Source organism: Trichosurus vulpecula, chromosome 1 (genome assembly GCF_011100635.1).
Source record: "Trichosurus vulpecula isolate mTriVul1 chromosome 1, mTriVul1.pri, whole genome shotgun sequence".
NCBI classification, from domain to species: Eukaryota; Metazoa; Chordata; class Mammalia; order Diprotodontia; family Phalangeridae; genus Trichosurus; species Trichosurus vulpecula.
In genome coordinates, this window is record NC_050573.1 from 361,961,489 (window position 1) to 362,033,577 (window position 72,089).

At 40.3% G+C, this 72,089-nt stretch overlaps 1 protein-coding gene across 1 annotated transcript; it reads right to left on the bottom strand.

Annotated features, from left to right (window-relative positions):
* Positions 1 to 3,990: 3,990 nt before the first annotated feature.
* INO80C (INO80 complex subunit C) lies at positions 3,991 to 54,173 on the bottom strand. The gene is made up of 5 exons (XM_036740265.1): positions 53,918 to 54,173; positions 17,998 to 18,108; positions 10,423 to 10,534; positions 9,069 to 9,136; positions 3,991 to 4,520 (listed from the first exon to the last, which is right to left on the bottom strand). Exons 1-5 carry the CDS (start codon positions 54,071 to 54,073, stop codon positions 4,389 to 4,391), a joined length of 579 nt encoding a protein of 192 aa, XP_036596160.1. The 5' UTR covers positions 54,074 to 54,173; the 3' UTR covers positions 3,991 to 4,388.
* Between the last annotated feature and the right edge of the window lie 17,916 nt (positions 54,174 to 72,089).

A 72,089-nucleotide genomic window follows, 5' to 3' on the forward strand; every position in this document is an offset into this window, starting at 1 on the left:
TTTCTGAAAAGGGACCTGTTGTCTATCTTATATCCTCCAATATTATTTCTCATCCAGAATGACTTTCTTCTCACATATCTTTTGTTTCAATTCCCTGCTGAGATCTATGATGGCTTTCCTTACAAGAAGGGAAGCATCTATTGTTTCCTGAACAGGACAGACTATTGGAACATTTGGCCACTTGGGAGAGTATAGAGGACCACAGAGTTCCCTGCTACTGAGTCATGCACATAACTAAGGGCTTGGAATATATGCTCCTAGCCAGAGTAATCCAATTGCTTGGGAACTGGATTTGAGTGTTCTTAGGAGAAAACAAAAAGAATTTTGCAGAAACAAGGAGGATCAAAGGAGGGCCCCCAGCAAGGGTTGGATGGAATGATAATGGACAATGAAAGACATAATTATTTGACATTTTTTTTAGAGGGATGCCCTTTGGACTGGAAAGGACAAAACAAAACTATAATTTGAATCTTCCTTGTATGGAGGGAAGTAAACCTAAGAAGATGAAGAGGCTGAACCAGTTAATGGTGTAGGTGTATTCAAGAGTCAAGAAAGCTGAGCTGAGTTAATGATCATAGTGACTTCTCAGGCAGGACAAAGGGAAGCTCCCCTGCTTTTGGTGTAGGTGGAGGAAGGTAGGGATGTCCTGCCTGAGGTGTGCTAGGTCACGTGTATGGACTCCATGAATATCAGCCAGCTTTGTTTGAAGGCCGCCTTTACCTCTCCAATACTGAACAGTGGGCAATTTGTCACTCAGTCCCAATCAATTCCCTTATTGGAGGTATGCATCACACAGGCCCTAAGCCTATTTTACAGGGGAAGTCATTCTGTAAGACAGTTAACAGTCAGGAAAGCTAAACAGACAGATTTCTCACTATGCCCTCTGGGAGCAAGTACAGAAAAAGTTCTTGTAGTTTTGTTACTTTAGAGTACTAGGAGAAAAAAAGATAAAAGAAGTGACAGGACTTTTGCTTGGGGTGGATGGGGGAATCACTGACAATAAAGAGAAGAGAGCACCTCAATTCTCAGTTTTCTCTAAGGAGAATTACCTTTACATTGGAAATGATGGGAAAAAAATGAATAATAGGGGTTGATACTCAAGGAGCTAGTAAGGGAACACCTACGTGTCTTTGATGAATTCAAGTCATGCGGCTCACATGAACTATACCACTGGGTTCTGGAAGGAACTGGCAGATACCACAATCAGATATCACCACTGTCAGTTACATCTGAAAGGTCATGGAAAATGGAAGAAGCACCATAAGACTGGAGGAGGGCAAATAATGTCTCAATTTGAAGAGAGGAGTCTACAAGCTGTAGGACAGTGAGCTTGACTTGGATTCCTCATTAAATCCTGGGAGAGATCATTAAAGAGATGATGGGAAAACATCTAGAAAAGAAGTAGAGATTACAAAGTGCTGCCACAGCTTCAAGTACAGGTCATGACAAATTAGCTTCATTTCCATTCTTCAAATAACTAAACAAGTGAGGAGAATTCCAGGAATACAGTTTACCTAGATTTTAGTGAAGCTTTTCATCAAGCATCTTATAATATTCTGGCAGGGGAAATTGGAGAAGTCTGGTCTGAATGGTCATACAATCAGATGGATTCAGAATTGATTGCATGAAACAGAGTAGTTGTTAATCACTGGATGTCAGCATGGCAGGTAGTCAACAGTGGAGCACCCAAGGGATTTGTGCGTGGCTCCCTTTAACATTTTAAATAATGACTTGGATAACTAAAGTATGGATCTGCAGATGACACAAAGCTGGGAGGGATAACTAATACACCGGGTGACAAAGTCAGGATCCAAAAGGATCTCAACAGGCTAAAGCACTGGGATGAATATAAGGCAAAATTCAGTAAGGATGAATGTAAAGTCTTGCACTTGTATATGAAAAAAAATCAACTTCATAAGAAGAAGGAGGCATTAATAGGTAGTTGTTCTCAAAGAGATCTGAGAGTTTTAATAGATCGCAAGCTCAGTGTGACACAGCATCAATGTGACGTGGCAAACAAAAATGAGAATGCAAGTTTGGGCTACAGTAATTGGGGCACTGCTTCCAGAACAGGTAGGTGATGACCCTGGGGCATCCCATCCTCATCAGACTCCATCTGAAGTACTACGTTCAGTTCTAGGTACCATGGTTCAAGACGCTGACAAATTGGAGAGTGTCTAGAAGAAGGCAACCAGGACAGTGAAAGGCCCTGAATCCGTGATATGGTGAAAAACCTGGGCATGTCTAGCCTGAAGAAAAAATGGATCTGGGGCATGATAGCTGTCTTTAAATATTTGGAGGGCTTTCATGTGGAAATGGGATTAGAATTTTTCTTTTAGGCTTTAGAGAGAAGAACCAGGAGTAAAGAGTATAGATTATAAAGAGGTATATTTAGGGCTTGATGTCAGGGAAAACTTCTTAGCAATTCAAGGGGTCCAAAAGTAGAATGAGTTGCTTCAGGAGGTGGTGGGTTTTCTCCTTGGAAACCTTCAAGTAGGGACTGAAGAATGCCTTGCAGGATATATTTTAGTAGAGTTGTCTTTTCACATAGGAGTTGTGGACTAGATGGCTGCTACGTTCCATCCAACTCTCAAATTCTGTGAATTGAATCTAAGAGAATGTTCTAATATTAGAGAAACAGTATAAGCTTGAACGTGCAGCTTAAGAGAGTAAGAACACAAGAAAATGGGGATGTGCCTCAGGCCCCTAATTGCAGACAAATAAGGAGAAGTTAGACCAAAATCTACAATTTTTACTTACCTCTTCCTTAAAAAACCTCAAAAAATAAATCTATTTCTTGCTTCTGAAGGGAAACTGAGGCCCTTTTGGACTGTCATGGTGGGTCACCATAGTGTAGTATCCTGGGCATAAGCCCCAAACCCACCCTAAAGCTTCAGCACTCCACTGGAGGTAGACCCTTCCGTTGGGCCCAACTCAATTTCAAAGAATGAAGCTCATCTGACCAGTTCATCAACTAGGCACCAGCATAGTAGTGCAAGTGGAAGCCATGACAATAGATGAAGCCTCTAAAGGAGAGAGTCTTAGAGAGAAAGAAGACCAAAGGTCTAAAGACCTCTCTATTTTCTAGGTAAAACCTATACCAGGGGATTGTAACCTTTTTGTGTGTCATGGTCCCTTTTGGAAGACTCTTCTGGAAGGTGATGCCTATGGACCTCTTCTCAGAATAATATTTGAAGATGCATAAAGTACACAGGATATTATATTGAAAGACCAATTATATTAAACAAGTTTAAAATGAAGTTCACAGATCTCAGATCCCTGCTAAACTGCTTTGGACATTTCTTTTGTTCCTAGTTTTTAGTTCTTTAATCTCTTGAAGTTTCTACCCTAGACCAGTGGCATCAAATGAAAATGAAAATGGTCCAGATCCACTGCTGGCTGCCTACGGACTTACGTTTTAAAATACAATGTTATCTACATTTTATTGCATTCTCATGTACTTTGTTAAATATTTCTCAATCACATTTTAAATCTGGTTCAGGCTGTACTTGGGGGTGTTTCGTGCAGTGGCTAGCAGGCTGCAGCTGCATGCTTGACATCTCTCTTCTAGACCACCGCAAAGTTTTCTACATTCCTATCAAAGTAGAGGAAATGGAAGAGAGTGTTCTCAAGAGAAAATACCGAGAGAGTATCCAGTCCCAAGAATAAGGAAAACCTTTTGGTTCCTACATGACCCATTTAAATATTATATAAAATGCAATGACTAAAACAATGGAGATGAAAAGATTAAAGGGAAGCCAGCCTGAGCAAGTGTAAACCAGTAACATTTCTGGAGAACAAATGAGGAAATATGTCTTCCTCGTCCTGGTGGAGGCAGGAGCCTTTGAAGACAGAATTTCTGATACATTGTCAGCTGTGTTCATTGTGTGTCCATTGTGTTTGCTTACCAGGTTTTCTTTGTTAAAACTAAGGTTTCAATTGGGGAAGGAGTGATGGGGAGACAATATGCAAAAATGAACGTGATAAAATGAAAGGTATTAATAACACTTTTTTTTAATTATATAGAGAATGTTATGGTGTTACATAAGAAAACTAGCAAGTATTGGGGGGCAAAAATTTAAAGAAATGCTTGGGCTGAACCAACTACTGAAATAAATAAAAAGTGATGCTTTATTACATTTGCCTTGTCAAATACTTGGGGCAAACCCAAAATGTGCTAGTATTTAATTTAGCTGAAAATGTCAAACTTCTAAAAAAGCAAATAAAGAAAAATCTTAAATTATATTAAAAACCAAACATTCTTTCCAAGGCACAACACTGGCATTTTCAGATTGACAACAATATGAATGTTTCCTGGAAACAAAATCTTGAGTCCAAAGTCTGCCTTTGAAAAAGTTCCATGCTTCCTCTCAGAAATTTTACCAGGCTTAGGGAACTATGCTTGTGGCCTTTCGCAAGGCCAGGTAGCCTGTAACTACATCTGAAGGGAGCATCCGAATGTAAGCAAATTCTTCAATCGTGCTGAATCTTAACTTGCTCTGTGGATCTGTATAGTTTGCCTGGAAGAGAAACATTAATGATTAATATAAATCAAAGAAATATCTATATTAAAAAGTTAAAAGTGCAAATTATCTTTAAAATATAAATTATTTTAAAAGTTGAATGTATATACATGAATGTTTTATGTTGCCACTGAGAAAGAACTAAATTGTTCACTTAGGTAGAGATTCATTAATCCACCCAAGTTCAGTTAATCATTCAGGGCCTTGCAAGGAAGAAACTACCAACGGGCTTCCAGCAGTGCTTCTCATTAACAGAATAAGAAGCCATTATGACTAAGATCTTTATTCCCCATCCATATACATCATGTCCCTCCTCTCTTTCTGCTTTTGCTTTGCTATCTGCAAGACCAAGATAATACCCATTTCCCATCTAGCTCATAGGAAGCTTCTCCTGAAGATTTCAAGATAAAGCATGTCATCCAGAACTCACTTCAGAAAAAAAAATTATAAAAGGTTTCAAAATTTAATTTAGCTGACAAAGGACTAATCAAGCTGAAATTAATTAAGAACCCAAGGTCTTCAATCAATGCAAAGTCTATTCTTCTGCCCCTGAGAATTTCCCTCAGATAGCTTAAATTATTTGGCTTCTGTGTGTCACTATATCCTATCTGGAAAATGGGGCAGCAATAAAAAATACCAAACTTATCATATTGTTTTGCCAAAAACAAATTGCTCTATAAATGCTTCATATGAAAAAAATGTTGGTTTAAAGGTTTTGTTGGGTCCAGGTGTCTTCTTTCACCATTCTCTAATATCCTTTAATAAAACTGGTATTAAGCAGAGCTTAACTGGGGAAATATTAACTACTCTCTACTGAAGATAATTAGTTGGTATGTTATAGCTTCACTAGCTAATCAGTAGAATTGATTTTCCCCAAAATGTCAGGACCCAAGATATGGACACAGAATTTTGTATCTGACCATTCTATTTTGAATGCATGTTTTCCTAACTCTTGGCTCCAGACAAGCTGCTGTTTCACTTGTGATATCATATCAGGTTTGGACAGTTATATGATCATTAATAATTAAGACAAAGGCTGCTGGTAAAAGAGCTGAATTAATAATAAACTATTAACTGGAATACTGGACAACTCCACCTGCCCAATTTCTGTCCATGTGCGAGGTACAGTTTAACTGTCATCTCTTCTGTTGTTTTCTATATCCCCTGGCCTTCTTTGAATTAACAGAGAATTTCATCCATCTCATAATGCATTTTCACATCAAATCTTATATTATAATGATTGGCATAAATACTACTGGTTTATATAAACTTCATGAGGACAGGAATTGTGTCTTTCTTCTTCTAACTCCCAAAGCACTTAGTAATAAACATTTTTTGAAATGAAAATAGACGCCTTAGCTTAAATGTTAAACGAGAAAGATTTTAGGATTTAACTTAAAGGAAGAACTTCCTTCTTAATATGTTCTACCCAGGGTCCTAAAACTCTGATGTAAAAGCCCTAACCCAAACTTCACAACTTGTTACTTTTAAATACTTAAGACATTTCTGTAAAGTATTCTGCTTTCTGGGGGCAACTATAAGAGTAACAGCAATAATAAGCAATTAGTTCTAAAGTTCTAACAAACATTTTTATAAGCCAAATCGGTGCCACAGAGACATATTATCACATATGAAGCTTATGTGTGTATTTTGGTCAGTTCCTATGGAAACAGGACTCCTATATTTTGATATGAGACATAAGATTGAAAGCATATGAATAATTTTTATTCACACAACAAATTGGATTACTTCATTTTCTTTGATAATAATAAAGGGTTAAAAAGTCAAATTTCAAAAAGATCTGGAAAGGAACCTTACAAATAATCTAGTCTAATCTCTTCCTTTTACAGAGGAGAACACCACAGCCCAGAAAGATTATGTGACTTGCCTGAGGGCAGAGCTAACTGGTGGCAGATAAGAGGATTAAAACCTGGATATCCTGCCTCCCAGACCAGTGTTCTTCTCACCACATATTATACGCTATCTCTCATTAGGCAACTGAAATATCTAAACCACAAACATTCAAAGGGTAACGGTTTTTAAAAACTTCAATAGTAACATGTATGCATTTCAAAAGTAACTGGCCCAATTTTTCCTCTACATTTAGTCTTCTGCCTAACCAAAATGCTGGTTTTTTCTCCCAATAGAAGCCAGATAATGTCCTGAATGAGCAATGCCAATGCAATAACGCACTTGTTTTCCTACTAAGAAAATTATTTTAAAAGTCACTAAATGTATAGCATTGACCAAAATATATAGTTTTACAAAAGTTAAGTAAAAAAAAAAAGAGAGAACACTGTTACTAAGAATATTGGTAATTAAGGTGGGACTTTTTTACTGTTTTAGAATGCTAAGTGCCTTTGACTGAATCTTACTAGGTGAAAAGCTCCAGGCACACACCCTTTTGCTAACTAGATGCTAAACCCCAGGCCCATGCCCTTTTACTAATTAGATGTGAAGCCCCAGGCTGGTTAGCAAACTAGAGAGGGGCAGGAAGCCTCCAGGGCCCCAAGGGGAGTTGCTAAGACTAGAGCCAATGGTATCTGCCTAAGTTCTGGTCTGATGATGTCTAAGGACTGCATAAAAAGAGAGAACAGAGTTGTTTGCTTGGGGCTCTCACTCACTGGAACAGTGGCGCAGTGAATCTGGGCAAGCTGTTGTAACTGCCCTCCAGCTTCGCTAACCCAGGTGTTGATTTGTATTTAGTCTGTTTATAATGTATATTTGTAATTGGTTTGTATTTGCTCTGATGTTCAGGGTGCAGGCTTTTCCTCCTGAACTAAGTGAATGATATTTGTATGTTGGATTAAAGTAAGATTGTTACCCCCTTAACGTTACTTTCCTTAGTAAAGCAGATCAAAAGAATCTGTGCTGGCAGCTCTTGCTGCTGGCCTTGTTGGGTCTTACACTCCCAGTAGCAGCTGCTAGCCACATTGTTGCTACACTAAATTACTAAAGTTAAAGCATAATTCCTTTCTGTTAACAAACAGTAATCTACCAAAGTGGAAAGTGACACGTACTCCTGTAGATGAGGGAGCTGAGGCCAGAAAGGTTAAGTGATCTTCCTGACAGCCCTGGTGCTCACAGCTACAAGTGTCTTCACCTCTAAAGTCACCTTCCATCTACTCTCTATGTACCTGCTATATATTTATTTATGTACCCATTCCCTTTCCCATTAGAATGTAAGCTCCCTGAGGACACACACTAGCTTTTTTTTTTCTTTGTAATCCAAGCACTTAGCATAGCACCTGGCACATGGCAAGTACTTAATAATCGCTTACTGTTTGAAAAAAAAAGTTTTAATTAATGCTTTCAAACTTAAATTATTTCTAGGCAATATAAATTGCCGGTATTTCCATGGTTGTTGAGATGTATCTCCTGTGACAAAATAAAATATATCAATAAAATGAAAGACAAATGGGAGCTACCTCGCTAAATGCAATGTACGGGTAAGTCTGATGCTCTTTTGGCATGGCTCCCCTCTCTACAAATGTTTACCCCTCTGCGTAACACCCCATAGAATCATGAATCTTAGAACTGAAAAGCACCTTAAAAGATGATCTGGCTCAGGTCTTTGTCTTCATGTGGGTGTTATTCTTTTTCCCATTTTACAGCTGAAGCAATGGAGACCCAAGGACCTTAACTGACTTGTCCAGAGTCACACAGAAAATTAGTGAAAGGGTTGGGATGAGTGCCCAGCTTTCAAAGGATAATAGATATAAAAGATAATAGATAATAGATAAAGGATAGCTAGGTCATTTAGTTCATCTCCTTCATTTTACAGAAGAGGAAATTGAGATTCAGAGGGGTTTAAGTGCCTTTCCCACAGTCTCTCGGCTACTAAGTGTCTAAGGTAGGATTCAAAAGCTGGCCTTCTTACGGCAAGTCCTGGGATCCGCTCACTCCACTGCCCCGCCCTGGCTCATCACAATGACTTGTCTAAGGGAGCAAAACTGGTGGCTAAGTGAAGAGGGGACTCACAACAGGTTTCCAGTCTCTCAGAGCAGCGCTCTTGGCATTCTATTGGGCTGCCTTTCATGGTGAGGGTGATCTTATAAATATGTGGTTTGTCACAAAAAAAAGTCTTAGGTGTGGTTTGTTTTTCCATCCATCTTTAATATTTCGAGGATCTGTGATATCAATTATGTGACTATACCCCTCCAAAGATGCAAAACACAATGCCGCCTATGCCTGAGTAGGCTGTTTCATGAATTGCTGTGGCTGAAAAAAATTCATCACCTAGTTAGTGGTCAGTCTTCTTGGTGACCAGGCTCTCTAAATTTAGCTTGGCTGGTCTCATCACAAAGGCTGGATGCAAAGCCTTTCCAGATCTGCTTCCAGGGGATAGTCTTCAAAAACTAAGCCTTGCCCCGACTCCATGGTAAGGCACTAGAGCAGAACATCACTACCAGAAAACTACTCAAAGGAAATGTCCTCCTGGTAAAGTCAACAATATCATTTTCATACATGAAGGATGGACTGTCCAAGCAGATGCTTATCAGGGAATTTTGCCAATTTTAGTTACAGACATCAATTAATACTTACAACAAGTCCTGAAATATCAGAATACTTCCTGGCTGGTTTAAAGGAAGGAGGGGCATCTATACTGAAGTCTAAAAGGAGGGAAAAAAAGACGTAAGCACTTTTCAAACAATTTACAAGACTCATAAAATTTAGTTAAATTATTACATACTTATAGGACTCTCTGGGGACTAAGAAAAATGTGACGAAAGCATACAAGCTAGGATAGCCATGAAATTTCTTCAGTTATTATGCACTGATTCACCAAGGGCTACATCCAAGACTGGTTCTGCTCTTCCACACTGCAATCCCTTGTTCCTACAAAACTGCTATAATCGGGAGACTAAGATCTGCTACTCTCATTCTCACTAGTTAAGCTCAAAGTAAGATTTGTTTTTTAAATGAAAGAATCTCTCTGTCTTTAAGATGTTTTAAACCATCAGAATGTTTGACAGCACTACAAATCAATATTCAGTGACTGGATGTTTTCATTTTCATTCAGCTACCTGGTGTCTTACAAGCAGCTTCAACTTAGTTTGCTGGAAGAAATGCCCTAGCAGAGAGCCAGAGATAGAGTGAAGCATAATATAAGCTTATTGTTTATACTGTATTCCCAAAAGTGGTAGAAGGGAGCCTCATAATACATCTTATTACTTAGACTTAAACATAATACAGCATAAGTCATGTCTCCAGGACAAATCCACCCAGTCTATGCCTGACATAACATAGTTAGTCAAGGTGGTAGTCAATCTATGCTCCAAAACATTCAAGTAGGGTTCCACTCTATTTTGGAACAAAATAGAAGAGCAAAACATTTTTAAAATAAGCTCAAGCAATATAGAGCCACATTATGTCAGCACATACTAGCCTAGGCTGTCATGAAATGTTAAGTCTGACAAAAAAAGAAACCAGAACCACAAAGTCAGAAGAAACCTCTTGCAAGTTATCTATTTTAACCCTTACTCAGAGCATGAATCCCCAACTAGTTATTCTTCTTCCACTTAAAGACTTCTAGTGACAGAACTCACTAGCTACTATATAAAGAGCAGGTAGTGAGTAATCTCTGTAATCAGTTATTTGGGGACCAGAAACAACTACATATAAATGTGGTATACGTTTAGCTGGCAAAAATATAGTGCTTTAAGTTTTACCAAACACTTTATATACATTATAGTTCCACGTGAAAATACATATTCTCTTTATAGGCCCCTTCTATAAAATACTGAAGAGATATAAGTCTGTCAGTTGCACTGTCTTAAAAATGGAATGTGCTTAACAATGATGGTGTAGACACACACAAAAAATTTAGGTTTGTTTTAAAACAGTTACTTATGGGCATATTATTTATAAACACACGCAAAGTATCTAAACCACATACAGCTAGGATCGTTGAGTTGCCATGGCAATGCCCTTTCAGAAGCAAGAATTTGTTTTAGGTTCTTCCAGGTCCTGTTCTTCTTGCCTGCCACCGCTCCCCCAATGCCCGAGTGCTGGAATGACAAGCATGGTGTTAGAAGCGTCACATTGTCAAAGTGCCATCTTCATCAATTTTTCTTCAAATTGAATAGACATTGAGAGGCATTCCTCATCCTGTCAACCATCAGTTGTTACCCAGGTTAATTTAAGAAATAGTGCACTGTACACTTTAATCCGGGTTGCAAGAAAAAACTAAACTTTTGGACTGTCAAAACCAGTTTGCTAGAGATCCTGAGGAAATAAAAGTGCACTTTTCACATGAAAACAGAAAGACAAGAAGACAATGCTTAGTCCAATACTGCTAAATGCCATACCACAGGAATTTCCCATCACATTAAAATTATTTACCACAGAATTGGAGCTAAAAGAGGAAGTAATTCTTTGGGTGCAAGCATCTCACTTGCAAATTATTAGACATCCTGACACACATGAGCCTGCAAAATATCATCGATAGCGCTTTTCTTTTGTGAATTAGACAAAAAGTCAGAAGAATAGTTGAACACAATACTGGCCAAAAAAAAGGGCATTTTGCATTTTCAAAGCTTTCCAGTGATGGCAACCTGGTACCAACAATAAATCCAATGTGAATGATCAAATATGATTGCTATGGATTCATTTATTATATCCTTCAAGAATCACAGAAAGAAAAACATTTCTATTTAATGAGCCGTAATCTCAATGGCTTGGCAATTCTTATTAGTGGACCTTTAGTAGAATAAAGACTAAAAGAAAAAGGAGCCCAGAGGTTCCACGAAACCTCATTCATTGGTTAGCAATTATTTCATGCCACTTGTAAAAACCCATACAAAAATTATCTGTAACAACAAAAAGCTGGAAATAAAATAGTGCCCAACGATTAGTTGAGGCAATTATTTTACCCCTCTAATTGATTCTCTATCTTGATTACCATAACAGCTGTTTCCAAACTTCTCTTCTTTCCTTCAGCCTCCCATAGCTTCTCATCATATGAGGACCCCACCTCATATATTTTGAAGAAAACAGAGGGTTCTCCAAGAACTTACTTTTCCCTCTTCCTCACCTCACCACCCTTCACCTTCATCCCCTACTATTTCCTCATTTACTCCAGGTCCTTTTCAACAAGGTCAGTTCCTCTTCACATCAGCTAGATCTCAGCCCTTCAGTCTTCTCCAACAGAGCTCCCCTACTCTCCTTACTTCTCCCTCTTTAATCTCCAGACTCTTTCTGCTGGATCCTTCTATGTTTCCTGAAAATATTCTGGACTTCAGCCCATCCTCCCTTCAGCTCCCAAAGTGGTTTCTTCAAGTGCAGACATGCATTCATCATTCCCCTACTCAATAAACTCTAACGGCTCCCTCTTACTCTAGGACCAAGTGTAAACTCTATTTGGTGTTTGAAATTCTCCACAATCTGGTCCCTTCTTCCATTTCCAGTCTCTTACATGTTGCCCCCTCCACACACTCTGCAGTTCAGCCATCCTGATTTACTTCCACACAAAGCTCTCCATCCGCCATCTCTGTGCCTCTGCACTGGCTGTCCCCCATATCTGGAATGCTTTCTTTCCTCTCCTCCTCTTCTCAGAATTTCTGGCTTCCATTAAGACTTGACTCAAGAGCCACCTATTGTGGGGAGCCTTTCCTGATCCCCCAGCTGCTAGTATCTTCATCTCCAAGACTGCCTTGTATTTGACTTGTAAACACTTATATGGGTGTATGTGGTCTCCTTCTTGAAGGCAGCAAGGCCTGTTTCACTTTTGTTGTTGTATCTCCAGTGCCCAACACATAGCGGGCACCTAATAAATGCCTATTGGTTGACAGACTAATTGACTGAAAAATGGCTGAACAAACTAAGGCACAGGAATATAATGTAATACTAGTAAGAGGACCTGGGATCAGATCCCACCTCTGATGCTTACTACTTCTGTGATCTTGGGCAAGACACCTGATCTCTGGGTCCCTACTATCCTCACCTGTAAAATGAAGCAGATGACCGCTGGGACTCCTTCCACCTCTAGAGCTATGATTTCACAAGATCTTACAAACATGAAAAATTCAGAAACATATAGGAAGACTTGTATGAACTGATGCAGAATGAAGAGCGTAGAGTCAAAAGAACAATATAAAAAAAGATTACAACAATGTAATTCAAATCTGCACTTAAAAGACAATTTAACTCAGGTCAAATATAATGGACAACGTTGGTACTACAGTATTATAATACTGACATTTCTACAGTGTTTTAAGGTTTATAAAGCAGATTCTACACAGTATCTCATTTGATCTTACAGCAACCCTGTTTAAAACAACAACAATACTGCAAGGCAGCCCTTTTTAAAAAAAAAAACAAAAAACCACTCGTTTTAGAGATGAGGGAACTGAGACTGAAAGTTTATGATCTGACTACGGCCACACAGCTAATAAGTGTCACAGGCAGAATCTGAACACAGGTCTTCCTGACTCCAAGTCCATCCTTCTATCCGCTATTCCACATTGCCTCCACTATCAAAGTTAAAGTACAGACTTTTTTCTTTTCTTTGAACAATCCATGAACTACAAAAGTAGAAAGTGACAAGAACTATTAAACATGCACAACCACATTATTGGGCAGTTTTCCAGTGGATTTGTTTTGGGGTTCAGTGGGAAACATCTATTGGGTCATAACAAAATATAAGCAACAAATATTTTTTTTTAAAACTCATGCAAAAAAAAAAAGAATTATTTTTCTAACTCACTCTTTCAAGGAGGCCAAGGCAGTGATAATGAATGAGGATCTCCATCCAAAATTCTCCACTAACTGATGGGGTAGAACCTCGTTATCCCACATATTGGGAAAAAAAGTTATGGTCATTTAAAATTCTGATTAACTGAGACTCGTAGTTGATTTGTTCCAGGGGCCATGATTTAACATGCATTTATTCAAATCTATATGATAATTTCTGTTATTATGAGGTTCTCTTCTAGCTCACTGGAAAGGTCAGTGTAGAGGTAGGGCTTGTGGCTCACTGACTCACTGACTTTGCCCTAGTTCACTTGTTCCCTAGCACTGCTCTGAAGCTTAGCATTTCCACAGTTTCTTTTCTTTCTCTGCTCTTCCTCCATATTTCCTATCTTGCTCCTCTGTTGGGGTGGCTGGCTGTTCCTGGGCCACCGGCTGCCTTCCACTGCAATCTTCCTCTCCCTGTTCTGGGAAGGAGCAGCATCTCTTGGTTGCCTGAGTGATGATTCCTCCTGGAGAAGGTATCCGAGATGACACTCTCTTCAGCTTTTCCCTTTGTCAGTTAGTTGGCTGGATAACAGGCTTTTACTGTACTATATCACAGACAAAGATATGCCCAAGCAGTGTGGATCATTTTTTTTTAACACAGCCTGTCCAAACTACAAAATAAATGAAACACTCACCAGCATGGGTAATATTCTTCCTAATTTAGGAATGCCTAAGAGGCACAGCTTTTTGACACATATTTTTTAACTGCACATATTTCCTTTCTTCAACCCAGCCCTCACAAGGATTTGTAAAAGATCATCCATTTTCTCTAGCTGCCACTATCCTAAATCTTCTACTTTTCCAGGCAGAGAAAAAAGAAGTTGCTGTTTGACTTCAGAAATTCACTAGCTTAGCCACATAGAGCAAAACTCTTTTCTCAGGAAGGGATAAATAATAAACCTGAAGTGGATATTCCTATAACCTTGAAGTCCTACAAGCTAAAACCAGTTATGTGCTCACAACAAAGCAACAACAATGAGCAACTTCTAATAAAAAAAGCTATGATGACAAGATAAATTCTCTGTCATGGTTTCTGTCAGCCCTAGACCAAGAGCATGAGAGACAGAGCAGGCCAAAGGGTGCCAAAACAAGATAGGCTAAAACCAATGGCGCACAGCAGTGTAGATGCCAAAGCATCCAGGTAAAAGGGGCCAAGTCAAGGTAAAAGCTGGTTTAGTGGGGACACATGGGTACCAACAATCCCAAAGATCAAGCTGAGGTCAAATAGGCTAGATACAGAGATTACATAAATGGAGCAGGCCAGCATTCAGAGTTTCTGACTAGACAGTATGTCACAGGAAGAAGAAGAATTTGATTATACAGGCAGGGGTCAGAGTGCAGGGTTCAAGCAAGGCACAAGGAAATAGGAGGAAAGCAAGTGCCTAGGCTGAGAAATTGGGAACAGCCTTTTGGGGTCTAATAGGGGTAGGTAGGTCACCAACAATAGCTGAACCAAATTGTAATTAATGATCCCAAAACAAAGGCTGTCTATCCATTCCCTGGTTATAAAAGTTATTGTCACTATATACAGGTTTGTGCTGCTCCCAGAACAAGGTACATGTTGTTTGGAGCTGAAGCACTGACAAAGGTCAGGTCCAATGGGGAGCCTTCCAGTGCCCACCACGATGCTCTGCACACAGCACATGCACCAGTTTGTTGTTGTTACTGTCTTGATATTTTGATCAGTTTTACTAAAACTCTCACCCAATGGGAAAGCCTCTGTTCTATATAACCTCTGTATCTAGCCTATTTGACCTCGGCTCGATCTTTGGGGTTGCTGGTACCCATGTGCCCCCTCTAAACCAGCTTTTACCTTAACTTGGCCCATTTCACCTGGATGCAGCACCTGACCTGATCAATACAATGTGTGGATATTTAAAGTTACTTTTCCACTAGTGAGAATGAACTTGTACGAATCCTAATTAACAGTCTCTTGCCTGGTCCCTGTTTTGACCAAAAGCATAGATTCCTGACTGCAGCTGTAGTCTCAAGCAATGGAACAGAGCCAAGCCAGCTGCCACATATGGGAAATGAACATCAGTGTCACCAGCCCCATGAACTAACCAACTGAGCTAATGCAGAACTTCCATCTTCAAGGCTGACAAAGTGACTGCTATGTACATGATTTCCAGCTACAGGTAAAACCCTGTTTCAAGGAATATCACTGTAACCTTCAGTGCTATAAAAATGAACCTGCTTCCAAGCCCCAGCCCACGCTGCTTTAGTGATGAGGATATACAGAATTCTATTAAATGAAAAACCTTATATAATACATTCTCACATTTCCATCAATATATTTAACAAAAGTGTTCAACTTTTCCCTCATATTACCCAGTTTATGACAAGTGGGTGGACAGACAGCACATTCAGCTGGTCCAAGAGCACACATATATCATGGCCAAACATGGCAGGTGGACCATAAGCTAAGCCTAGATTTGAAGAGGAGTTGAAAAGTGAGCTGGATTGAATCTGTGAACCTACACAACCCTTTCAATGATCCCTAATGGCTCCCTGCTGCAAAAGCCTATATTTTAAAACACTGACAATCTGCTCACGATGCCATAGGACTGCAAAGCATAGAATCAGTCTAATAACAGACATTCATGAAGCCCCTGTAGGCACTGTGCCTGGCACCAAGATATAAAAACAAAAATGACATGTTTTCTACCCTCACAGAGTTTACAGTCTATTAGGAAACACAGTCTCAGAAGAAGTGAAGTTGCTGGTGACTTCTCCAGAGTCACACAGACATACAAAAGAGAGCCTAGATTCAAGCCCTGGTCTTCTGACTTCACATGCACTGCTCTTTCAACTACACCTTGCCACCTTTTTGATCCAAATGATATTTTGGAGAAGCTTTTAGATGACCATAAATATGAAACAGAGAAGCAGTGTATACAGAGGCAGAAGTGGAGATAAGGCTTCCAGATGGAAGTTACAGAAGATTTGTCATGGAGATGAACAGGAACTAGCCAAAATTGAGAGCAAGGTCCATCAGATAGGCTGTAAAATGACAAGATAACATTCTGAAACAGAGGCAAAGACTGTATAGCAACTGTGAGGCAAAATAAAAAAAAATGCAGGATTTATACAGGATATGTTTCCTTAACAAAGTGTCAGTCTAGACTCCAGACTTTTAGGTTCTTGGGTGTGGCCTTTTGACTGAGTCCAAGTTTTACAGAACAAATCCTTTTATTAAGGGGATTTGTTCTGTGAAGTTTGGATTCAGTCAAAGGGCCTCACTTGACAGCCTTCCTGAAAGCTGCAGGCTCCCTACCCCTGAGTGGTCAAGAAGAGGAGAGTTTCTAAAATGACAATGTTCCAGCTACTTGAGATTCAGTACCACCACAGGCACTTCTCTATCTCCCCCATGTTTCCATCAGGATAGCTCTCCAAACCTGACACCTCTGGTTTTTCAACCCTGAACTATCAAAGATCCCCCACCTACAATAAGCAGAGACTGCCTTGCCAAAGTCCATTTCCTGCCTCCACCAGCCACTTCACCGTGATTATTGCCTAGGACCTCGCTCTGCCTGCCTTATCCTGCTACACCCTCAAAACAAGAATTCCGATGCCCCAAGAGCTCAACATATTTTCCAAAACCTTTCAAATGTTAATAAGAATATATTATATCACACACAAGGACAGTGACAAGAGAAGGGACAAAAACAAGCAGAAACACCAAGCGCTGCTGCTCAGGCACGGGCAAAAACTCTTGTCCTGCCCAATCATCGTTGGCAAATCTGTTGTGCACTAAACATTTTCTTAACGTAAAAGAATAAAATACGATTTATTATTTTTAACAAGTCTTCCCATATAAGTTAGCAGAATATTTCCTTTGTTATGAAGCTTGAATATATATCATCAAGCTCATTCTAGCTGTATTTTAAGGCCTCTTATACATTTCAAATTCCATAAAATTTGAGCTATATTTTTCCTTTGATATCTCTGGAAAATTCTCTATTTTAATAGAAAAAATAAAGACACTCCCAGAGGCCAGTGCCTTCCCCTAGATTACCTTCTGTATTTTTGCCATCTATTTATAGGTATACATACTATCTCCTCCTTAAAGGCAGGGGACTTTTCTTTCTCCTACATCTACTGCCTGGCAATAAACGCTTAAAAAATGCTTATTGATTAATCATTCAACACATGATTGATAGGCCAAAGATTCTCCTAAGATTAAAAACCAAACCAGCAACCTTGTGGACACCATTTAGTAATAGACCTTCCCACCCCACTCCTTTGGAGAGGTGTACAAGTGTACTACATTGCATATATTTTCAAACTTTTTCTATATTGATCAGTTTTGCTGATTTTTTTCCCTCCATCTTTTTTTTTCCTTAAAATTTTATTGGCTATATAGAATGGCTCTCTGGGTGGGGATCAGAGGTATACTGGGAGAATCCTAGTGATGTAAAAACAAAACAAAACAAAATTTTAAGTGATTTAAAGAGCTATGATTTCAGAGTCAAAACAAAATCCCTTAAAATTATCCACCACTGAATATTAATTTTTGGCATGGGAAGTGGGTCTATGGCAATTTTCCATAAAATATTCACAATCTTCTTGCCAAATTAACATTTAATTTCCATTGAAGTAACTTTGGATCATGTGTAACACAGAAAATACTTTATCTTTATCACTAAAACATATAATGCAAGGAAATCAGCATTCTATTTAGCTACTTCAATGAATCTCTAAGGTATCTAAAAATTAAACAACAAATACTCACCACAAAATTGGGATCCTTAAATGGCAAAGGCTTGGGGGTGGTTTCTGCAGGTCCTGTGCCAAAGTCAGGGGTCACTACCTTACTCTCACTCATGGTCTCCATGCTGACACCCTTGAAACAGAACAAGAACAATTGCACTTTGTAGTTAAGTGTCTTTTAGGTGAGGCCCCCAAACAACCCACTAAATACAGAAAAGAGAAAGAAAACCCTGGTGATATTGGGTAGAGCAGTCCTAAGGCAGATGGAATCACAGGTCTGAGGCTAGAAGGTACCTCAGAAACCATCTAGACCAACCCCCTCATTTTATAGGTGAGTAAAAGGAGGTTAAGTGACTTCCTCAAGGCCACATGAGTGGGAAGACTTGAACCCAGCTCTTCTGACTCCAGAGACAACAACCTTCCAATCATATCATGCTGCCTCTACAGTGAAAGGTGTCTGCCAGAAAGCACTGGGGAAAAACCAATGCTTGATGATTCCAAATGCTTATTAAGTTTAAAAAGAAAAAAAGATGAGCCTCTTTCAAAGTTGACAGCATGTGAAGTCGGGCTAGGGGCAGGGAGGTGAAGAGGAGGTTGGGAAATGCAAATTAGACCTTGCCGAGGCAGGAGAGAAAGAGGCAGCTGAGGAAATCGCCTAGAGCAGCAGCTGGTTGCTGTGGCAACTGAGTGGTGGCACCCGGGCATATTAAGACCAGCTAGTAAACAAGATGCCCTTGGTGTTTAGGCATCTTTTATTCTCTGCCTATGCTTGGGATGCAGGCAAAAATACTCCTGAGGTAACATTCACAAACCTAGGAACACTGAGGAAGACTTTGTTGTGCTGACATTTTTGGTAGTGAAGGCAAGATGACTGATAATTATGCTTTCTGATTTAATGCCCTCTTCTCTACAGATGGCCCCGAACTGTTGGTCATTACCAGATAGTCAATGGATAGCCAAAGGTTTTTCACATTTCTTTTAACTATGGCATGGAAAATGCATACTTGGACATATCTCATCCGAATATGGATTTAACCAAAATATTTTGTCTTCTCCCTGAGGGACGTGATGGTGGAGGGGTAGGAATGGAGATGACCCAGGAACTCACCTCTTGCCCTTCCACAATGACTGTCAAGACCAGGACTAAAGACTCTCCCAAACTCACCACCCTGGAATAAATTATATACTCAATAGTGAAGGGCAGGGCTAATTAGGCTGGTAATTGGATGGTGAATAACTCAATTACTCCTCATCATTCTATAACCAGCCAGGCACCAAGACTACATTGACCCTTGTCTTGACCATCAGGCAAGACCAGGAAATAGCTACCTGAGCTTGGCAGAGTTCTTGACATATAGTAAGTCTTTAACAAATACTTGCTGATTGCATAATTACACACTCTACCCCCTTCTACTGCTTGCTCAGAGATTAAAAATCAAATCCACATCACAAATGCTAAGGCAGACGTGTCCCTTCCCGGATACCACTTCCTCATATCCACCCATGCCAAGCCCATTCTTTCCATGTCTCTATCCCACCTTACATCTCCATCATGCCCTCTGAAACTTATATTCTTTTGTTTACAAAGCTTCCCATAATATTAAACGTGTGCCTTCCACCACCACCCCACCCCTAGAAATTACTTTGTATCCACACAGTATTTATTTTTGTATGTACATGTTGTCTCACCACCACTACCTCCAACAGAATATAAGTCCTTTGAAAGTGGGCCTTTCATTTTTGTCTTTGGTACATAACAGATACTTAATAAATGAGCTGAAGGCCATGCCACCAGAGTCCATGCTTGGATTCCTTCTACACTGGAAAGGTTTCCAATATGGAATGTACCTTATGTTAGGACCTGTCTAACAAAGTTCTGAGAGGTTCACCATCAGGTGGGCCTCAAAATGACATTTTTTTTAGTCCACAAAAGTTATATGAGACCTTCTACTAAGTGGTAGAAGAATGACTATGGGTTGAATAAATGGATTAACAAAAAAGCACTTATTAAGCATTACATGCCAAGTACTATGCTAAGCTGGATATACGAATAGAAAAAAAAAAAACTAGACCTTGATCTCCAGGAGCTCAAAATCTAATTGGGGGTGGATGGATGGAAAGGCCCAGGAGCCTTAAGGGTACAGTGGCAGGGTAGAGGGCAAGGCCTACGGGTCCCTCAGCATTCCAGAAAGTCAGATTGGTGCCAAGGGTCTGGAGGCCACAGCAGGAGAACAGACAGGCCTAGAGGACTTCAGGATGCTGTAGCAGGACAGATGGTAAGAGCTAGTGGTCCTCTATCTCACTACAAAGACTGTAGTTGAGGACTCCCAGTTCATCCAACCATTATGAAGACCCACAGTCCCTCTTCCTACCCCATCAAACAAAGTCGGGACTACCTGCAGGTCCTCAGGGAAGGCTGACAGTACTTCCTACCCAGCTAGCCTGGATGGGGCCGGCGCAGTGGACAGAGTACCCACACCAATGGAATTATATATCCTTGATATAGTGAAGTAAACGTTTTGTCACTTAGACATTTTCTTCTCTTAGAATGAAAGATATGATATAAGATCTAACAAACTATGGTGTTCTCCTTAAAACAAATTTGTTGTTTCAATGTATTATCTTAATCTGAAAGTGGGACACCTAACCAAAAGCTGTTTTTGTAAATATGATCAGAAGCCCAAATAATAGAACTGCAGCTATGTACTGCTAACACCCACCTCAATCCCCAGCACAGATTCATGGAACTTTGAAAAGTGATAACCAAAACTGTAAGTATGCAGATGTTTGATGGAAGTCAAATCCATACCCACTTCAGAAGAATATAAACTGCGTGAGGGCTGGGACTGTTTCACTTTTGTATGTCTATCCCTGGTACTGCGCTTGATACATAGTCAAGATTATACAAACTGCCTGGCAAACCTTAAATCACTGTACAAATGTTAGCGTAAGGACTGGTCTATTTCTAGGCCCTAGCTGACAGAAAAGGCTCCATGTCTGTCCCTGACTGACTTGCCTACATACCAGGAAGTTCCCATGTACTCCATAACTGGTTTCATCAGGTTCATTTAGACAAAGAATTCAACGTTCTCCTGATCATAATCAGTTTAGAAAACTTCATCTAATCTATGTATGCAATGTTATCAAATTATCCTAATCACAATGTTCTTGTGAAATGGGGCGCCAGCGGCGGGTTGCAGTCTGGGCCACCTGCTGACTGACTACATGTAAGGTCCCCCTCCCACTTGGTTCTTATGAAGCTGCCCAGATATGAGGGCAGAGACCCAGAGCTCTGTGCTCTCAAATGGAATGTGCATCACCATTCTATGGCCACGCCACGACCAGTGACTATCCGCAGGAGCGGAGGGGTGGGGAGCCACATCCTTTCATGCTTGTGCATAATATACTATCTGACTTGTGATCCTTTGAGTATTTGTGTTCCTTCTTGGTACAACACCCACAATCTCCACACAGCTGTTGTTGCAGCTGCTATTAGTATGTTAGGATTATTATTGTTGTGCCTGTTGACTGACTGAATCCACACGAGAAGTAGAGAAAAGAGCTGTTAAATACACCAGGATGAAAAATGAAAACACACCAGCAAGGGACAAAGAGAGAAGCAGCAATAGTTACGTAGGTGACACTGGAATTCCAGAGTTCATACTTCCCCTCCCTTTAACGGCACTAGCCTCTAAGAATCAGCAGGGCAGTAGTTGTTGAATAAAAATATTACTTTTCTCCATAGCTGGGATAAACCAAGAATAGCCTGACCCACAACTCTGGGACATTATGCCTCACTGTCCAGTTGTGTGGGTTGGCATACATCCCACAGAACCTGCCCATTAAAGTCCTTGTGTTCCTAGATGAAAGAGGTCCATTGGTCTGTGGGCAGTAAGTGTACTCCATAACTGTTGTCAGTCAGATTATGAGGGGTAGCTATTGGAGATACAACTAAATGCTAGACTAGGCCAGGTTGGTTTCTGACTGAGAAGTTCCATGCCTCTATATGTAACAGGCAGCATGGCATAGTGGATGGAGGGCTAGACTTGTAATCAGAAAGACCTAGGTTCAAATACCACTTCAAGACAATTCCCACTTGTGTGAATCTGGGCAAGTCACTTAACGGCTCTCAGCCTCAGTTTCCTTATCTGTAAAATGGGGATAATAATAGCACCAATCAGGGTTGTTGTGAGGATCAAATGAAAATATATTTAAAGTGCTTTTTAAATTTTATGATACTCAATAAATGTGAGATATTATTATGATGTACAATACTGTTGGGGGAAAGGGGGTGTACCTTCATAGCATGTCTTCCACATGCAGTCTCTCATCACTGGCTCCTTAGATCTTCCATGTCCATCATGTTTTAATATAAGCTTCTGTGTCACCACCTCCCTATGCCTCCCTTGTCAAATTCAAGATGTAAGGATGGTACAAAAAGTACTTTCTTCTTAGAAACTTTCACAGGAATTGGAATGATCTCTGAATTGCCACCATCTAACAGACTCTTCCAGAAGGGAGGTTAGTCTGCACATTCTCAGAGTGCCACAGACCAACAAGTAATAAAGAGCTCATGAGAAAGCCCTCAAACCCCGATTAAAGGGAAGGTAAAGTTGGGGTTCACTGCATAAAAGCAGAAAGAGGGAAAAGAAATGCCATAAGATTGCACACACCAGGGCACAAAGGCTACTCTGCTTGGCTTAAAATAGTTGGCTTTTGGCATCTTATGGCATCATGGGGCACAGTGGAAAGAATACTGAACTAGGAGATATAAGACCACAGATGTAGTGCTCATTCTGAAACTTACTCTCTGTAATCTCTCAGAAGTCACTTAACCTCTCGAAACTCACTTTCCTCACCAGTGAAGCAAGGATAGTACCTGGCGTTATTACAGCATGGGATGAAGACCAAATGATATAATGTATGTACGCTTAGAAGCCATAAAGCCAAATTCAAATGTAAGGTATTATTACTACTTTCATAATTTTTGTTACTATTACTATTACTAACACAATAATGGTAGGCTTTGGAAATTATGAGAAAAGGGGAGTCTCCTCCTTACAATTCATGAATGCAGTTACTGAGATCGCCATGCAGGCTAACAACATTTTGCTGCTAGGTGGTGTTGGTACCACTCCTCTGCTGTAAGCCAGGGAGGTGACCTTGCATTCTCTCCAAGCCACTCCCTCCAAGAAATCATGCCAGAGAGTGGGGTGGTTGGATGGGCGGTCACTGTCTGGTATCCTGGGAGGAAAATATCTCTGCCTGTGAGTCAGGGGCCTCGCCAATGATTCCAGGAAACTTTTGGCAAATTCAGGAGACTCAGCAGCCCTACTGTCATAGACAAGGAGGAATTCACTTGGAACCTGGAGATATTACTAAAGAAAGATAAGCAAAATATTGTGATACACTTAAAGGAAAATACCCTGACTAGGTTAATATTCAACCTATTTTTTTGAGCACCATCCATATACCCAACATGGTGCTAGACCCAGCAACGGATTTTGTCTTGAAGGAAGTTATAATCTTGTTAGCTAGATAAGACTAATAGAAAAGAGATAAACAGCAATAAGCCAATAATCATAATCAAGTCATAAAATGGAACCAAAATTGTTAATAGGAGTTGAAAGGGAGAATTGACCAACTCTCAGCCTGTAGAATAAAAACGTCTCTCATTCAATAAACATTTATTAAGCCCCTACTATGTGCCAGGCACTGTGCTAAGCACTGGGGATATAAGGAAGCAAAAGATAGTCTCTTGCCCTCAAGGAACTTACAATCAACCTAATGTTCATGAGAAAAGAGGAAGTTTTGCTTTTGTCTTTGTAACCCGAGCATCTAACACAGTACCTGGCATATACTAAGTTCTTAAACAAATGCTTGTTAGATGAAATCTCACAGATGTGGGAAAGGAAATATAGGGAGTTAAATGACTTGCCTAAGATAACTTGAGTATTAGGTGACAAAGCTGGGATTTGAATCCAGGTCCTCTACCTTCAAATCCAGTGTTATTTCCACTACAACAAAAGTATCACTTTGAGACACCTGCCCAAAACCTCAGAGTGAACTAGGTCTGATGAGGAGAAAGCTTAGAAGCAAGCCTCTGAACTGAACTGCACCATCAGGCAGTCTAGATTCTCAGACAGTGGAGAGAGGCTGTCGCACACAAGAAGGGCCACTTGAGCTCAGGGCAAGGCCAAACTGGTGGGGGCTTCTACACAAGGAGGTAAATCCTCAATGCAACTGTCCCTCAAGGACAGGACTTGATGCTTGGAAACCATTTCATGCTATTTTTGATATTATTTTACACAAAAGACTTCGAAACATTGCAAAATTCCCTTCTGCTCATGACTCTAATCTGTGAATTGCCCTGGATTATTCAAATTACATACCTCAGCCCTAGTCTCACTACCTGGTTTCATCAAGACTGAATGACACAGATGGCCTGACTCTGTGATGGCTTCAGCCCTCAGGATTCAAACTGCAGAACCTAAGCCTATTATTTCCAGATGATCATTTTACAAAGAAAAAAAAAGAAGTTGAGCACTGAGGAAAGGCTGAATAGATAGCATGAGGCTAGATTGTGGAGAGTTTGGGATGTCAAACTGAGGAATCTGGACTTGGTACTGTAGGAAAAAGGGAGCTAGAGACTCCTGAGCAGAGGAAAGCCATAAGTTGGTTTTCTAAAATTAGTCTGACAATTACATTTCGGCTCTACTGAAGGGAAAGAATGGTGTCAGGGAGATCAGTTAGCAGGCTGTTGCAAAACACTAGAGGTGAAGTAATGAGGGCCTGGACTAGGATGATGGCAGTCAGAATGAAAAATAAAAGAGATAAATATGAGAACCACTTTAGAAGGAAGAATTGTTAGCCTTTATTGGCTAAATGGATCTAAAGCAGGGGTTCTTAAGCTGAGGCCTACAGACAGATTTTAGGGGGATCCATGGGAAAAATACATCTGTATTTTCATTAACCTCTAACTGAAATTTAGCATTTCCTTCAATTATTTAAAAACTTAACTAGGATTGACACAGGGGTCCATGACACACAAAAGAAGGAAAAGAAGCCTTGATGTAGAGGATTAAGAGGAAGAAAGAGTCAAAGATGGTTACAGTTCTGAACCTACCCTCTGTAAGAATGGTGGTACACTGGTAAAAACAGTGAATGTGGGAGAGGTCACCTCTGGGAGCGGCCAGAATGTGCTAAAATGTTGAATTTAAAGTGATGGAAGAGGTCATATAAGCAAGTGGAGATATGAGACTGGGAATTGAGTGAAATATCAGGGCTGAAAATAGTTACCTGTATTTGAGAATCATTAGCATAGAGGTGATAGTTATGTGGTAAAACCAGCTTAGCTCACGATAGGAGGGAATACAGAGAAAATCACAGGTTCTGAATTTTTGGGAAAACCCACAGCAAGGAGACAGAGGAAAGAGGAAGTCAACAAAAGTGAGGAAAAAAAGTGGTTTCAGAGGGAAGAGAAGCAGAAAATGTCAGTGTCACAAAAAGCAAGGGAGGTGAATTTGAAAAAGGAAAAGGTACCCTATGGAATCAAAAGCTGCTAAGAATTCAAGGAAAAGGAGAACTTAGAAAAGGCTACTACATTTGGCAAAAAGGGCTCCACCAGTACAGGGATTCTTAACTTGGGATCTGTGAACTTGTTTTAAAAATATGTTGATAATGTTGAAAATTACCTTTACATGTAATTGGAAAAAGTAAAATACTATTTGGTGGGGAAAAAAAGAAAGAAAAACCAAAAAATGTTGATGACTGTATTTCTTTTCTCTTTTTTTGCAGGTTTTGCCTCTTTCAGACTTTGAGTATTTGTATTTTTTAATATCTTATTTTTCCCCCATTACATGTAAAAAAAAAGTTTTTAACATTCTTTTAAAAAAGTTTTTAGTTCCAAATTCTATACCTACATCCCTCCTCTCCCCCTTCCTTGAGACAGTAAGCAATCTGTATAGGTTATACATGTGCAATCATGTAAAACATATTTTTATATTAGCCATTTTGTGGAAGAAAACTCAAACTAAAAAAAAAATGAAAAATAGTATGCTTTGGACTGTATTCAGACACCATCAGTTCTTTCTCTGGAGGTGGATAGCATTTTTATCATAAATCCTTTGGGACTGTCTTGGATCACTGTGTTGCTGAGAATAGCTAAGTCATTCACCATTGTTCATCATACAATATTGCTGCTACTGTGTACAACATTCTTCTGGTTCTGCTCACTTGATTCTGCATCTGATTATGTAAATCTTTCCAGATTTTTCAGAAATCATCCTGCTTGTCACTTCTCATAGCACAATAATATTCCATTACAATCTTTTACCACAACTTGTTTAGCCACTCCCCAATTGACAGGCATTCCTTCAAGTTTCAATTCTTTGCCATCACAAAAAGAGCTGCTATAAATATTTTGTACCAATAGGTCCTTTTCCTTTTTAAAAAAATCTCTTTGGGATATAGCTCAAATAGTAGTATTGCTGGGTTATGCATACTTTTATGGCCCTTTGGGTATTGTTCCAAATTGCCCTCCAGAATGGTTGGATCAGTTTACAACTTCACCAACAGTCCATTAGTGTCCCAGTTTTCCCATATCCCCTCCAACATTTATCATTTTCCTTTTCTGTCATATTAGCCAATCTGATAGGTACAAGGTAGTACCACAGAGTTGTTTTAATTTGCATTTCTCTAATCAATAGTGATTACGACATTTTTTCATATGCCTATAGACAGCTTTGATTTCTTTGTCTGAAAACTGCTCGTTCATATCCTTTGACCATTTATCAGTTGGGGAATGACTTGTATCCTTATAAATTTCACTCAGTTCTCTATATATTTTAGAAATGAGGCCTTTATCAGAGACACATGCTGTAAAATTATTTCCCCAATTCTCTGCTTTCCTTTCTAATTCTGGTTACCTTGGTTTTGTTTATGCAAAACCTTTTTAATTTAATATAATCAAAATTATGCATTCATATTTTGCAATTCTATTATCTTGTTTGGTTCTAAATTCTTCCCTTATCCATAGATCTGACAGGTATATGATTCCATGCTTCCCCTAATTTGCTTATGGCATCATCCTTTATATATAAATCATGTACCCATTTTGACTTTATCTTTGTATACAGAGTAGGAGGTTGGTCTATACCTAGTTTCGCTATACCACTTTCCAGTTTTCTTAGCAGTTTTTGTCAAATAATGAGTTTTTGTCCCAAAAACTTGGATCTTTGGGTTTATCAAACACTAAATTACTATGGTCATTTACTATAATGTATTGTGTACCTAATCTATTCCACTGATCTAACACTCTATTTTGATTATTTTATTTCAATATAATTGGTGGTTTTTTTGTAACAGTACATATTTTATATCATGCATTTTAAAATATTCAGGAAGTGGTTGACAGTTTTCCTCAAACTGACAATGGTGGGGACACAAAAAGGGTTAGAACCTCTGCATTAATGAGATCTTTAAGAGCGGTTTCAAGAGAAGAGTCAAAGACTAGTAACAGGGGCTTAAGAAGGAAAACTGAGAAAATAGGTAGAGAATAAATAAATGTTCATGAAGTCTATCTAGCAGAGAGATCAGAAAGAAACAGGAGAGTTATATCAAAAGAAGGTTTTTCAACATGAGGGAGACTTGAATATACTAGAAAGCAGAGGGGAAGGAGACAATAAATTGAAGATGTTATTAAAGTAGCATGGGATAAATATAGAAATAAGTAATTAGTAAGGTATGGAATCTACAGTATAAGTAGAGAGGTTAACATTCTAGGAGAGGAAGGGCAAATTACTTCTAAGATGAGAAAGAAAAACAAAATTGTTGTAGAGACAGAAATATGTTGAAGAGATGAGGTAGCTCACACCAGACAGACTCTTATTAGTGAAATCTGAAAATAAGTGGCAAAATATAGCTGAAGATCACCTCTTACCTTGGTGGAAGTAACCTGTTTTTCTGGGATGATGCATATTTAATGATACCCTACAATTAAAATGTAATGAAGGAGCTTTTGAAAGGATTCTAATGGAAACCACACTGGCAACCCAAAAGTGGAATGAAGGAGTCAATTCTCCACATGGAAACAGACAGAGGAAAAACTACTGGAGAAGAAAGTAATCAATTCATGAGGTGTCAAGCAGAAAACAAAGACTAGAAGAGGAATTGGAAAGGGAGTTTTAGACTGGGAGAGTCAGCTCCATCAGCTGTTAACAAAAAGAGACAACATCTGGGTGAAATACTTGATGGATCAAAGCAGTACCTAATTCTAGGGGATGTTTTGGTAGATGAGCCTACATGTTGAATGACAAGTGAGGGAAAAAAGAAGACTGACACCACTTAAGAACTAACATTTAAAACTAGTAGTGAGTATGATTAATATTGGCCATTTGGTAAAAAACAAAAATAAAAACAAAAACCTTGAATTCCATTAAAAAAAAATAACATGGATTAACACAAAATTACTTAGGAAGTCAGGTGATCTGGGTTATAGTCCTGGCTCTACCACTAACTTACCATGTGACACTGGAGATTAATAAAATAAGCACTATCACATGCTTTAAGGTTTGCAAAGCATATATCCCATTTGATCTTCACAACAGCATACTAAGCGCTAGTTATTATCCTCACTTTTGCAGATGAGAAACTGAGGCCGAGAAGTTAAATGATTTGCTCAAGGTCACACTGCCAGACAAGTTACTTAATCTTTCTTGGCTTCAACTTTTTCACTTGTTGATGAGATGACCAGATATGAATAGATGATTTCTCAGATCCCATCCAGCTCAAGGATTTTAAAATTCTCTGACTAGGTCATAGCGCAGCTAAAAACAAAAACAACAAAAAAACAACCCAGACCCAAGATAAAATCAAATAGGGCTCAAGCAGGACAAGATCCATAGATGAACTGTTCTCTCTTCAAGCAAGGTGCTAGCAAGGGCTAAGCTGGGCCTACGCAAAGCTAAGAAACTAGAGTCAATCATATTTCATACAATCAAAGAGATCAGATTCAGAGTTGTCCAAAGAGAACCAAATTTTTTATTAATACTTTTATTAAGATAAGAGGAGCAGGTAATAGTCTAGGTGAGAGAAGATATGGGTTTGCATCCACACACTAAGTATGTAATAATGTTTATTGAAAATATTAATTAAAATTTAAGTATTTCACATTTTACATGATTTCACATGTATAATCAATATCATATTGCTTGGCTCGTCTTCTCAAGGGGGAGTGAAGGAGCAAGAAGGAGGGAGAGAATTTGAAATTCAAAATTTTTAAAGATGAATGTTAAAGATGAACATTTAAAGATGAATGTTAAAAATATTTTAAAATGTAATTGGAAAATATTTAATGGAGCAAATAAAAATATTTTTGAAGAAGTTAAATATTTCAGTTAAAAAGATGTGTTTGCCCAGTGTGGAAACAAGTGGCAAAGTGGTTTGTTAGTGACAGCCATACTCTAGGACCACTGCAGAATCAGAAAAAAAGACATCCCCTGGTATAAGTGTCAGGTGGAGTAGCTTTGTAGAAGAAGATCTTCCCTGCTAAAAGAGGCTGGTGATAACTACAAGCCAGACCTGGCTCCAAGAAAGGCCTCTGCCCAGGGTGAGGAAGAGGAGGGTCAGAGTGAAGGCCTGAGGTAGATGGCAAAACCACAGTGCAGAGTGAGCTGGTAAATCACCAAGAGGGGAAAGATTGCTGGGAAGCATCCAGGGCTCAGTTTCTCCCTCCCTCATTCACTTTTGTCTCAACCTCACATAAGGCTGTTGAGAATTCAGTTCCTTGAGAAGTCAGTTCTCAGACCCACAGAACTAATATTTACCTTGCCCATCCCCCATCCCTTCTCACCCCCCCCCCTTTTCCATCCCACAGCCCCAACTGCTAAAGGTCAAACTGGTGACTGTTCTTTAGAACAGTTGTTCTTTCACTCACCTTCTCTCTCATCTACCACCAAAAAAAAAAGAAAGAAAGAAAGAAAAAGAAAAAAGAAAAAGCAATGTTTTTGCTATATTTTCTCAACACCAACATCCTGACTAAAAACCAGCAGAGAGGAGAAAGCCTCAAACCCTGTTGTTTTTTCTCCCCCCCACCTCCCTTTCACCACACGCTCAGCGTTTCCCTTCCCTCTTGCTGAGGCCCCAGTGGAGATGACCGCATTTATTAATTACTCAGCAAGAGGAACTCCCCTTTGGCCACTGGACTCTCAAATGTTCAAGACTTAGACGCAATAAAAAGGATTTATGGCTTTCATTTTCTTATTTTTACACAATCGCTAATGCTACCGAGATGCCCAAGAGGCACTGACTTGCAACTCGACACAGAAGGAGGGGAAGGATTGCCTAACATTACACTTCTCTTGGTTAAAGATATTTTGGCTCAGGCTAAGTCTCATGGTGGGACAAGGAAGAGAAAAAGGGACAGGAATGTATCGTGCAGGAAAATAAAGACAAAAATACATCTCCCTTTAACTGGGATGAAACCAGATCCTAAGAGGGATATGAAGGGTGGATGTCTCAAGTGACAAAGCTGGGACCTGGGGTAGGTCAGAGAAACAGCAGCCAAGAGAACAACTTGGGGCATTTTAATAGTTTCTTGCAAATGCACACATTCTTACCTCCCCTAAAGTCCTACTCCAATGCCTTATAATGTGGAAGTGACTCTTGCTTTTCAAAGGCCATATTAGTCAAGCTCCAACTCTCAAAGGTCCTACCAAGCTGGAGGCTTCAAGAAGCGATCCATTGTGGGTCTGTCCACTGGACCTGTCAATAGCTGCTATCTGCTGACCAAAGACCAGCCTCAATAAGTTCAAAGAGGCACATCATCAGATGACTGGCTGCCAGGGGATGATTTTTTTTTTGGCCCCAGCAATTCATGCAGAACATCAGGGAGGGGTTGTGATCTGTTTCATGGGATGGAGTCCTCAAATTGCTAAAAATACAGATCCTAAAAGTATTTAAGCACATATTTTTTAACAAATTATTTTATTTTTAATTTATGGAATAAAACAAGCATTTTCATAACACAGTATAATAAAAAGGTGATTGCACATGAAACTGCAAATCTATTATGTACAAAATGCTATTCCTTTTAAATATATAATAAAGCTATAATGTAAATTTCTTTTTTTTCTTTCCCTCCCCTCCCCTCTACCCTATGAAAGAAAATACTTCCATCAATACAGGAAGCAGCATGATATGGTGGAAAGAGTACTGTTTCTGAAAATGGAGAGCCTGGCTTTGAACCCCACCTCATGACTATTACCTGAGGCAGCTCATTTAAACTTCTCGGGGCCTCAGTTGTCAAGCCTGTAAAATGAGGCACTTAAATGACATCTCTTCTAGCTCTCAGTGTGTAATTATATATCAGTATTGATTGGGAGATAAATCAAGTTGCATATCTTACAATGACGGCCCCAAATTTTCAGTGACCAAGAAAATACAGAGGACACGATTTTTAAACGCAAGGGGGATCAATTTCCCAAACCTGACACAGAATAAACAAATACCATATACTAGTTCTTCTGGAAGGAGCTGAGGTCTAAAGAAAGACATGGGTCCTGTAGAAGATTTGGACCTCTTGCTGGCTATTAAGGAAGAGAGGCTACCCAGATGAGAAAGTCGAGTCAGAAGCAGGCCAGGGACCTGTCATAGGGCTGAGGACCTCAGTCAAGGAGTAGGCAGCCATAATCCTGATTAGTTACATGGTAGAGGCTGGTCTGAGGAGCTCATTCCTTAGGGAACTGCCAGATGATGAAATTCCTTTTACTAATACAAGTAGGTAGCTTCTCTGCAGTCTTAAGTGACTTAGCGGGGACACCAGGACAATCACTTGCCCCAGGTATCACAGACAGTATCTGGAAGAGGCAGGTCTTTCCAAGTCCAATGCCAGCTCCTTATCCACCATGCCATCTCCAATTAGACAGCACCATGGACTGGAAGGCAAGACATCTTTATTTAAGTCCTGACTATGCCACTGGTCAGCTGTTGCAACCTGGAATGAGCCACTTACTTGTCCCCACCTCAGCTTCCCCATTCATAAAATGAAGATGAGCTCGATGCTCCCCAATGCTTCTTCTGTCTGCAGCATATTTTTCTGTCAAGCCAATCTTTAGCAAAACATTACTTATAATGAACCTTGTTGTTGGATGTGGCAGCTATTTTTTTTCCTTACAAAGGAAGTAAATTCAAACCCAGGTCCTAACTATCCTAACTATGTATTTTTACATGAAAACAATTTTATTCTAAAACTCCTTCTAAAGATGTCTGAGCTCTCACCTCCACCTGTTGGCTTGGACGAGTCACTTAACCTCCCTGGACCTCAGTTTTTACCTCTGACAGATGTCTGGTGAGGTCCCTTTTAACTTCAGATCTATGAATTCCGTGAGATCCTATGGCACAGGAAAGGAGCCAGCTCTAGTTCTGATTCTGCTGACAGCTAGCTGTGTGACTTGGGACGTGTCAGTTAATCTTGCTAGGTCTTTGTTTCTCCATCTATAAAATGAGAAGATTTGACTCTGAGATCTCTTCTAGGCCAACCATTCTGCGAGTCTAAATAGAGCTGTTATAGTGCCTTCCAGCTGCCTCCTATTACTATAATGTCTTGCTGCCGTCATCTGTCCTCCTAATTATCCTTTTAAAGAAGCATCTGCTGCCTTCCTTTTCACTCAGTTGTTTTGTTGAGTACTTACAACCCATCTTAAATTAGTTTAATAAGGTAGTTATTAGTCTATAAAAATTAATACCACCTAGGTGCCAAAAGCAGCAAAAGGCAAAAACACAGAAGAGGTGGGAAGTAGTGAGTGGTGTTAGAATATTCTAGTAAGCAGTCTCTGAGCTTGCTAATCTTGATCTGGCTTCTGTATCTAGTGATTCACAGACTAGTGACAATTACTTATGTATGAGACCTGAAAAAATGGGCAGGCATACACTAGAAAGGGAGGAATCAGACTGGCTCAAAAAACCAGAGCTAAGAGCCTCCTGCCATGTGGAAGTGGCTCCCCTACAAAGGTATGCTGCAATGTGCTCAGGCAGAGCTTCTACCTATACGGCCTTTGAGTTCCAGCTTCAATCCTTGATGCCTTGATGCTCCCCCTCCTCACTTCTGCCTCCTGGCTTCAACATTCAGCTCAAACCCCACCTTCTACAAGCCTCATCTGCCACAGCTAGTGCTCTCCCTCCGAGATTTACCTTCCATATACGCTACATCTATCTTCTGTGTTCGTAGCTCAGACAGGCATGTATGCACATTTGCACACTGCCCTTCCCATCAGAATGTGAACCCCTGAGAGCAGGGCCTGTTTTTGCCTTTCTCTGTATCCCTAGAGCTCCGCACAGAGTAAATGCTAAATAAATGTTTGTTGAGTCACTGACCCCACCTAGCCTGGGCTTCTTCAAAGGCTTCAACTATAGACAGCTCCCTGGTGTAGCTGGAGCCTTCAATATTGGAAAAAGCTGACTGTATGGTGCCTGCCAGGCCAAGACATCTAAAGGGCTTGCTGTGACAGCTGCTGGAGTTTTCTGGGGTAATCCAAAAAGATTTTTGACTTTGTTTGAGGAGCCAAGTCCTTCTATACTGGGTTCCCCAACTCCTCTTTCGCTTCTTTCCTTCTTTCTCAATAATACACAAGCACTAAGGCATTGGACAGATGGCAAACATACTACACAGGCTCAGTATAAGACAGGATAACCCACCCATCCTCCCCTTCTCCACCTCCATGACATAACAGTAGGGGCATATCAGAAATACTAGGACAGAAAAGGCAAACCTGTAGGGACTGGGTGGAGAAAAAGCAGCAGTTCGTAATCACACAACTGAGATGCTTATCTCAGCTAACAACCCCTCCCCCTATGAATCAGAGGCAGGTACAACTGATGCTGGCTATGTGGTCCAGCTGCTTGCTTCTTCTTTGGTGAGGCAGGTTATAACTGCACAAAAATACTGTTGTGCTCCACAGCTGGAAAACTTGTAAGATCATGTGAAATGGGGCCCTCCTTCACCTGCAGTGTTGGGATATTGCATGCACTGCTCAATTGTATAGATTAGTATCTCTCCCTTATTTACCTATTCAGGACTGGTTCCAAGGAGCAAAGGAGCCGCTTGTATGGGGTTCTGTTGATCTGTGCCTGTCTATGAATAGTAGGAAGAAACTAGCAGACAGGCCTGGACCAGCAGAATGATAAACAACATCTCTGACTGATGGAACTTGACTCCAAGAGGCCAGGAGGCCTCCCATTGGAGGCTATAAGTATGGGGCACTCCTTATCTCTAGCCCTGACATACCTAGCATACCCTCACATGTGACCCAGCTCATTCTTCTACCAGCAGGACCCCGTACTTGACTTGCTGGCATCCACTCTTGGTTTCTCAATGTATTTGGCCTCTCTTCTTCAGCCTGGCTCAACCTATGAGAGAGAACACAGCTTTTCCTTATTGTAAGTCTAAAAAAACCCAAACAAACAGCACACAACCCTTTACTTGGGTGTTTTTTAGGGCTTTTATTACTCAGAACTAAAATTAAAACTTAGTTTACTCACTATTCTCATCACTCTCTGGATTCTACCTCCTCCTCCTTCCTACCCAGGAAAAACCTCATTCCCTGAAAAACCTCTCCCCATTCTCCTGAGTGGTGAATGTCTACCCAGACCAATAATCTGGGAGGGTCCCCAGACATGTTTCACTTCCCTCATGGCTCAACCCCCTCTCCAGACTTTTCCTCCAATAAGCCACCCTGCACATAGTAATTGCTTAATACATGCTCCATCTATTTACCTAAAACTAAACATAGAGGATTAAACTAACAAAGAGGAAAATATAAAAGTTTACAGAGGTGCAAAACATGAAAAGAAGTAGGCTTTAAATTAAATCTTTTTAGTTCTGTCTCCCCCAGCCTGCACCTCCCCCTGCCCCTACCCCACCCCCCTCACCTGATTAAGGTCTTCTTCCAGCCCTTTTCTTTGGAGTCAGCCAGTCTAAGTCTGTCTGAACTGGATGTTGTCTAGCTTTACCCCTCAAGCCAAAAGATCTGCTTTGGCAAAGCTGTTAGGTGTCTCGGCCTTCCTAAAATCTGTTTTACATAATTCATAGACCTTGGTAGAAAAGCTCTACCTGCAGCGGACACCTCTCTCACTTTCCTATCCCCTTCTCTTACAACCTAGGCAGGGTGAATCTCCCTTACCCAGACTCTCTGAGGATCTCCTAAGGTTAAAGCTAGTCCTGCTTTTTGGGATGTTGTCTCCTCTACCTGCTGCCCTAGATTGTCAGGTAAGTCCCCCTGCTTTCTGGAAGCCTTGTAGCCATACCACCATGGTCCTATCCCTCTCCTGTAAGCTTGGCATCCCCATATTGACTTTCTTTTTCCAGTTCACTGTGACCCTTTACCCCTGCAAGGTTTTTTCTGACTTCAGGCTCACTGGCAGAGTTGACACAAACTCCTTATGGTAAACGAACACTAGATATCTGTGCCTGGTTGAAACCACCAGACTAGTCTCAGAGCATTCAGCCATACCTGAAGACCTCTGTCTCCTACTGAGAGTGATTTACTAGATGCCAAGTTCACAGATGCAGAAATTCCTTAAAGCTACAGTAATAACAGAGAATTCCCGACATGAATATCAGTAGGACCTAACACCACAATCTTATGCTTGTGAATTTAAATTTTTAACCGTATAAAGGCAGAGTTAAGAAAACAGAATTAATATACTGTTCCTCTTTTCTAGTGTAATAGTCCTTCTGGCAACACGAGGATGGATTAACAAAATATCTTTTTAAAATGTTGCCAGTTCTGTTTTCTGTGAGTTGTTGTAGCTGAAAAAACTTATCACATGGTGTAACCTTCTGATGATGAACCTTTCTCTTAAAAAAAAAGTTTTATTCCTTGGAAATAATTCTATTTTTCTCTGGTTCCCAAAGGTTTCTAAATGCAAAGCATAAATCTCATTTAATTACTTAAAGAGAGTAAGTGCTTGGGAGTGAGGGGGGAGTAGAGAGAAGAAAAACTGTCTTAATGTAATCAAGTCATTCAAATGTAAATAAGATAACCAAAATACTAATGATATTAAAGTATACTAATGTACACTTTATACTCCGCTTTTAAGGGGAGAAAGAGAAGAATTTGTTGAAGTAGCAAAAATAAATTTTTAAAAATCAGTTAACAACCTGTATTTGGATAAAATAAAACCCCTTAAAAATACGAACACCTCTCTAATCAAATACATTCAATACATCCTTGTCTCGTTACTTATATCTTCTCCCACCTAGTTCCCCCTGTCCAAGCCCCACTTCTACCTGCTCTGTTACCACAGAGGCCAATGCAGTCCAGTCTCTTGGGCTCCCAATCTAGGAGTCAGCCTGGACTCCTCACTAGCCCTAACCACCCATATGGCAAGCTGTTACCAGGCCTGTCAATCTCACCTTTGCAACACCTCACAAATACACCCTCTTTTCTCCTCTTACACTACCACCATTCTGGTGCAGACCCTATCACCTGTTACCTGGATTACCACAGTAGCCAGTGGGTGGGTCTGCCAGCCTCGAGTCTTTGCCTCCTCCAACCACAAAAGGGATTTTCTTAAAGTGCTGATCCAACCATGTAATTCCCCTAGTAAGAAATTGCAGTGGATCCAAATCAGCACCAGGAGCAAATACAAACTGCTCTGTTTGCCATTCAAAGCCCTTCCTAACCCACCCCGCTCCTGCTTTTCTAGTCTTCTTACTGCCCATCACATACTCTTCAGTCCAGTGAGTCTGGATTCCTTGTTGTCCCACAAATAAGACACTTCATCTCTGAGCATTTTCTCTGGCTGTCCCTCTTCTATCTCATTGCCATCTACTGGCTTCCAGGTCATTCCTAACTTCTCTTAAACTTAGTGCCTTTCCTCTCTTAATCTTTTCCTATTTATCCTGCACATAACTTGTTTGCATATATGTTTGCTTGATGTTTCCCCAACTAGATTGCAAGTTCTTTAAGGGCAGGGACTGCCTTTTGCTTCTTTTTGTAACTCCAGCACTTAGCATAGTGCCTTGCACACAGTAGATGCTTAATAAATGTTTACTGACAGACTGAGTCTATTCCCATCTAATTTCCTCTTAAAATACTACATGAAACTTTTCCTAAAACTCCTTCCTCCAAAGCTTACTGCCCTCCCCATCACAAATTACTTTGTACACATTTTGCATTTTCTCATCTGTGTACATATTCCCCTCAAAGATTATAAGCTACTTGAAGTTAGGGACAGTTTCATTTCTGTCTTTGTATCCTCTGCATTTAATATAGTACCTAGTACACAATAGAAGCTTTAAAATGCTTGTTTAAACTCTGAGGTACCACCTCACACCTATCAGACTGTCTAATGTGACAAAAGAGGAAAATGATAAATGTTGGAGAAGATGTGGAAAAATTGGAATGCATTATTGACGGAGTTGTGAAGTGATCCAACCATTCTGGAGAGCAATTTGGAACTATGCCCAAAGAACTACAAAGCCCTTTGACCCAGCAATACCACTACTAGGTCTGTATCCCAGAGATTATAAAAATGAAAAAAGAACCCATATGTACAAAAGTACTTATAGCAGCTCTTTTTGTGGCCAAGAACTGGAAATTGAGGGGATGCCCATTAATTGAGGAATGGCTGAACAAATTGTGGTATATGAATGTAATGGAATACTACTGTGCTATAAGAAATGATGAGCAGGAGGACTTCAGAAGAACATAGAAAGACTTACATGAACTGATGCTAAGTGAAGTGAGCAGAATCAGAACATTGCGCGATGACCAACTTTGATAGACTTAGCTCTTCTCAGCAAGGCAATGATCTAAGACAATTTCAAAAGATTCATGAAGGAAAATGCTATCCACATCCAGAGTAAGGACTATGGAGTCTGCATGCAGATTGAAGCATATTATCTTCTCTTTGTTTTTTTCTTTCTCTTGGTTTTTCCCTTTTGTTCTGATTTTTCTTTTACAACACGACTAATGTGGAAATATGTTTAATACGATTGTACATGTATAGTTCATATCAGATTATGTGCTGTCTTGGGGAGAGGAGAGGGGAGAGAGTGAGGAAAAAATTCTGGAACTCAAAATCTTATAAAAGTGAATGCTGAAAATTATCCTTACAAGTAATTAGAAAAAATAAAACACTACTAAGAGGAAAAAAATGCTTGTTTAATGAAAACCTTTGCTTCTCAAGCCTCCTACATCACCTTATCTCTCCCTCTTGACAGAGAACCTCACTTCTTACTTTACTGAGAAAACAGATGGAATGTTCTGAACTTCCTCTCTTCCCTTTGCCTACACCTCAAAGTCTCTCTGTCATCCCCAATTCTCTTCTCATTTGGTCCAAATTCTGCCAAAGAGGTGGTGCTTCTCTTTGTCGGCCTAAGCCTCCCACTTTTGCCTTTTGGGACCATCCCCTCCTGAAGACCAGCCCTTTAATCCATCTCTTCTTTTTCTGTTAGGAAGCAGGTACAGTGTAAGGAACCCTGGATCAGGAGTCAGGAGACCTAGATTCCAATCCCACCTGTGACAACTAGTTATGTAACTTTGTACAAGTTACTTAACCTTTCTGGGCCTCAGTCTCCTTATCTATAAAATGAGGGAGGTTAATAAATGTTTATTGACCAACTGATTGTATTCCCATCTAATCTCCTTAAAATACTACATGAAGCCTTTCCTAAAACTCTCTCCTCCGAAGCTGTGACTGCCCTCACCCCACCAAATTACTTTGTATATATTTTGCACTTTTTATAAGCTCTTAGAAGTTAGGGACAATTTAATTTCTGATTGCCTCTGAGATTCTTTCCAACTCTAGATCTATGATTCTAAGGTCTAATCTTCAGCTGTTCCCTTCTATTGTCTCCTTCTCAGATGACTGCAAATTTGGATTGGTGTTCAAATCTCCCCAACCTTAATAAACCCTCACTTTGCCCATAACCAAAGAATTTAGGTAAATTAACACACTCACTTCTGCCCTCTCCCAGTCTCTCTTTTTTTCCTTACTTTTCCCTCCTCCCACCTTTCCCCTCTTTTTTCTCTTACCTTTCCCCACACTCACATTTCTGTTTTTCCACTTTCATTATACTGTCTTTCTTCATAGGCCATAATCATGAAGTGACACATTTTGCAAATTACATAGTGTAGTCACTGAATAAAGTATCATGTTCCCATTTCTGAATTTTAAAAGTTGGTGAGTTTATATTTTTCTCTAAAGAAAAACTGAAATAAGTTGTCTTTTATTTGGATGTGTACCATACTAATCTTATTCTGTGGTCCTTTGAAAGAAAAAAGATTCCCCACTCTGGTCATCACTGGGGAAACAGAAAGGGAAGGAATGAGGAAAGATGGTGTAGGAGGGTGACAAGGCATCATAGGGCTTATTTGTTTCCAGAGTAGAGGAGACCAGCATAAGAGTTTGCTGGAGAAGTTAACACTAAATCACAGATTACAAATAAATTATTTCATTCTAAAAGGTTTGGCTGAGAGGAAAAGCTCTCATTCCCTCTGGGAAGAAGCAGCCTCGTGAAAGCACAATTTGTTCTCCAATGGTCCCTGAAAAAGGTCCCCACCAATAACCACTACCAAGATCATGAAGACCTTTAAATGCTGAACTGAGAAATTTGTATTTTACCATGGGGTAATACAGAGCCCCTGAAACTTCTTGAGCAGGGGAATGATGCGGATATACCTACAGTGTGAAAGATAGAGTGATTTGAGGGCAGGGAGACCTATCAGGAGGCTACTGCAGTAGTCTAAGTCAGTGGTGTCAAACTCAAATAGAAATGGGAGCCATTTAGCTGTACACAAGGATCCCTGCAGGCCACATAGTGACTTAACTTTAAAATTTAATATTATGTATTTTTACTGTATTTCTATTTATTTTGTTAAATATTTCCCAATTATATTTTTACATTTTAATCTGGTTGGGGCCACAACAGGCTGGAGGAGTGTTTTGACATTTCTGGTTTAGGTGAAAGGTGATGAAGGCCTGAACTAGGATGGTGGCCATGTGAATGCCCATTTCTAATCAAGACTCCTCTAAAACACTCTGAACAAATCATTTCCATGTTTACATACCAGAGACCTGGCACAGAATCCTCAGGATTCATGTGCCTCAGCCTCGTTCAAAGACTGGAGGAGCTGATTTTAATGTCGGTGTTGAACTAGTATCAGACTAGTGTCGTGTGCATCTGACAGGTGTGGTTCCTAAGCCCAGAATGAAGGTAAGAGATGTTAAGAAGGCAGAAATGGCAAAACTTGGCAAGTGATTGGTTATGTGGAGTGAGAATGAAGAGTCGAGAATGACACAAAGGTTGCAAATCTAGGTGACTGGAATAACTGTAGCACTGTAAAAATAGAAAGGTAGTGAGAAGGGGTGGGCTAAAGGAGAAAGGCTGATTGCACATTATTTCCTCTCCTGATCTCTATAATCTGGCCACACTGGCCAATGTGCTGTTTCCCACACACAAGATTCCCAGCTGTCTCTGATGTCTGCAATGCTCCCCCTTCTCATCCGGACTCTTACAGCCCCAAGCTCTCTTTCAGGATCAGTTCAACTGATGTCTCTTTCAAAATGAAAGAAAGAAGGAAACTAACATTTATTAAGCACTTATGTGCCAGGCATGCTGCTAAGCACTTTGCAAACATCTCATTTGAGCCTTACAACCTCCTTGGGAGATAGATATTATTATTATCTTCATTTTACATTTGAGAAAACTAAGGCAGCCAGAGCTTAAAAGACTTACCCAGGGACTAAAGTCAAATTTCAACTCAGGTCTTCTTGATTCTGGGCCCAGTGCTCTACCCACTGCACTACCTGTTGTCGTTCAGTCGTGTTCAGCTCTCCCTGACCCTGTGGACCATACTGTCCCTGGGGTTTTCTTGGCAACGATACTGGAATGGTTTGCCATTTCCTTCTCCAGTAGATTAAAGCAAACAGAGGTTAAGTGACTTGCCCAGGTTCACACAGCTGGGAACCTCGAAGTATCTGAGGCTAATATGAACTTAGGTCTTCATGACTCCAGGCCCAGCATTCTATCCACTGACCTATCTAGCTGCTTCTAGCTGCACCACCTAGCTGCCTTTAAAGGGCCTTCAAAAGGACTTTGTAGATTTCACAAATTGTTCCTGTCCTACCCTGAAAAATCATTTTGGATTCACTTCACACATAGTCTATGTACAAAAACGAATGTTACCACGCCGACCTCCAGAAGAATGTAAGTTCCTTGAGGACAGGGATTGATTATCTAGACCACTTTTATATTTGTAATCATAGCTGAGAGCCTGGCACATAAATGTTTAAAGAGTGTTTTCTGATTGACTGTTCTGTAATTTTTTTTTTTTTTTACCCAAATCCTCCATCTGCTTACACTCACAGTCCGTCTGCTCTGGCTTTGAATTACCTGGTCCCTTGCTCCTCAAACCCCAAGGTACTTTCTATTCTATCCCAGAGGAGACTCTGGGAACATATCTACAAGAAAAAGGTAGGGCGTGGGGGTAGAGGCAGAGAGAATTAGAGAGAGAAAAAGTTGGCAGGCCAAACAAAAATGCAAGAGAGGAAAAACTGAACGTCTTTCTTACCATACTGCCTTCCCCTTTAGGAGTCACACATATTCAAAAATAATCCACATTTATTCATAGACAGTCATTGTTGCTTTGCCTAAGCTATGAAGTGTTAGTCACTTCGAAACATTCTGACTGTTAGACAACCATGTCTGCAGAGAGGAATCTTTTTACAGAAGATGCCAGGGCCTTCCTGACTTCTAGAAGTAAACAAATACAAAGGCAGGATATTTTGGAGAGTTCTAAATGAGGCAGGGGTACTGGGGGCTCATTTTCTGTAGAGGCCGCTCTTTGCCCCTCCCCTCACTAAGACCTTGCAGAGCTGCTCTTCCCATCTGCTCAAGAAGCTGCTGCCCATTTCTAATCAACATTCTTCCAGGGCTTCCAAATTCTAAAACACTCTGAATAAACCATTTAGATGTTTACATCTCAGAGACTTGGCACAAAGCCCTCAAGCCTCATGTGCCTCTGCCTTGTGCAACCTGAAGACTGGAGTCACTTCTAATGTCAGTATTGGACTAGTGTCATGAGGGCCTTTGGGTAGCAGATGTGGTTCCTGAGTCCAGATGACTGAGGACCAGTAGTAGTTTACGTGATGTCAACTGAAACTCAGAGCTTGTTTTATTTTAAACCTTTAGCAAACATCTAAGGGCTTGTCTCAACAACTTTTAGGTTCTCCAGGAAACAAAATGGATAACCTGCTTTTAGCCATTTTGCTCATTTTGCTCATATTCAGCATAGCATATCCTTAGGCAAAACTGTGAAACAGGCAAAGATCTATCCCCAGTACTTCATCCTCTTCTGTTCCCTATCATGCTTGGGCAGTTTCTTTATGCTGTCCCTGAATTACCAGGGACTCTCTGCGCAATTCCTTTCCTGGGCCTTGGGCCTTGGACCGTGGGCCCTGGCCCATGTTTCAACCTTCCCTAACCTTTACATCAAAAGTTTCTAACAACAGTCCATCAATTCAGAGCTCTGCCCTCTACTAGATGACACTAACCAGTGAACCTAGGATTAAAACATTTTAATGCACAATTCTAGAACTGTTTGACTCAAAACACTTTGATAGCAGTCTTTCATATAAACAATATATGGGAACACTTTGTGAAGCGCAGGCTCATTTAGCAGCCAGCTTTCCTCCAAGTCATGCTCCATTTTGGAGAAACTTATATGGCAAGCACATTCTTTATGATTTCTTAAGAGAGAAAAAATTAAGGAAAAACTATCAATAACCCATTATTGAATTAGGACTAAGGTTTTTTCCCTTGCTATTTTCTCATTTGCTACTAGGTCAAATCAGCCTCTGAAGAATAGGGCTGATAATGAGATTGGATTTAATATTCTCCTCAATCTGGTTCAGACCCCACTCAACTGGAGAAGCCCATTGTGTTCTACTCTGGCTTGGAGGGGGTGAAAGGGTGGGCTGGAGGTGGGGAGTATAGATCCTTTGTCTAGACTGCCCCAGGTTCTGGGTGGTCTGGGTAGTAATAACTATGAAAGACATAATCAAAGTCACATCCCCACCCCCTCATTAGAATAGGTCTGGCTCTCATTATAAAATTCATTCTTCTCTTTAATTGTTAACCAATTACAGTTGATTGCCATCTGTCAGGAATACCCACTCTTCCAAGGGCATATAAGCATCAATAGGCCGCCATGATGGGTCTTTGGTTTCGGACAGATGGCCAAATGACCATCATTTTACTAATCATTCACTAGTCATAATTTTTAAAATGATTAATTACCCAGAAATTAGATCTCTCTAACTTTTTATACATTACACATAATAAATGTAATTTCTAAACTTTATTACTAGAAATGGAGATATAAGAAAAGACTATTATTAGAGCAGTTCAAAATTGGGACAGATTGCCACAAGAGGTTAAGAGTTACTTCTCACAGAATGCAAAAGAACAAAGGCTGAATGAATATTTGTAGGGGATACTACAGAGAAGATTCTTCTTCAGGTACTGGTCGCACAAGATGATCTCTGACATCTCTTCCAACTCTGAGAATCTAGGATTCTATGATACACATTATAGTAAAACTTTAGTGGTCTAGAATTCTTAAGGAATGAATTTCCCAGATAGCTGAGGGTTAACACCAGGTGTCTGATCTTTGTTATTTTAAAAATTGTAGTGAAATTCTTTCTAAAATGTCTTATATGTTTTCCTGCCTTCTCAAGTAAGGAATTCTAAACATAACTGATCATCTTAAAATTCCTAATCCTTAGAGTGACCAAAAATAGAAGCTGCTTCATAAATATAAATATGAGAAAGGGAATTCCCTATCACTGAAAATGTTGTTCACAAAGAGACTGGATGATCATTAGTCATGGATATTACAAGTACATTTCTGCATGGGATTCAGGTATGGATTAAACTAGATGCTATCTAGCTAACCTTCCAACTATAAGATTCTATGATCTTGGACCTTGGATGGGCTATAAGGCCCAGAGGAATTTGTAAGTGAGACTTCCAGGTAACATTTCCTTAATGTGTAGTACAATGAAAGATAACAGGATTTGGAGCCTGAAGACCTGGGTTCAAATCCTGACTCTGCCACTTATTCCCTGTGTAATCAGGTAAATCACTTAATCTCTCTGGGCTGCAATTTCCTCAACTGAAAAATAAGAAAGTCAGGGCAAAGTCCTTTTTAGCTATGATCCCTCCCTAAACACACATGTTCACAGGCTCCTAACTGTACCTGGATGTTTATTCTGGCTCTCTCTGAAACAAGATCCTACTGATTAGCACTTTTCCATCTCCACAACCATATCCTTGCCTCTAACATAAGAACTCAGGATTTACAGATGGAAGGCACCTGAGACATAATCTAATGGAACCCTCTCATCTTGCACATCAAGAAACCAAGGCCCAGTGAAGTACAGTAACTCAAGTGACAAGTCAAAATTTCACAAAGGCAGTAAATAGCATCATATCATAGGATAACAGATTTAGAGTTAAAAGGGACCTTAAATGTCATCCAGTCCAACTTCTCCCCTCAATCTGACACATGAAGAAGCTGAGGGGCAAAGAGGTCAAAGGTCAGGTGGCTTGCCCAAGGTCATGCAAGTAGGAAGCAGCCATAGTAGATGACCCCAGGTCCTCTGACTCCAAATCTGATGCCCTTTCCATTGCACCTCGCCAATTACTGCTGACCCTATTCTATTTTTCAACTCACTACCATCCTTTAACTTCAGTATAAACACAATCCCCCATACAAATCCCTTATATTTTTCTAATTTACTCTTACCTTAAACTTTCTCCCTGTCCCCCCACTTCCTGTTGAATCCAAATTCCACTAAAGACATTTATTACTAAACATATTTGTCAACATTTCCTGATGTCTCTTTTTTTTTTGTCTCTTGTTTTAATGGAAACCTGACTCTCCCCAATCCGTCCTGTTCCATAGAAGCCTCGAGCATCCCATTGCCACTCCTGAACAGATTCACCAAACAGCACACATTATTAAGGGTCTACAATGTACCAAGCAATGTGATGAGACACCAGGTGTACAAAAACTAAAAACAATACGGTCCCTTCCCTCAAAGAACTTGCTATCTACTAAGGAGATCAAACCCAGAGGTGACCAAACAACTATAGAACTTGATTAAGTAGATAGGGAAGTGATCATCCCATCAGCCTCCCTCCCCCAACAACCCCAGGGGCTCCCTATTGCCTAAAGAATCAAGTATAAACTCCTCTATTTGACATTTAGATCTCTTCACTTGTTTCCTTCCTATGTTTCTAGTCTTATCCTTCACTCCCCACCTCAAACTCTGCACTCCAGCTACACGGGCCTGCACACACTCGAGCCCCCCCCCCCCCACACACACACACACCACCCCACCTCCTGCCTCATGGGACACACCCAGATCCTCCCATCTCAGCTTCTTGGAATCCCTGTTGTCCTTCAGTGCTCTGCCCAAGTGTCACTGCTCATGTCTCAAAGCCTTTCCTGCTCCTTGAAGCAACTAGTGCCCTCCTCCCCCAAACTGGCCTAAATTAACTTTGTGTATGTACATATATGTGTGTGTATGTATCTATGTGTGCATATGCTATCTCCTCCATTAGAACATAAGCTCCTCAAGGGCAAGGACCTCCCTTTGTCTTTGTATCCCTAGCTATTAGGGCAGTATCTGGCACGTAATAATGACTTAATAAATGCTTATTGATAGACAAGTCATTTAGCCTCCTTGATCCTTAGACTCATCTGTAAAATGGAGTTAGTAATAAGCTACTTCATTCACAAGGTTACTGTGGGAAAAAAAAAACACATTAAAGTCTCCAAAGCCCTACTTAAATGTGAGTTATTAGTATTGCTAGTCCACACCCAATACCCTGGCCCAGGCTCTCATTACCACCTCACCAACAGTCTCCTAAGAATTCTTCCCACCTTTGCTTCAATATTCATTTTTATCACCACCCTAATACCAAGGGTTCTCAACTCCTTTTACATCCATCTTCTCTTTACTTATATGACCTTCCCCCCAAGTCGTCACATCCTAGACTTCATCATCTATAGAAACTCCTCAACCTACAAGATGTTAAACTTAGAAATCTCTTCTCTGACCACAATCTCCTATTGTTCGACCTTTCTAGATCCTAATAACTTCTGAATACTAATAGATACAAATACGGGGTGGGGAGAATAATTATTAACAGGGGGAAGTGAGGACAGTGGCATTTGAGCTGGGCTTGACAGGATGGGTGAGGAGCTCACAGAGGACCATAGGATGATGATAAAACATGAATACTGAAGTCAACCAGGGATGATAACAGGAAACAGGAAAGACAGGAAGACAATCAATCAAGTGATGAAGTCCTTGTAAAAGGTTAAAAAGCATCCTACAGCAGTTAGTGCTTCCTATTTTTTGAGGGCCCTTTTTGTAAGAAAAAAATTTTTATTGGATTCCAAATGATAGTATTAGTATCCAATAATTGAAAAAAAAACAAACAGCTTGTAGCAGGAATATGTAAGTAGCTACATGATCCTTTGATGTTTCTTAAACTCCTTTTTGTCACTTGGGTCCATCTTGTTACTCAGACTTGTGACAGTTTTGCTGTGGAACTTTACTAGCCACCTTGCTGAAATACCCCATGCCTGGGCCCCCCTTGACTGTGTATTCTAATATACCATCCCTTGCCCTGTTATTTGGCATAAAGTTGTAACACTGTGTGGTCCTTCATCTACCCTGCATTTAGAGATAAGACCTATCACCGCTCGGATGCTTGGGAGGAAATGCCCTCTCCTCGGTCAGAAATGAGGACTGAATGCCTTACTTCTGTTCAGATGGTCAGGGGAATGCCACAGAAAATCCCTATAAAAACTCCACTCAGATCCCCAGTCAGTGAAGTAATCACTGACAAACTCTGGACCACTCCTGGCCAATGCCTGGATATCTGCTCCCCCATGCCACAGGAATGTACCAGTTCCTGGTACAAGACTGTCCGGAAGCTCTGCCCCACTCACCTTCCCTGTTTAGATACCATTGAGCCATTTGCCTCTGGCCCACTGCAGCCTACCCGCTGACTAAGAGTGCTGGCATCAACACTGATGATAAAGCTTCCTGTAATGATTCCTAAAGTTGTCCCTTCTTGAAAGAATCCAACTGAACCAGGCAGATAGGTAACGAGCCAAGCCTAAGCCACAGGTATCTTCCTTTAGTTCATGAGCTGCTGACCAAAGTGGAGATCAGGTGTCCTGGCAGCCATAAGGCCCAGGTCACTGAACCTCATGCTTCATCAACAGATGGAATCCCTCACCTATACCCCTCTCTTAGCTCACAAGTCATTGTCCAAACCTGGGACAACAGTCAGTCAGACATACAGATATCCTGATAGGCAGCCACACAAACAGCCTGATAAGCATGACCTGTGAGCTAAGGGAACTGGTATTTCAACAGGAAGGTCTCCCCTCTCCCTCTAGATCCATGAGTTGCTGACCAAAGTTGGAACTAGGATCATCTGCAGCCATACTGATATACCGATGAGCGTGGTTCTGTGATTTAGGATTCTAATTCAAGGGCTGTGGGTCTTAATCCTGTGCCTCAGAGACAAGGGGCTCATTCCTTCCTATTGGATCCATGAGTACTGACCAATGCTGTGACTAGGGCCCTTGCCAGGGCCTGGACTACATGCCTCAGCAACAGGCAACTCCCCTCTATTTGACCCCCTTAGATCCATAAGCCACTGACTAGTGGCAGGGCTCTGAGTCAGCTGTGCCTCAATAGTAGAGTACTCCTACACAACTTTGGTCAGGGAAAGGCTAGAGAGACATACCTTATAACAAAAAGCTACAATGGATTCAGGAACACTTTTAAGTGGTCTGTGATTGGTGAGTAAACAAATTTGACACCTTAAGAAATCCAACAATAAACAACTCAGATGACCTATTACAGAAGGAGCAGCAGTAAAGGTCATATTTCATTCTGAAAGGCCAGAAAAAGTTTCCTACTTGGTATAAATAAATGACAAAATCTATTATTCATGCTGTATATTTTGCCAATGCTAAAGAGCAATACTTGGTGAGCAGAGACCACTTCAAATAACTGTTCTCTTGAGGGGTCCACAGCCCAGAGCTTGGGAAGCACTGTATTAAAGGTCAGTAGATGGCAGCCACAAAGATTAGAAATGGGTTTTACATGGAAAATAGCATCAACTTCAAAGAAAAAGAATCACCTATCTTCTTTACTTCTCTTCATTTTAAATCTATGTTGTCTATTTATACCACCATTCCCAAATAATGAATTTTACTGTCTATCACTCCCTCTGGACTTTTTTTAGAGAGTATGGTAAAAAACACTGCTCCTGAAGTCATATAACAAGCTCTAATTTTGCTTAGTGATGTCATCAGCTCCCATAGATTCAATGGTCATTTCCAGGATTGTCAGATATATTGGTCCAGTCCAAAACATCTTTTCTGACTGCCATCTGTAGCTGTCTAGAGAACATCTTAAACTGGACATCTCACAGACATCTTAAACCCTACATGTCCAAAACTGAACTCATTATCTTTCTCTCCTAAATTGTCCATCTTCCTAACTCCCTTATCACTGTCAAGGATAACGCCATCCTCCCTGAAACTCAGGTTTACAACCTAGGTGTCATCCTCAACGCTTCAGATCCACCTCCCAGATCCAATCATTTGCCAAGTCCAATCATTTTTATCTTTATAATAACTCTTGGACATGTCACATGGATTTCCTCTGACACTGCCACCAGCCTGGTTCAGGCCCTCATCACCTCAGCCTGGGACATGTTCAAGAGCTTTCTGTTTGATGTCTCTTCACTCCATACATCCTCCTCTCAGCTATCAGGTCTGACCATGTCACTCACTGAGCCAATAAATTCCAGTGGCTCTTTATTATTGCCAGGATCAAATATAAAATCCTCTGTTTAGCTCTTAAAGTCTTGGTAATCTGGGCCTTCTCTACCTTTCCAGTCTTCTTACACCTTGTTCCCCTCAATGGACTCCATGGCCCAGTGACAGTCTTCCTTGCCGCTCCCCTGGGCATCTTCACTGGCTGTCCCCCATGCCTGGGACTCCTCCCTCAGTCCTCAGCTCCTCCTCCTAGCTTCCTTCAAGTCTCAACTAAAATACCACCCTCCTCAAGAAACCTTTCCTGGGCTTCCTTTATCTTCAAGATTATCTTCAATTTATCCTGTATATATCTTGTTTGCATATTGTCTCTTCCATTCAGCTGTGAGTTCCTTGAGAGTAGAGACTGTTTCTTCCTTTCTTTGTATCCTCAGCCTATAGCACAGTGCCTAGCACAAAGTAGGTACTTAATAAATGCTAGTTGACTTGACTGGGACACTACCTATACGGCCACGAGCAAGGCACTTAACCTCTCAGAGTCTCAGTTTCATCATCTGTAAAATGAGGGATAACAATACTTCCACTCCCTGCAGGGCTCTTGTAAAGAAAGTGCTTTGTAATTCTTATATGCACCACGTAAATGTGTTATTCTTTTCCATCCTTGGCATAAGGTTTGTCTTTCCTTTCTACCCCTCAACACTCTTCACTTTCTCAAATCTGTTGACCTCTGTTTCCACTTGACCTCAAACATAAAACAACAAGACCACACCTACAACTGCCTTGAACTAGTTTCCAACCTTTTAATTTCCCAATTGGATACTTTCCGTTTTCTTATTTCTCTTTTTCTCACACTTCCCTGTAGTTTATCTTTTAGATGATTTGAGTACATGGAGCTCATTATGCGACTCTTCTGTATCTCCCACAGTACCTGGTAGCATGTTGGACTCAAAAGAGAATAATGAAGACTTTCTGATTCAACAGAATTAGAATGGCATTGTTAAAGACTGAGAGAAAGAAAAGCAGGAATGGGGGAAGTTAGGTTAGAAAGGGTCATTTCAAGGAACTTCTGAGCTGTTTTCCAGGGCAGCATGTGCCAGACACCTGCAGATATTCCAAAACAGGAAGCTATGGTGGACAGCTACTTGAGCCAGGAGAAAAAGGTTAACAGATAAACTTTTCCTTAATGTGAGAGTAAAGTTTCTCTTTCTCCCAGAGATACTAGAAAGGAAATTCTATTACACCTTCTCCAAATCCCAACACAGCCCCTTTTTAAAAAAAAAATTGTTCATTTCAGATAGGGAAAGATAGGAATAGATGTCCATACATCTGGTCAGTCCTCCCTACAGCATGTGTCTTTCACTGACATACTGAAGTATATACAAGGTTCCACCTTTGCCTGGGTATAAGGTCACTCTGCTACTCACTGATCTTTCCAAGCTTCATGAAACTGTGATTTCTAACAGTATTTATTACAAAAGTCCTTCAGCACAATGAAGGAATCTGTACATACTCAAATTTGTTGGGATTTGATCTATGTTACCTTTAACTCAAAACTATGAATTATTCATTCACTCAACAAATACTCATGAAACATATATGCTTAGTTAGCACTCTGGCAGGGACATACTACCACACTAGGTAGCATATAAGAAGCAGTTACCACAGAAAGACATCACTCACATTAAGCACCAGACTTGGTCCTACAGGGCAGTTCAGTTCAGTTACAATCCAACGTGGGTGACTGGACAAACATACATGTTTTTGTCTTTTCTACCCAATTCAGCTGTAACTCGCAGCAATACCTTAAGCACAGAAAGGGCAAAAAGAATAAGAGGAAGTTACTGAAATTGGTTTTGATAAAGTTACCAGAGTTAAGTGTGAGATTTCATTATACGGACCTGCCAACTTTTTCAGACTTATTTCCCATTACTTCCCCACTCCTCGCTGTGAACTCACTTTCAGCTTCTGGAGACTTGGAAATCCTTTCTCCCACCATCTCTGCCCACTAGAATTACACCCACTTTTCAAGGCTTATTCCAAATCTACACCTCCTATCTTCCCTGGTTTCTTTCAAGTTCCAGATAAAATCCTACCTTCTTCGACAAGGACTTTCTGGATCATCTTTAATGTGCCTTTCCTCCACTGATGATCTCCACTAGATCATGGGCACATCTCATTTGTACATAGTTGCTTTCATGTCATCTCCCCCATTAACCTGTGAGCTCCTTGGGATCAGGAACTATCTTTTACCTTTCTTTGCATCCACAGCCCTTAGCACAGTATCTGGCACACTGTGGTATATTAAAGTTGGTGCCTAATAAATGCTTGTTAACTCACAAAAATGCTTTCTAACTGACAAATCCAACATCCTCCAAAGTCTTTACCGATTGCTCCAACCAGAAAAGTTATCTCCCACCTGTAAATTCTATTTGCCTGCACCATTCACATGGCATTTAATATACACTGTCCAATATTGTAGTCATCCTCATAAATACCTTATCTCTTCCCCTACTAGATTGGAGGCTCATAGATGACAATGACTATAGCTCATGGATTTCTAATATGCCCTGAAGCACCCAAAACAATAGCTTGTACATAAGAAATGCTCAATAAATATTTGTTGGATGAATGAATGATTCAACAAGTGACAAACCAATTTGTAAGGAAGCATTATGTAGTGGAAAGGGTGTTGTCAGATGCAAAAACAAAGAAGAGAACACCACAAATACCAGATTAAAAATACAAGAAAAGAAAAACAAAACCAAATTCAGAAGAGGATGAGGGTCATTCCATAACTACCATTTTTAATTCAATATACACTTAAAAAAAACCCAAACCATAAAATTGAAACTCACTATTCTTTTTATACTGAAATATTCATGTTTGCTGATGATTACTAAGTTCATAATAATGAATTTTAATTTAAAAAAAAACCACATTAGGTCTGGGATCTGGGGAGAACTGGATTTGGATCCCACCTAACATGAACTACTTTTTGAGAAGGCAGTCTAGGGAATTAGAGAGGCCAAACCCACTTGATCCAGTTCAAGCTTATCTAGGGTCTGGTCTTGACCAAGAATCCAGGCCTACTAATTTGCATAATTTGTATATGTTAAAGAGGGAAAGTAGGGGAAGTAAAAGAATATAGTTTAATCCTAAACTAATTCAAGGAAAATCTAATTAACTTCACTTTTGCTTCTGTATCGTTATTATCCTATTTATATAAACTGTATAACCTAGGAAAACTATGTAAAAAAACTGTAAAAACTATGTAAAAAGACTGTAAACTAACCATAACTCTAGCAGGAGTGGAGGGAATGGTTATCCCTGCTCCTGCAGCTGTATCAGTGTGAGTGTTCCCCTGAGCACTACAACTGCTCTCTCAAGGAGCATAATAAAATGCCTTCCTCTGTCCACTCTGGTCTTGAGTTCTTTGGGTGAGAATGGGCAAATCACATGGATTTTCCTAAGGTCAAGTGAAAGGAAGCAATAGGCAGTGGAGGCTTGCTGGGCTTACTCCTGGATCTTGTCTTGGGGTGTCCTGTGATCCCCACTGCAGAGTTAAGAGGACTACCACTCTGGATTCCCTTGGGGAACCCTGTGGTCTGTACAGCCTTCTTAAGGGGACATCATTTGGGACTTCTGGCCCTGTCTCGGGAGCCTTGTGATCTTACTGCCGTCCTAAGGGGCCATCACTTGGGTCCTCTTTAGGGTCTGACCCCTAGGAGGCCCTGTGATCCACACAGATTAAGGGGTGCCTACCACTTGGTCTTCCTCTGGGAGTCCTGTGATCTATACAGCCTTCCAGGACTTTGGCCCTGCCTAGGAAGTCCAAGGATCCCCAAAGCCGCGTGTTCTCACAATTAGGGGAAGTCCAGTGATCCCCAAAACCACATTTCTCACAGAAAGAATGGCACTGCCTACTTCACTCATGCAAGAAACTTTGGAAACATCTTTGATTCATTATTTATTTCATAACCTGTCCACCAAATTCTGCTCAACTGTCTTTCAAGAGACTCATATCTGACCCATATTTCCATTCCACGTGTTATCTCACAAATCTAGGTTTTTATCATCAACTTTTTTTTTATTATTAGATCACATATTGCCTTCTATTGGTTCATTTGGATGGGTTTAAAAGCAGGAACAGGTAAGGCAAAATAACAGTATTTAAATTGCTTATTTAATTCTACAGGAAGCCTTCCTAACTCCTTTTAATTCCAGTGCTGTCTCTTTTAATTATTATTTATCCTATGTATGTCTTGCTCTGCGCATATATAAATATATATGTATATAAATATATACATGTATATATATGTATAGGTATGTATGTATGTACTTGCATATTGTCTCTCTTATTTGATTGTAAGCAAGGGCAAGTACTATCTTTTGTCTCTTTTTGTATTATATCAGTTTTAGCACATGGGAGGTATTTAATAAATGTTTATTTAATTGAAATCCCCCTTCCTCATAATTAAAAAAGTCTTTACTCTCCTCCAGGTGAGCTCCATTTTACAGGTAAGGAAGCAATCTACAAGAAGGCGGCTTCATTTGATGTCAGAAGACCTGGATTCAACCACTGGTTCTGTGTCATCACCACCTGTGGGAACTTAACTCGCCCTTAACTTTTCCTTATCTGTAAACCTCCAGGGTACCTCCCAGCTCTAAATCTAGGCTCCCCTTGAAGCTCCGAGGGGTTAAGTGATTGGGCCGGGGTCCCTGCAGGATCCCCAAAATCAACTCTGCTAATTGGGGACCAAGAGAAATGCCTTCCCTCCCCCCAGTGCCCAGCCGCATCTCCTGCCCTAGAGGACGCCCAAGGTCAAAGGAAAAAAACCACTGACGACCCAGGTCGGCTCGGGCTCTGGTTTTGTTTCTTGGGGGAGGGGATGGGGGGGGGTGGGGAAAGAAACAACTCCTCTAGCAAGCAGCGACCCATCCCCCTTTAACACTCTGTCCCACTTCGCGCGCATGTGCGTAGAACGCCGCTCCAAGAACGACTCCCCGCCCCCTTCTCGCCTTCACCCCCCACGCATGCGCGGAGCTCCGCGGAGCCGGTACCTGGGGGAAGCCGGCGGCCCCCACTTTCTTCTTCTTGCTACTGCTGTAACCGCCGCTGCTGCCGTTGTTCGCAGGGCTGGCTGGCCTTTTCTTGCTGTTTCTCGCCATCGTAGGGGTGGCGGCCGTAGAGGCCACAATTGGGAGTTGCGCTGCCATCACTCCCCCTGACCTCGACCCCCTCCCCTCTTCCTCCTCTTCCCACTCGCCCCCTCCCTCGGGTCTCAGGAGTGCGAGGCCGCTTCCGCCTCGCCGGGAAAAACCCGGGCTGGATTCAGAACGTGCTTGCGTAGCCTTTCTGGCCGCAGCCAAAACCCGGAAGGCCGGATAAGCCTGGGGCTGTGGACTGAACAAGCCGGGGCTGGAGGGAAAGGCAGAGGGCGAGGAGGCTGGGGCGCGCTCCCCTCCAGCATTATTGCTTTGGCCTTTAGCGTAGAGCCTGGCACACACTGTAATTGGCGCTTAATAAATGCTGCTTCATTGCAAGCCATTGTCATTACCTTTCCTAGTAAGGGAGGAAACCTGGAGGAATTTGTAGGGGTTTGTTTTTTAGCAAAACCTATTTTTTTCGAAACAAAACGTATAAATACGCCTTTTTTTCCCCTACATATGCTAACCAATAGCTCATATTGGAGAGGAATATTTTTTAAAACCCCAGTGATGTCTGATTTTTTTATTTAATCATACTTGTTAACTGAACACTTAATGTTGTCTGAGCACACAGTAGAGTCAAACAAATTAAAAAGTGGAGCCAAGACTGATATCTTGGATGGACTACCACCTATAAGGTGTATCAGTGTGTGATGTATGCACTTTTCCCATCCTGACAGCAGCCAGCCCATGGTCTTGATAATAGTTACTCTTTCCTGAGGATAACACGGAACATTAATTTTAACCACTGTGAAATAAAACATTTCACACTAACGCGTGGCTTCCACAGAATGCTGCTTCTCCCACCCCAACTCCCTTCTTTTTCTGGGATGAAGTATGAGAAAAGCTTGGGGAAAGTCACACGTGGTGGAAGCCTAGCACCCTTACATTCACTCTGCTAAGTGATTGTCAACATCTATCCCAGTCTAAGTAATTTTTCCCCCAGGCTGAAAAGTTCTTAGACCATTTCTCTACCATTAACAGAAGCAGACTAGGACACCTGGGTAACAGCCTGCTATTGCTTATAGCTGCAACCTCTAGTGTTTCTTAGAAGTGAAAGACATATTTTCTATTAAAATCCTCCAACTCATGGGGAAAAAAATCAACCATGACTTAATGCAGTATGCATTTTAAAAAGCAAACATGATTTTTTTAAAGAGTGACTAAACTGTCTATGTCCTTTGACCCAGAAATACCACTGCTTACTGGAACTAAACTGCCAAGCATTCAAACTCTGCTTCAGAGAGTGGGACTCTGATGAGCTGGCCATATTGTTCCAATGCAAAACTTACGCTTGCCAAAATGACTGTTTTATGGAGAACTCACACAGGGCAAGCGTTCACATGATGGTCAGAAGAAACGATACAAGGACATTCTCAAGGTCTCTCTCTCAAGAACTTTGGAATTGATTGTGTGACATGGAAGACACTAGCACAGGACTACCTAGCATGGCATGCCCACATCAGAGAAGGTGTTGTGCTCTATGAGAAAAGCAGAATTGAAACAGCTCAAAGGAAATGCAGGATGAGCAAATTTACAGTATCCACCCCAAATGTTCACAGGGACTATTTGTGCCCAACCTGTGGTAGAGCATTTTGAGCTTGTATTGGTCTGATCAGTCATACTCAGACACACTGAAACTTGACTCTAGCATAATGATGTCATTTTGGTCCTCTTCAAGGATGAAGGACAACAACCAACCAACCACTGCTTGACATAGACCCCTCCCCAAAGACAATCAAAAATTAAAAAAATTTTAAATTCCTGCACATCAAAATATAGAACTTTTTGTAGTAGCAAAGAACTTATCAATTTCCTGCCACTTTTCTTTGGGATGTGCTTTAGCCCCTTGCTGATGGACGTGCTCCCTTGCAGATCTGACGTAGCTAATCCACTTTAGTGATTCTGTAGCATGAAAGTTGTGTTGAAGATTATTGGACACTGAAGCAGGAAGAACCATCTATTTTGTGGGATGTGCTAGGAACTGAGTCTTTTTTGGCTACGATGCTTTTTCAGCTTTGGACTTCAGTCAAGGAAAGGAAGGAGATTTCTCTCCCCTTCTTTCTAGCAACAGTGGTGACTACAAGGGCAGCAAGAATATGTATTTACCTAAGTGAGCCTTCTTCTGTCTTTGGGTTTCTAACCTTAGCACACAGGTCTTTTCCTGCCTTAAAGATAATCTGGGAATTGAAAACTCTGGAACCCTTTCAACTCAGCTACCTATCTTATGGTGATTAACTCAGGCTTCCCAAAGAAAAGTATAACCCTTAGATCAATCATTCTGTAGCTGATCAACTAAATACAGTCCAAGTTATGCCCTGGCTGGCCAAGAGACCTGGACCTTGTGAGATGTACACACAGAGCAGGTCTGAGGTGAGTGCAAAAGGTCCTAAATATCTATTTAGCATGCCCACAGAGTAACTTTTACCCCCTTAGGGAATATAATCACCATAAGTGGTCATTTGAGATGTTTATGTTGCTGTATTCTTCATGTATGCCAGGGCTGTCCAACCTTAGGTTTTTATTGAAACAATAGACAATATATTTTGATTTGCCATTTTAGTGAGAGCTCTGCAATAGCTCAGTTGCCTTTACTGAAACATTTATGTAAATTTCTATGCTTGTAGGTGGGCCGCATAAATTGGCTGCAGCTGCATTTTGGACAGCCCGGATGTATGCCTTTGAGTTATTTTGTGTCCACCATTATTTGTTGTGGAAGAAATAAACTGCTATTTTATACCTGATGTTTATATTGTTTCCTATTGTGCATTGAATACCTTTTCTAGGAAAGACTTTATTACCCACATTTTGCGCAGACCCTAGACAGAAGCCATACCTAAGCTCTATTTTAAATGTTTTCCTGGACTTACTCTATGGTGGGGGCAGAACCAGAAAGAAAATCCTGCCCCCCCCCATTCTGTCACAAAAGTAATATGAAAACATGAGATGATGATTTTAAAAACACCATTTGAGTAGGTATAAGAAAAAAGGCTTAGAGTTAGCTTTAACATGTAACAACCGTAATTTGTGTCTTATTGCAGTTTATTCAATAAATGCAAGTAACTTTATGAATATTTTTTAAAGAATAATTCTGTTCTGATTTTCTTTTTAATACCAGAAAAACATATAATGTACTGAGTAGCTAAAAATTAAATTGTAATGCCAGGTACACTTAAAAATGCTAAGTTACTAATGTACACTCAAAAAATAAGCATTAAGTTTTGAACCCTTTTTAATCATTATTCAGTAAAACTACCTTAAATGAATAACAAAGGATGTATCTGTCCTTGGTCTTTTTTGTACTCTCTCCTTTGGCAATTGCATTAGCTACTTCAGCCATCACCTTTATGCATATGACTCCCAAATATCCATCTTTCATCTTGACCTTTCATGAGCTCCAGACTCTAATCTCCAACTGCCTAGAAAACATTACCTGCCTGTCCTTCCATTGCCTCAAACTCAGTGTATCCAAAACAGAGCTTTTTATGTTTTACTTAAACATGCTCATCCTTCTGACTTTGATATTGTTGTACGTGACACTACCATTCACTCTTTTTCCTTCTTTCAAAGCCTTGGGGTTATCTCTGATGCTTTCTTTTTCCTTGGTTTTCTTATTCAATTAATTAACAAGTTCTGCCTTTCCATTCTGATAATCTCTTAGGTCTCTATACCTACTGCCATCACCCTAAGTGGTGATAAGGCCTCCTTCCCCTTATCTGTCCATATCATTGTGAGAGTAATATTTCTCATGCATATATCTTGGTTGAGTCACTGCTTGGCTAAAAAACATGCTCATTTCTCCCTGTTGGCCACTGAGCAAAGTTCAGACTCTTTGGTCTGGCATTCTACAATCTGGTGCCACCTTTATCTTTTGAGCTTTATTTCATATTATGCCCTCTGAATATTGTGGGCTACAGTTAAACTGATTACACCAGGTCTCCTGAATAAACCCTCTACTCTTGATGTATCGGCATTTGCTTGCTTACATTCATGACTGGACTGAATTTCTTCCACTACCTGACCCCAGGGAGACAGCTCAGTAATTGTTAACAGGTTAAAAGATCAACAATTCTAGTCCTATAACTCAAGGCAGATCTGGAAACATTTCCATATGCATCTTGTTAAATGGTGTTGCCAATAGCAAACTTGAAGTTTTAATTATGAAACTCTTCTATTGTGTTTACTGTCATTTATAAAATGACATTTTGGGTTTGCAAAGTAAACACTACCAAGGATGTTCACAAGATTCTTTTATAGATACAAACACAGAGACAACTGTTCAATTTTCCTCTCATTATCAGTTTGAAACTACACATAAAATGTTTCACAAACATGTTCACTGTCATGGAGGAGGCCTTGCACAAAGTCCAGCAATGAGATTATCTTTAAATGGTATGGTTCTCCAGATGCTCGTATTTGTGGATAAAACTGTATTGATTAAATCGAACTTCAGAAGACTATAGGGACTCTTCAATGGGAACCACAACTCTGCAAAAAACATCAGCGTATGCACGTCCAGAGAAGGAACTATGGAGTCTGAATGCAGATCAAAGCATACTATTTTCACTTTTTTGTTTGTTTTTTGTTTTTCATGGCTTTTCCCTTTTGTTCTGTTTCTTCTTTCACATCATAACTAATATGGAAATATATTTACATGATTGCATGTGTATAACCTATATCAGATTGCTTGCCATATTGGGGAGGAGTTATGGGAAGGAGGAAGGGAGAAAAAACTTGGAACTTAAAATCTTATAAAAATGAATGTTGAAAAAAAGAGATAAGCCTACTAATCTACAGTTTAAAGGAAGATCCCCCCAAAATGTAAATAGCCCAGATGGCATGAATTGACCAAAAAGAGACAGAAGATGTAAAATTCCTCTGTGCTTATTTTTTTAATTATAAAAGAGATTTTGATTCAGTAGAGTAAAATACATCTATAAAGGCCTTCACCCAACAAGATATCGCCCTTGTATATGTCAATCATTCAATCAATAAGCCTTTATTAAGCTCCTACTCTCAAGGAGGAATTGCATTATACAAGCTTGCTTGAAAGATATAACAAGGGTGGGGTAGAGCCAAGATGGCAGGTAGAAAGCAGGGACTTGCCTAGGGTTCTCCCCCAGGACCCTCCAAACACTGATAAAAACGGCTCTGAACCAACTCTAGAACTGCAGAACCCACAGAATAGCAGAAGGAAGCAGGATTCCAGCCCAGGACAGCCTGGATGGTCTCTGGGTAAGGTCTATTGCTCACGGAGCTGGGAGCGGCATGAGCTGCGCCCAGACCAACTGGACTGGGAGCCAGGCAGAACAGGCCCTAGCACCCTGAATCACTGAGCTGCGGCAGTTACCAGACTTCTCAACCCACAAACACCAAAGAAAACACAGAAGGTTAGTGGGAAAAGCTGCACGGACACAGTGAAAGGAGTTCACAGTTCAGCCACCACCCTGGGGGGCAGCGGAGAAAGTGCAGCTCTGAGGACAGAACTACAGCTGCAGTTGCTTCCTGCCCCAGGCCCACCTGGTGGGAGGAATTAAGTGGCAGATCAGAGCAGTAGTGCTGAGCCTGCTTAAGATCTGAGTCTGGTCTGGGTTGATGATTCTTGGGGGAGGAGGAGTGCTGTTGTGGCAGAGCTTGCTGTGTAGAAATAGCTCTGAAAACAACAGCACATCGCCTCAAGCTTGGAACAAAGTACTCTCTACGAGCAGTCATACCCCCATGAAAAACTCAAGGGTTGAGTATTTGACTGGGAACATGGCCAGGTAACCAAAACTGACTCAGATTCAGACTCAGACTTTGGAATCTTTGTTTGGTGACAAAGAAGACCAAAACACACAGACAGAAGAAGTCAACAAAGTCAAAGAGCCTACATCAAAAGCCTCCAAGAAAAACGAACTGGTCTCAGGCCATGGGAGAGCTCAAAAAGGATTTGGAAAAGCAAGTTAGAGAAGTAGAGGAAAAATTGGGAAGAGAAATGAGAGTGACGCAAGAAAACCATGAAAAACAAGTCAATGACTTGCTAAAGGAGACCCAAAAAAATACTGAAGAAAATAACACCTTAAAAAATAGACTAACTCAAATGGCAGAAGAGCTCCAAAAAGCCAATGAGGAGAAGAATGCCTTGAAAGACAGGATTACCCAAATGGAAAAGGAGGTCCAAAAGACCACTGAAGAAAATACTACTTTAAAAATTAGATTGGAGCAAGTGGAAGCTAGTGACTTGATGAGAAATCAGGATATTATAAAACAGAACCAAAGAAATGAAAAAATGGAAGACAATGTCAAATATCTCATTAGAAAAACCACTGACCTGGAAAATAGATCCAGGAGAGATAATTTTAAAATTATTGGACTACCTGAAAGCCATGATCAAAAAAGGAGCCTAGATATCATCTTTCAAGAAATCATCAAGGAGAACTTCCCTGATATTCTAGAGCCAGAGGGTAAAATAGAAATTGAAAGAATCCACCAATCACCTCCTGAAAAAGATCCCAAAAAGAAAACTCCTAGGAATATTGTTGCCAAATTCCAGAGCTCCCAGATCAAGGAGAAAATACTGCAAGCAGCTAGAAAGAAACAATTTGAGTATTGTGGAAAACAATCAGGATAATACAAGATCTAGCAGCTTCTACATTAAGTGATCCAAGGGCTTGGAATACGATATTCCAGAAGTCAAAGGAGCTAGGATTAAGACCAAGAATCATCTACCCAGAAAAACCAAGTATCATGCTCCAAGGCAAAAAATGGATTTTCAATAAAATAGAGGATTTTCAAGCTTTCTCATGAAAAGACCAGAGCTGAATAGAAAATTTGACTTTCAAACACAAGAATCAAGAAAAGCTTGAAAAGGTAAACAAGAAAGAGAAATCACAAGGGACTTACTAAATTTGAACTGTTTTGTTTACATTCCTACATGGAAAGATGATGTGTATAATTCATGAGACCTCAGTATTAGGGTAGCTGAAGGGAATATATATGTAGACAGAGGGCAGAGGGTGAGTTGAATATGAAGGGATGATATCTAAAAAATATAAAATCAAATTAAGGGATGAGAGAGGAATATATTGAGAGAGGGAGAAAGGGAGAGACAGAATGGGGTAAATTATCTCACATAAAAGTGGCAAGATAAAGTAGTTCTGTTGGGAGGGAAGAGGGAGCAGGTGAGGGGGAATGAGTGAATCTTGCGCTCATCAGATTTGACCTGAGGAGGGAATAACATACACGCTCAATTGGGTATCTTACCCCACAGGAAAGAAGGAGGAAGGAGATCAAAAAGGGGGGACAATAGAAGGGAGGGCAGATGGGGGAAGAGGTAATCAAAAGCAAACACTTTTGAAAAGGGACAGGGTCAAGGGAGAAAATTGGATAAAGGGGGATAGGATAGGATGGAGGGAAATATAATTAGTCTTTCACAACCTGAGTATTGTGGAAGGGTTTTGCATAATGATACACATGGGGCCTTTGTTGAATTGCTGGCCTTCTTAGGGAGGATGGGTGGGGAGGGAAGAGGGGAGAAAATTTGGAACTCAAAGTTTTAAAAGCAGATGTTCAAAAAAAAAGTTTTTGCATGCAACTAGGAAATAAGATATACAAGCAATGGGGCATAAATATCTATCTTGCCCTATAAGAAAGTAAGGGAAAAGGTGATGGGGGGGGAGTGGGGTGACAGAAGGGACGGCTGACTGGGGAATGGGGCAATCAGAATATATACCATCTTAGAGTGGGGAGAGGCTAGAAATGGGGAGAAAATTTGTAATTCAAACTTGTGAAAATTAATGCTGAAAACTAAAAATATTAAATAAGTAAAAAAAAGAAAGATATAACAAGAAGCTTTTGACTATCAACTCCAATTGAGGTATAAAACAGAAAGGCATAAGCTCACCTAGAGTATTTTCTACTGATAAGGAGATTTTAAAAAGTCCAAGTTGAAGAGTGGTTCTCTATAGATGGAGGGCTCCTATTTGCAGATAACATTGTGTGGATTGCATCAGTTACCAGAATACTGCAGAACCTCAAAAATGAGATCAATAAGCATTCTAAAGAGTTTCGTCTAATTATCCACATAAGGAAAACTAAGAGGATAAGAATGTCCAGATTGTGATATGCAATTGGATAGATAAACTGTAGAAATCATCCATTAGTATTTATCCTTTAGACAGATACTTGTAGTGTCAAGGAGTTGGGCCCAAAATTAATCAAGAGGAGGCAAAAGAACTGACTCGTTTTTGGGAAATTACTATGTTCCTATAATGATCCCAAGTTTCTCTTTGAAACAGAGATATCTTTTTAATACCAATGTACCTTTGACTATTTATAATTGTGAGTCATTGAAAAATAGATTTCTCCTCCCATCATTCCCATCTTCTCACTTATCTTCCATCTTTCCTTCTCTACTGGCTGCTTCCCTGCTACCTACAAACACACCCATGTCTTTCCAACCTCAAAAAACCTTCGCTTGATCTGCCCATTCCCATTTGCTATTATCCCATATATCTTCCCCTTTTTGTGGCTAAACTCCTTGAGAAGGCTGCCTTGACTTTCTTTCCTCCGTCTTTTTCGCTTTCTACAGTCTGGCTTCTAACCTCATCATTCACCCAAAACGGCTCATTCTGAAGTTGCCAATGACCTAATCCAGTCCTTATCCTTGTTGAGCTCTCTGCAACCTCAGACACTGTCAGTCACCCTATGCTCTTTGATGCCCTTTTCTCTCTAGGTTTCAATGATGCTAATCCCTCCTGGTTCTCCTCTTACTTGTCTGACTCTTCTTCATTCTCCATTGATGGCTTTTCAATTAGATCATGCCTGCTAAAGGTGGGTATACCTGAGGCTCTGTGCAGAGCAATCTTCTTGTTCGTTCCTCTGTCCTATTTCACTGGTGGATATAATCAGCTCCTACAGTTTCAATGATCATCTCTATACTGATGATTCTCACATCTACTTATCCAGCCCTAACATCTCTCCTGACTTTCGGACTTAAATGTCCACCTGCCTCTCAGACTTCTCAAAATGGATGTGTTATGGCCGTCTTACACTCAACATGTCCCAAGTTGAACTCATTATCTATCCCAAAAATCCTTGTCTTCCAAACTTCCCTATTACTAATCAAGGTTTTCACCATCCTTCCAATCACTCAGGCTTGCAACCTAGGTGTCAACCTTGACTCCTTACTCTCTCTCCTACCCCCTGTATTCAATTTGTTGCCAGCTTCTGTTAGCTCTACCTTTAAAATATCTCTTGTATACATCTTCTTTTCTCCTCTGACACTGCTACCCTCTTGGTATGGGGCCTCCTCTCCTCACACCAGGACTATTTAAATAACCCGCTGGTTGGGCTACTTTGCTGGTCTCTTCTCATTGCAGTTTATCATCCATGGGCTGTCAAAGTGATCTTCCTGACCACATCACTGCCCTATTCGATGAACTCCAGTGGTTCCCTATCAACTTCAGGATCAAATATAATATCCTTTAGCATTCGAACAGATTTTAGCCCTTCTCTTATATCATACCCTCCCTCACCCCCAACAAACATGCTCAGCAATTCAGTGACACTGCCTTCCCTGCTGTTCCTTGAACAAGATCCTCTCTCTCCAGACACCAGACATTTTTACTGGCTTCCCCCCATGCCTGAAATTCTCTTCCTCCTAGTCACCCTGGCTTTCTTCAAGTCTCAAATCAAATCCCACGTTCAACAAGAAGCCTTTCTTGATCTCCCTTAAATGCTAGTGCCTTCGCTCCATTATCTCCAATTTATTCCATACATTTTATTTGTACATAGTTATTAGCATGTTGTTTCTCCCCCCATCCCCCATTAGTCTGTGAACTCCTTGAGAGCAGGGACTGTCTTTTGCCTTTCTTTGTATTCCCAGTGCTTATGGCATTCCCTAGCACAATACACACACCTAATAAATACTTATTAACTGATTGACAAGTTGAAATTGATGATCACCCAAAGAGCAAGGGAGAAGGGCATGGTAGGTGTGAGCAGTTGGCAACATAGTACAAACAAGGAGAAGCATTGCAAATGATGTCATCAAAGAATTATATGATCAAAAAGTTGAACTGGTCACATAGAGCAAGAAATAACCAATGGAAAGATAGCCCACGTGGTTTATTGGCTTCTTCATGATATCTGAAAAACTTGAGAATGTCCTCTAGCATAGTGGGTGCCCTCTTTCAGTGACCAGCATATGGGAGGGCATGGACAAGGGTCTTGTGGAATGGGCAGGCATGAAGAGATGGCTAGTTATATCACTGGAGGGAATACCCAGAAAAATGAGACCAGCAATCTGCTGGAGTGTTGGAGTATTGAGGTATTGTGGCATGCGGTTGAATGGATAGCCTGTTGAGTTAATCCATCACATCATAAGACTTTGACAGACACTGAAGATGGATAATAAACTGGGCCCAATCAATCCATCCATCAACAGGTATTTGTTAAGTGCTTTCTATGTGCCTTGCACTGTGCTAGGCATTAGAGATAAAAGAACAAAGAATGAAACGATTACCAGTCACAAGGAGCTCACACCCTAATCAGGGAGGCAACAAGTACTTATATATACAACACAAAGTTAACAAATACATATATATTTTATATCTACATACACAAAATAGTTAAATACAAAGTAGTTTGGGAGGAAAGGCCTCAGCAATGGGGGAATCAGGAAAGGCTACATGCAGAGGATAGTATCGGAGCTGCACCTTAAAGGAACAGAGGAATTCTATGAGGCCAGATAAGGAGGGAGCACATTTCAGGAGGGGAGGATGCAATGCAAAGGCACAGAGAAAAACAGGAAATGAAGTGTTGTGAGTGAAAAATAAAATTTTGGCTGGATCACCGAGTGCAAGGTGGGGGGGCTGGCATAATATTCAATGAGAATATAGAAGGGTAGGTTGGTGCCAGGTTGTGTAGGGATTTCAAAGCTAAACAGAGGAGTTTATATTTCATTCTTGAGGCAAGAGTGAGTCACTGGAGTTGGTTGAGTAGAGGAGTTATATGATTAGGTCCACACTTAAGGAAAATTACTTTGGCATCAGTGTATAGAATAGACTGGAGTGGTGAGAGGCTTGAGGCAGAGATACCAATTAGGAAGCCGTTGCAATAATCTAGGGGGAAAGTGTTGATGGACTGAACTAAGGTGGCAGCTGTGTGAGTAGAGAGAAGGGGTCAGCTGTGAGAGATGTTAGGCAGGTAGAAACAACAAGCTTTGGCAGCTGATTTGGCCCAGAGTTAAAACAAGAAGAATAAAGCAGGCTGAAATACATTTAGGAAAGTGCATAGCACTTTTAATGCTCCCAATCTGTTCCCTGATGCCAAAATCCATCTTTTAACATCAAAATTCACAAAGTAATGCTATACTTTTACAAATCATGGAACACCACTTTCTCAAAAGAATCAGAATTAGAGGTAACCCAAAAACACAGTGGAAAGATGCGCAGTAGGAAAAAATAGGGTGCAGCTTGTTGCCTGTAATGGTAATGTAAATTTGAAGATCTTCCCATCCATTAATAGGCCTATGTGGCCTGCTTAAGTCACATGGAAGCCTAAGTTCCATGAAGCCTGTGATGGGAGGAGCTTGTTGAATGGGTGGAGCAGGAAGGGTGGAGCAGAACTGAAAAAGTTGGTCAGGGCAGTTAGAGCTGAGGGAGAGAGAGGAAGCCTGCAGGCAGCTGTGCTGTGTTTGTTTGTTGGAAGGCTGTAGCAGGGAGAGGGCTTAGGAGTGGCGGTGCCCCCTGAAGTGATAATGTGTATAAACTTCTTTGTTGCTATGATGGATTTAGTTTCCTAGTGTTGGAATTTGGCTTTCTGGTGTTTGAATAAATGTTTTGGCTCTGTCTTCCATATGGAGAGTCTGTTATATTTTGCAATTCAGAACTATGCCAGCATATTCATAGTCATCATCAGCACTGTGAATATTGTGTTGGTGATACATTCCCACACATGAGTTACATGTAAAAAGTGATGTAAAAGACATCTCCAAGGACATGTATGACTGGAAAATGTGTGTCCACAATATAATGAGAATAGGGATAATAGATGGATAATTTCAGTGTTGTGCTATTGTCCATGAAATATTGAAAGACCCAGAAGAAGGCTTTAAATTAATGAAGTAGATTATCCACGGAAGTTTATTGAAAATCAAAGACAAGAATTAAACAAGATGAGAAGACATAGATCAATGATAATCTATACTAAGGCAGGAAGTAGCCGCACTAATGAAATCCTGAATTCATATTGTCACCCACAGACCAGAGTGTGCTACATTCTCACCAAGGGGCCCAAATTCTGGACTCAAGCAGACTGAATTCAATCCTGGGGAAGCCTGATTTCTAAAATGAGATCATGCTTTACTTATGCTCTTGGGCTCATTGAACCCTTATGCCAGAATCCTGGGGGAAATTGCTTTAATAAAGTTTAGGTTTGGCTCATGTTTGAGTAAAATTGGTTCCCCACAATAGGGATTAATAAGGTAAGTCCCTTCTAGGAAAGTTACTCAAAGTATAAAGTAGTAGATTATCAGGTACAATATAGGATAGCTTTTTATTTCCACTATAAAAGAAATGTTTAAAATATAAAAGACTCATAAATACACATTGGCAAATACTTACAACATGAAACAGAAACAGTAACCCATAACTCCTATTATATTCTCCTTAGAAGTAAAGACTCCTGGGAGACTTGTGAAACTGATTAATAGGCATTCCTTTTTCCCCCCTTTACAATGTGATATTTACTTCAAAGATATAGCAAGAACAGAAGAACAAACATTTCCCCACAACACCTGGAGAGCATACTCTCACCTAGTCCCTGAGGAGTGTAGATAGAGATTTACACAGTTTCTACTTAATATTTGCCCCACCAACTTCACTTCTAATATAGCATAACTGATGAGTAGTTGAGTCCCTATCTCTGCTACTGCTGAACTGTATCAGGTAGGTCACTAGGGACTCTATTCCTTATCATTTATTTGGCTTCTGACAAATGTGGACCATATCATGAATTTTGCCTCGTGAAATCTGGCATCTTACTCTCCTGACATTTCAAAGCCTACAAAGTCATACTCATCTACAATGTCCTTCACAGAAAACAGAAAAGAACAAATGCAAAGAGGCATAAAACAGGAACCCCATAATCGTGGGCCACATGTTGGCCTCAGATGGAGTGTGCCCAACACTGCTCCCTTTACATCATTGTCACTCTTATGGAATGCAGGCTGGCAGGGGGAAAAAAAGACTGACCAAGTGCCTTTTGAATACATCCACTGAACAGGCAGTCCATTCTCATTTTGATTCTGTACTGTCTGAGCAACTCATTCTAGATCCTTATCATCTGGCCATTCAAATACATGGCTTTTCCTCCTTCTGGTATAGTTATAAGGAGTATCTCCCATTGATCAATGATCAACATGTCCTCCCAGGCTACGAATATCAATCTCAGCATCACTGTTCAGTTACCTGTGCTCAGGGAAAGAACCATCAGGTAAAAAAGACAGTTAAATAGTTGAAGTCCAGTCTTAGATTCATTTGGACCATCATATTTTTGTGTAGTTACCATAACTGCTACCAGGGAGGGGGAAGGAAAGGGAAATATCCTTCCCACCCCATCTTGGTAGGAGTCTAAGACAGAACTTATCAGCATTCAGAGGACTACTTTTTTAAGTGGGGGTGGAGGAGGAGGAAGAAAGAGGGAATAGAAGTTATCTCTCCTTTAAAGAGTCAGTGGCTCTTCCTGTTCAATAATTTATCTTTGCTTCAGTCCCCAGTGAAGACCCTGGGGACCAAGTAGGAGCCTCTAGTTGCAAATGTGCTTCAGCAAGAGTCCAAAGCATGAGGGAAATCACCATACATGCTGCATGTGATGCCACCTGACATTCCAAAGGTAAGTCCCTTAGCTCTAAACTGAAGAACTTTTCTCTCCCCATGAAACAAGAGCATTTACTCCATGGACTTGTCCCTATTAGAGGATTCTCAAAGTAACTCACTGATCCTGTTGAAATTTGATATTGTTGTACGGTATAAGGAAGAAGTTTTCATTCATTTTTTACTTTACTACTCTCTGATTTCTCCAAAAATTTTATTGAATTCTATTCAATATGAATAGATGTATCAAAGAGTGATTTTGCTGTCTGGTACCTTTTGATTCTTTGATTCTATTTGTGCCACCTACTCTATTCCATTAACATATTTTCTCTTTTTGTCCAGTACCAGATAGTTTTAGAAAATGTTGCTTTATAGTATATTTTGAAACCTGATAGGGCAAGTCCTCCTTCCTTTACTTTTTCCCCATATTTCCTTATTTTTTCCCACTTATTTTTTCATATAAATTTTCTTACCATTTCATCTACTTCTTTTTTTGTTTTTTTTTTCACATTTTTTAAATTAAATATATTTAGTTTTCAGCATTGATTTTCACAACAGTTTGAATTACAAATTTTCTCCCCATTTCTACCCTCCCCCCCCACTCCAAGATGGCATATATTCTGGTTGCCCTGTTCCCCAGTCAGCCCTCCCTTCTGTCACCCCTCTCCCCTCCCATCCCCTTTTCCCTTTCTTTCTTGTAGGGCAAGATAAATTTCTACGCCCCATTGCCTGTGTATCTTATTTTCTAGCTGCATGCAAAAACTTTTTTTTTTGTTTTTGAACATCTGTTTTTAAAACTTTGAGTTCCAAATTCTCTCCCCTCTTCCCTTCCCACCCACCCTCCCTAAGAAGTCAAGCAATTCATATAGGCCACATGTGTATCATTATGTATAACCCTTCCACAATACTCATGTTGTGAAAGACTAATTATATTTTGCTCCTTCCTAACCTATCCCCCTTTATTGAATTTTCTCCCTTGACCCTGTCCCCTTTCAAAAGTGTTTGTTTTTGATTACCTCCACCCCCATCTGCCCTCCTTTCTATCATCTCCCCTTTTTTATCTTCTTCTTCCTCCTTTTTTCCTGTGGGGCAAGTTACCCAATTGAATATGTATAGTATTCCCTCCTCAGGTCAAATCTGATGAGAGCAAGATTCACTCATTCCCCCTCACCTGACTTCTCTTCCCTTCCTACAGAACTGCTTTTTCTTGCCACTTTTATGTGAGATAATTTACCCCATTCTATCTCTCCCTATCTCCCTCTCACAATATATTCCTCTCTCATCCCTTAATTTTATTTTATTTCTTTTACATATCTTCCCTTCATCTTCAACTCACCCTGTGCCTGCTCTCTCTCTCTCTTTATATATATATATATATATATATATATATATATATATATACATATATATACACACACATACATATATACATACATACACACTCACATATACATATATACATAAACATATATATATATATATATATACATATATATATATATATATGCATATTCCCTTCAGCTACCTTAATACTGAGGTCTCATGAATCATACACATCATCTTTCCATGTAGGAATGTAAACAAAACAGTTCAACTTTAGTAAGTTCCTTGCAATTTCTTTTTCTTGATTACCTTTTCATGCTTCTCTTGATTCTTGTGTTTGAAAGTCAAATTTTCTATTCAGCTCTAGTCTTTTCACTGAGAAAGCTTGAAAATCCTCTATTTTAATGAAAGTCCATATTTTGCCTTGGAGCATGATACTCAGTTTTGCTGGGTAGGTGATTCTTGGTTTTAATCCTAGCTCCATTGACCTCCGGAATATCGTATTCCAAGCCCTTCGATGTCTTAACGTAGAAGCTGCTAGATCTTGGATTATTCTGATTATGTTTCCACAATGCTCAAATTGTTTCTTTCTGGCTGCTTGCAGTATTTTCTCCTTGATCTGGGAGCTCTGGAATTTGGCAACAATATTCCTAGGAGATTTCTTTTTGGGATCTATTTGAGGAGGCCATTGGTGGATTCTTTCAATTTCTGTTTTGCCCTGTGGCTCTAGAATATCAGGGCAGTTCTCCTTGATGATTTCTTGAAAGATGATATCTAGGCTCTTTTTTTGATCATGACTTTCAGGTAGTCCAATAATTTTTAAATTATCTTTCCTGGATCTATTTTCCAGGTCAGTGTTTTTTTTTCCAATGAGATATTTGACATTGTCTTCCATTTTTTCATTCCTTTGGTTCTGTTTTATAATATCCTGATTTCTCATCAAGTCACTAGCTTCCACTTGCTCCAATCTGATTTTTAAGGTAGTATTTTCTTCAGTGGTCTTTTGGACCTCCTTTTCCATTTAGCTAATTCTGCTTTTTAAGGCATTCTTCTCCTCATTGGCTTTTTGGAGCTCTTTTGCCATTTGAGTTAGTCTGTTTTTTAAGGTGTTGTTTTCTTCAGTGTATTTTTCAGTATTTTTTTTGGTCTCCTTTAGCAAGTCATTGACTTGTTTTTCATGGTTTTCTCTCATCCTTCTCATTTCTCTTCCCAATTTTTCCTCTACTTCTCTAACTTGCTTTTCCAAATCCTTTTTGAGCTCTTCCATGGCCTGAGACCAGTTCATGTTTTTCTTGGAGGCTTTTGATGTAGGCTCTTTGACTTTGTTGACTTCTTCTGTCTGTATGTTTTGGTCTTCTTTGTCACCAAAGTAAGATTTCAAAGTCTGAGACTGAATCTGGGTACGTTTTTGCTGCCTGGCCATATTCCCAACCAACTAACTTGACCCTTGAGTTTTTCAGCAGAGTATGACTGCTTGTAGACTAAAGAGGTCTATGTTCCAAGCCTGAGGGGATGCGCCAGCTCTGCCACACCAGCACTCCTCCTTCCCCAAGAACCCCCAAGCCGGACTGGACTTAGATCTTCAGCAGGCTCTGCACTCCTGCTCTAATCCGCCACTTAATTCCTCCCACCAGGTGGGCCTGGGGCTGGAAGCAACAGCAGCTGTATTTCTGTAGCTGCCCCACCTCTGCTGCCCCTGGGGCAGTAGCCAAACCGCAAACTCCTTCCACTCCTGCAGCTTTTCCCACTAGCCTTCTCTGTTGTCTTTGGTGTTTGTGGGCTGAGAAGTCTGGTAAACGCCACAGCTCACTGATTCAGGGCACTAGGGCACACTCCCCCTGGCTCCTGGTCTGCTTGGTCCGTGCCGCTCACTGTTCTGCTCCGCTCCGCTCTACTTCCAGCTCCGTGTGGGATAGACCTCACCCAGAGACCATCCAGGCTGTCCTGGGCTGGAGCCTGCTTCCCTCTGCTGTTTTGTGGGTTCTGCTGTTCTAGAATTGGTTCAGAGCCATTTTTTATAGGTTTTTGGAAGGACTTGGTGGGGAGCTTACGCTAGTCCCTGCTTTCCAGCCGCCATCTTGGCTCTGCCCCCCCATTTGATCTACTTCTATAAAGTATCTCATTGACTTTTTGGTTGCATTGTATACACAAGTTAATTTTGAAAATATTGATATTTTACTATACTGTATTATAATAACCATCTGTATTCCCTCTAGTCGTTCTTCCTTTGTTTCCACCAAAGACTATTTGTAAATTGTCTTTATAAATGTCCTTTATGTATCTTGGGGAGTTAATAACCAAATATTTTATGTTTTTTGCTATTACCAGAAATAGTATTTTTTCATCAATCCTTTTTGTCCTCTATTACTAAAATGTGAGAATATAATTTTATGGGTTTATCTTATACCTTGGTAAAGTTGTTTATTATCTCAATTAATTTTTAGTAGGATTCCTTGGATCCTCTAGGAATATGATTATATCATGTGCAAATAGGTTATCTCCACCTATTCATTATTCATGATCATTCCTTTAATTTTTCATTCATTTTTTATTGCTATAGCCAGCACTTTTAAAACTGTATGAAATTAAAACTGTTAAAGTATATAACCCTGTTTTATATCTGTTTCTGAGGGAAATATTTCTTCATGATATGTAATATTGATTCTTGGTTTCAAATAGATGTTTTCTTATGATGCTAAGAAAAAAATTCTTCTATTCTCATATTTTGAAATTTTTTCCCATGAGTAGAGACTATGTTTTATCAAAGTTGTTTTCCCATCTCCTGATAGGATTATATTATTTTCATGATTTCTCTTGTTCAACCATTCAACGAAGCAAATATTTAT

Excerpts from the sequence above, each read along its gene's own strand:
- INO80C (XM_036740265.1), bottom strand. The coding sequence starts at position 54,073 with ATGGCAGCGCAACTCCCAATTGTGGCCTCTACGGCCGCCACCCCTACG. Across the intron at positions 18,109-53,917 it reads GGGCCGCCGGCTTCCCCCAG|GGTGTCAGCATGGAGACCAT; the intron begins GTACCGGCTCCG and ends TTCTGTTTCAAG. Across the intron at positions 9,137-10,422 it reads GCAACTCAACGATCCTAGCT|ACTTCAGTATAGATGCCCCT; the intron begins GTATGTGGTTTA and ends CCCTCCTTTTAG.